At 42.5% G+C, this 72,089-nt stretch overlaps 2 protein-coding genes across 3 annotated transcripts; both read right to left on the bottom strand.

Moving 5' to 3' along the window:
- Positions 1-34,596: 34,596 nt before the first annotated feature.
- Positions 34,597-40,237, bottom strand: sub1b (SUB1 regulator of transcription b). 2 transcript variants are annotated; one of them, XM_085474287.1, is made up of 5 exons: positions 40,122-40,237; positions 38,003-38,072; positions 35,768-35,887; positions 35,438-35,546; positions 34,597-35,290 (listed from the first exon to the last, which is right to left on the bottom strand). In XM_085474287.1, exons 2-5 carry the CDS (start codon positions 38,069-38,071, stop codon positions 35,211-35,213), a joined length of 378 nt encoding a protein of 125 aa, XP_085330413.1. In that variant the 5' UTR covers position 38,072; positions 40,122-40,237; the 3' UTR covers positions 34,597-35,210. The 2 variants fall into 2 exon arrangements, with proteins under 2 accessions (XP_085330413.1, XP_085330412.1); XM_085474286.1 differs by having other exon boundaries at positions 38,003-38,075; positions 40,122-40,236.
- Positions 40,238-40,987: 750 nt separating this feature from the next.
- uqcc3 (ubiquinol-cytochrome c reductase complex assembly factor 3) lies at positions 40,988-42,701 on the bottom strand. Its single transcript, XM_085474288.1, has 2 exons — positions 42,449-42,701; positions 40,988-41,305 (listed from the first exon to the last, which is right to left on the bottom strand). Exons 1-2 carry the CDS (start codon positions 42,563-42,565, stop codon positions 41,177-41,179), a joined length of 246 nt encoding a protein of 81 aa, XP_085330414.1. The 5' UTR covers positions 42,566-42,701; the 3' UTR covers positions 40,988-41,176.
- Between the last annotated feature and the right edge of the window lie 29,388 nt (positions 42,702-72,089).

Here is a 72,089-nt window from a genome sequence, read left to right as displayed (position 1 = left end):
ATATTCACAGCCTTTGCTCAATACTTTGTTGCAATTAGAGCCTCAAGTCTTCTTGAGTATGGTCCTTTAAGCTCAGCACACCTATTTTGGGGGAGTTTGTGCCATTCTTCTTTGCAGGACCTCTCAAGCTCCCATTGCAGATTTGCTGTGTCGGTGCACACCATGTTCAGATCTCTGAGAAATGTTCAGTCGGACTGGGCTTTGGTTCGGCCATTTGACAACATTGTCTTTGTAATGTTGGCTGTGTTCTTCACCTTCACCCCAGTCCCAAGTCCAGAGCACTGAAGCAGGTTGTCATCAAGGATGTCCTTCTAGAAGGTCCTGCTGTCTCTACAGAGCAATGTTGAAGCTCTGTCTGAGTAACCATTGGGTTCTAGGTGACTTTGATGATTACAGTCCTTCCAAAGTGCAGACTGACCAGTCGGCCAGCTCTAGGAAGAGTCCTGGTGGTTCCTAACGTATTCCATTTACAGATGATGGGGGACGCTGTGCTCACTGGGACCTTCAGTGCTGCTGTACAATGTTTCTGTACAATCCTGTCTCAGAGGTCTACAGACTGGGACTGGTTTATGCTCTAACATGCAGTGGCAACTATGGGAACTTATATATATGGAGATGTATGCATTTCACCACATCATTTGGTAGAATTGACCAGAGATGAACTCCAAGTTAAAGAAACATGACTAATGGTCGGTGGAAACAGGATGCACCAATTTTCAGTGTCATGGCAAAAGGGGTGAATTCTTGTGTATACGTTTTTGTGTTTTATTTTTAATGATTGAATGAAACTTAGTTCGGTCTGTAATGATGGAGTGTCGTGTGTAGAATTTAGAGGTGAAAAATGAATTTAATTTATGCTGGAATAAGACAGCAACATGACAGGAGGCAGCAGAAGTGAAGTGCTGTGAATACTTTCCAGATGCACCGAATAGTTCTGATAATATGAAAGCAGCACCGATTATTGCAGAAGTTCCACAAGTTAAATTGTTTTGCATGTATGTTTCCACCAGGATTTGTCTACTTAGACATGTTTCATTAATACATCAAAGTCTGATGTTTGCCATGTTAATCTCTGAGTGCATCAAGGATAAAGTGCTCCCATTTGTTCCCCAAATCTTAGAACATCAAATACAGCTCTGGCTGCTCATTTCCCTGCATTTAGCATCTCAGGGGACGAGCGAGGAAAGGGAAAACAAGCAGTGCTCCACAGTCTTATCAGTGATCACCTACCTAAAGCAGGCAGTAAATAGGGAGGCTGTGACAGTCCTTAGAGCAAAGACCTGGGTTGTATTTATAAGTCATGCAGTAACTTTCTTTTCATTCGTGTATACCTTTTTTGTCATGTTTGCTTTTCTTGTACTTTTGATCATTTAGCTTCTGTTAGGTTGTAGCTCTGTGTTTCATTGTCAGTCACTGTGTCAAACTCACGTTCATTCATCTGTCGTGTCTCTTGTTTCCTGTTTTATTTTGATAGTCCTTGTCCTGCGCTCAGTGTAATCAGTTTTCGTTCCCCTCCGTCTCGTTATGTCAGATTAGTCCCAGCTGTGTTCCCACCTGTTCCCCATCCATCCATCTGTCAGTCAGTCAGGTTTTCCGTCTGAGAGTCCTGAATTTGGGTCCTATACTGGCCTGCCACACAGCTTATAATGACATTTTAAAATTAAGTATAAATAAGTAAAACGTAGGAACCGTACTATTTAACCTTACTGTCAACAAATAAATGCCATGTCGAATGGGCTGCTGGTTGAATGCATACTCTGTGCACACTGATACCTCGTACAAACAGACTCAATCCATTTATGCTGCATTAATTTCTTCACTCCTCTTTCAATTTCCAATTTTACTGTATCACCAGCATCACATTTTTATGGCCTTTAAAATCATGTAGATGCAAATTAAACTTCTGGCACAGATGCATGAGAGCATTAATGCCTTCTTTGTGTATGTGCTGGTATTGGGGACCACAGAGTAAATCAGAGCTGTATTGTTTTGTGCTGTTAGGCCTTAGGCTACTGCCACAGCAGATCTGATAATGTCCATTTATTTTCTTTGGAATTAAGAATCACCAGAATACACACAATCCAAGTGGCAAGTGTAATACGTTTGTTTGGTTTTATGAAAAATACTTGAGGCACATTTGCAGTTGCAGCATCAGATGCAGTCTGAAAGAGATCAAACATGACCCTAACATGATGTGATTTTGTCACAGTCTACTGTATATGTGAACCATTTAAGCATTTAAAATGAAAAGTTGTGGGTCATCAGTTCCTACCTCTGTGTTGTACAGAGATGGGCAGTAACGCGTTACTGTAATCTGATTACTTTTTTCAAGTAACGAGTAAAGTAAGGGATTACTATTGCAAAAACGGTAATTAGATTACCGTTACTTTTCCGTAGGAACGCTGCGTTACTGCGTTACTAAAACAGTGATTTTTTGCGAGAATGTCTCACGACAGTGACGTAAGTGAGTGCGCCGTTAGTGACAACAGCTGTGTGCAGATCAACAGTGGATCACATATCGATTATGGGAGAGAGTATGAGCGTGCAGCGTTTAAAGCGTGGAAGTACTGACCTTACTTTGAGTTTGATCCCATAAAAAGTGACAAAAACATTAGTGTCCGCTGTGCGTGGGAAGAAAACTTCTTTTTACAGCAAAAAAACCCCTAAACTTCCAACAAGCACCGAGTAGCTACGACGTAATGGGAAACTCACAGAGAAACTCGCGGATTCTTCCACTGACCGCGGCACACCTGCACCAGGGTAAACCTCCGCCTGCCCCACTCCTGCTTTACAGGTGAATATAGAGCAACCGGACCGCCGAGTCTTTGACTTTATTTATTTTCTGCTGTGTTTCACTTGCATCTATTTGAAAGACTGAGTGTAAACACAAAAAATATTTTATTTTCTGTGCTGGAATGTGCAGAAAATAAGTTTAAACGTTAAACAAATTTATTTGTGAAGTGGACTGAAACTGACTTTACTCCTACACAGCACCCATGCTATCTTGCATAGATAGAGCGCTTTAGGTTGAAGTTGTAAAATGTTGCTTTTTTGTTGCTGCACAGGGTTCAGTGCTAGGACCAATTCTGTTTACATTATACATGCTTCCCTTAGGCAGCATCATTAGAAGACATAGCATACATTTACACTGCTATGCAGATGACACCCAGCTCTATCTGTCCATGAAGCCAGATAACACACACCAATGAGTTAAACTGCAGGAATGTCTTAAAGACATAAAGACCTGGATGGCCGCTAACTTTCTGCTTCTTAATTCAGATCAAACTGAGGTTATTGTACTCGGCCCTGAAAAGCTTAGAAATATGGTATCTAAGCAGATTCTTACTCTGGATGGCATTACCTTGGCCTCCAGTAACACTGTGAGGAACCTTGGAGTCATTTTTGACCAGGACATGTCCTTCAACGCACATATTAAACAAATATGTAAGACTGCGTTCTTCCATTTGTGCAACATCTCTAAAGTTAGAAATATCCTGTCTCAGAGTGACGCTGAAAAACTAGTTCATGCATTTATTACTTCCAGGCTGGACGACTGTAATTCATTATTATCAGGATGTCCTAAAAACTCCCTGAAAAGCCTTCAGCTAATCCAAAATGCTGCAGCAAGAGTCCTGACAGGGACTAGAAAGAGAGAGCAGATTTCTCCTGTTTTGGCTTCCTGTTAAATCCAGAATTCAAAATCCTGCTCCTCACATACAAGGTGTCATGGTCCTGGGCCATGTTGGCCCAGTATTCTTAGTTTTCTTGTATGTTTGTATTTTGTTCCCTATTTAGGCCATGTTTTCTGAGTTGCCCTGTTGTGTTGTTCCCTAAGTGTTTTCCCTTCGTGGCTTTTACCCCCTGTGTGCCCCTCTGTGTATCTGTGAGCCCTCGTCTCTCCTTATGTTTTATTCCATGTTTCCCCAGCCCGTTATGTCTGTGTTTTCCCCGTGCTCTCTCTCCTCCTGTCTGAACCTCTGTACTTCCTGTTTGACTCTGCCCGTCTCCCGTCAGTGTTATGTTCAACCCGCCCTGTCTCGTTATGGTTATCTGTGTCAGCTGTGTTCCCCGTGTGTTCCCACTTTCCTCGTTAACCCTCTGTGTATTTCTGTCTGCGTCTCCCTCTGTTCGGCGTCGCGTTCTCCCTCATGCTGTGTGTGGTTCTCCCCGTGTCTTCTGGTATATGTTACATTAGCTTTTCCCAGTGTAGTTTAGTTTTGTATTGCTTTGGTATCACTGCTTTCGTTTGTCACCTGTCAGCAATAAAGCTGCATTTTGAGTTTATCCCCTGAGTCCGTGAGTTTGCATTTTGGGTCCTCATCCTGCCTGCCACACAGCGACCATGACACAAGGTCTTAAATAATCAGGCCCCATCTTATCTTAATGACCTTGTAGTACCATATCACCCTATTAGAGCACTTCGCTCTCGCTCTGCAGGCCTACTTGTTGTTCCTAGAGTATTTAAAAGTAGAATGGGAGGCAGAGCCTTCAGTTTTCAGGCCCCTCTTCTGTGGAACCAGCTTCCAGTTTGGATTCGGGAGACAGACACTATCTCTACTTTCAAGATTAGGCTTCAAACTTTCCTTTTTGCTAAAGCATATAGTTAGGGCTGGACCAGGTGACCCTGAATCCTCCCTTAGTTATGCTGCAATAGACGTAGGCTGCCGGGGATTCCCATGATGCACTGAGTTTTTCCTTTCCAGTCACCTTTCTCACTCACTATGTGTTAACAGACCTCTCTGCATTGGATCATATCTGTTATTAACCTCTGTCTCTCTTCTACAGCATGTCTTTTATCCTGTCTTCCTTCTCTCACCCCAACCAATCACAGCAGATGGCCCCACCCCTCCCTGAGCCTGGTTCTGCTGGAGGTTTCTTCCTGTTAAAAGGGAGTTTTTCCTTCCCACTGTTGCCAAAGTGCTTGTTCATAGGGGGTCATATGATTGTTGGGTTTTTCTCTGTATCTATGAAGCGCCTTGAGGCAACTTTTGTTGTGATTTGGCGCTATATAAATAAAATTGAATTGAATTGAATTCAGGTGTACCCTGCCTCTCGCCCCATGATAGCTGGGATAGGCTCCAGCGCCCCCCGCGACCCTGAAAAGGATAAGCGGAAGCGAATGGATGGATGGATGGATGAATTGAATTGAATTCAAGTCAGAGAATGTTGCATATAATTAAATTTTTGCTTGATGCATAAAGTTAAAAGATTAAAACTGATAAAACAAGTTTAAAAAAAGAGACTTTTCCATTTGATTACATTTTGTATGATGGATTATGCAGAAAAAGTAGAATTGGGCTGAAAGATCTATCACTTTATCACCTCTTCAGGTTGTAAATTGTGTTTTTAAAAAGTAACTAAGTAACTAAGGAATTAATTACTTTTGAAAATAAGTAATCAGTAAAGTAACGGGATTCCTTTTTGGGGGGAGTAATTAGTAACTAGTTACTGATTCCTTTTTTCAAGTAACTTGACCAACACTGGTGTTGTAAATATGTACACATTATTGAAAGCAGAGTTTTTGTTCAACCACTGACTCCACCTCCACCAGCCTCCTGTATTGCACATTTTTGCTAACCTGCTCCATACATGATGATTTGAAGCAAACATTTCTAGTTTGGATCACTTCATCAGGTTGCCACTTATTTTTAGTCCAGTTCCTGGATAATTTGGCCAATCTGGTAAGCCTTTTCTCCCACTTTCCCTTCCTTAAATCTGGCTTCTTGACAGTTCCCTGCCACTGACACATGCATCTCTTGGGTTGTGTGTCAGGTCTTTGCTGGATTTCTTCCCTGTTTTGCTAGAAACTGTCCATGTGCTGCAGATATAGTGATGCAGACATGGCTGCCACTACGTTTGTCCTTTGGTGCCTTCAATTATGTATTTGTAAACATATTAAGGGAAAGGTTTCTGGTTTGATTCCAGCCAGAGACCCAAATGCATCTGGTGTGAAACTCTTTCAAATCAAGCATGCAGAGTTACTTGTGCGGGGACTCCTTATAGCAAAGCAGCAGCCGAAAGTAGCTCTCACTTTATTTTCTGTCGTCTGTTTGTTTGTTTTCAAGGACACACTACAGACAGTGCTGAGAGTAACTTTGTTGGTGCAAACAAATTAATAAATAATCAAAATTGTAAGTGTTTTTGCTACAGGCTAGTGGGCTGGGAGTCAGAGTTACCAGCCTGGTTACTGACAGAAAATGGTGAGCCATTCAGGGGATAACCAATCACATGTTAGTCTTAGATCTTCCTACAAAAGCATTTCCACCCTCCTTAATAGACTTGTGTTTGTGGGGAATGAGTTTCCATGCTAGGTCCTGGGAAAGCGACTCTCAGTCTCTCTCTCTCCAGGCTCTAGGTGCATCCATCAGGTGGGCCATCTCCCAGTTTTGAAGTAGGCTTTTCCACCTTAGACTCCCATAGCACACAGCTTCCTACATACCAGTGTGTGAATGTGTGTGTGAATGGATGTGTAAAGCGCTTTGGGGTCCTTAGGGACTAGAAAAGCGCTATACAAATACAGACCATTTACAGGCCATTTACATGCACTTCCCAGTCCAGGTCTTTGATTAATAACACAACATATGCCCTGATTTAAAAATGTATTCTCTTTTCTATAAAACCCTGATTTTATTTTAGTTTTTTTTAATAAACAGACAGGCCAGGCTAAAAATCTTTCCTTTAAAAGTGTCCTTTACTCCATACAACTAAGCTCCAGCTGTGCTATACAGCCCGTTGTTTCCTGTCTCTCTGTACATGTCTTCAACTTTCTTCCCCCTTTGTAGAGAAAATGAAGGGTCCCAAACCCACACCAGTCAACTTCCCACTGTAGTCAAATCCAAATAGTTGGCAGCTGGACTAGAGTAGCACCTCCACTCCCACATGATGTGGCCTGACACATAAATGACCAAACAAAAGCATGCAGTAATTGAAACAGACAACAAAAATCCTAACTGAGGCCATGTCCATAATACGTTTTTGCTTGAAAACGCATCTTTTCTCTCCGTTTTGGCCTTCCGTCCACACGGAGACGGCGTTTTCGGTCAAGGAAAACTGAGCTTTTTGAAAACGCTCTCCAAAGTGGAGACATTTGAAAACGTTGTTTTCGCGTCGCAGTGTGGACAGCGAAGATGGAGGCTTTCGAAAACGATGAATTATTTGTAGTCATATGATGCAGTCATGTGACCAATTCAACTAAGATGGCGTACAGCATTGTACAGAAGTTGCTTTGTTTGCTCTCAATTTTGACAGCCCTATTAAAGATTAATATCAGTTTGTACATGCTGCAGATAGCTCCAGATAAAACTCTGTGCTTTTCCTCAACATTTTGTGCAAATTTTCAAAGAGCTGGAAAGTAAATAAATGCTACATTTTACAAAACCAATCAAAAACAAAAACAGGAGGTTGTGTCAGAGATGCATATAAAAGCTCAAATGAGACCACTCGTTACTGTGTTTCATTAGCTGAGATTAGGAATTAAGGGATGTTAGTTCACCATAGCTAGGGACAAAGTGTCCAGCAAGGCTAAAAAAAGCTCTAACCTGGTGTACTGCAGTAGGAGTGGGCCAGTTTAACCTTTGATTCAGTCACTCTCACCATAACCTCTGGAATATGTCTTCCAAATATGTGAATGCTTATGAACATATTATACATGTACATAAGCATGTACATGTCTTCATAGATAATTGGCAAACCTTCTGGAGGAAACCTGGTCTTGTTAGGAGAGACGGCATCCATCCCACTTTGGATGGAGCAGCTCTCATTTCTAGAAATATGGACAAATTTATTAAACCCCCCAAAATATGACTATCCAGAGTTGGGACCAGGAAGCAGAGTTGCAGTCTTACACGCCTCTCTGCAGCTTCTCTCCTCCTGCTACCCCCCAAAAACCCATCTCCATAGAGACTGTGTCAGCTCCCAAACAGAAAAAAACAAACTAAAAACCAGCAACAAACAACTTAAACATAAACAATTACAAAGAAAGAACAATACAGTATCCACATCTGAACCAAAGAGTAAAACAGTGAAATGTGGATTATTAAATATTAGGTCTCTCTCCTCCAAGTCTCTGTTAGTACATGACTTAATAATTGATCAACAAATTGATTTACTCTGCCTCACAGAAACCTGGTTGCAGCAGGATGATTATGTTAGTTTAAATGAATCAACACCCCCGAGTCATTCTAAATACCGTATTTTCACAACCATAAGACGCACTGTACTAAAAGGCGCAGTCTCAGTTATGTGTGCCATTACTGTATTTAACACACACATAAGGCGCACTGGATCATAGGGCGCATACAAGTACCGTATGCGTATTTAAAAATAAAGCAGGAGCAAAACAAAGTTTGGTACTCACATTTTTATCATCAATCAAACCCATCAAAGTCCTCATCCTCTGTGTCTGAATTGAACAGCTGCGCTAAATCTCCATCAAACATGCCAGGTTCACGTTCTTCACTGTCAGAGTCACTTTCCGTGCTGTGCGGCTCCTCGGAAATGATGCCGGCTTTTGCGAAAGCTCGAACAACAGTGCCAGCAGACATGTTAGCCCAAGCATCTTGTGGTATCGCAAGAAATTAGTAGGTTATATGAATATATGAGTATGCATAATAGTTATTATTCATAGATACCTACATCCTAAGTTCCTGTTATTCTTCTGAAAGAAACAGAATGAGTGTGTCGTACAATGGTAATGCCAGGAGAGGCAGTATTAGTTCTGTGTTACATTAATGTGTAAGGAAGTGGAAGAAGAGTGTGTCCTGTAGGAGGCAGTAGAAAATGGATGCACATGTTCTGTACATGCCCTGAAGGAAAGGTTCAGTAAACCAGTGGCAACGATACTTCATTGTAAGTCTCAGTTATTGTATTTTTATTTTTTGAAGATGCAACACATCTACAATCCATTGGCAAATTGTGGCGTAACTCGCCTGGCGCTGCCTTCCACTCTTGGTGAAACTGGTCTCCATCGGTCATCCATCGCTCCCAGGCCGCTCGCAGCCTTACTTTGAACGGGCGGTTCACACCGATGTCCAGCGGCTGGAGTTCCTTTGTCAGGCCTCCCGGAATGACAGCAAGCTCACAGTTCATTTGTTTCACTAGTTTTTTCACATCGGCTGTGAGATGGGCACGCATAGAGTCACAGATCAACAGCGATGGTGATGCGTGGAAAAAACCACCTGGTCTCCTTACATACACCTCCCTCAGCCACTCTTTCATCATTTCCTCATCCATCCAGCCCTTTTCATTTGCCTTAATGATGATTTCTGCTGGAAACTTCTCTTTAGGCAAAGTCTTTCGCTTAAAAATCACCATAGGCAGCAGTTTCTGTCCATTAGCATGGCAGCCAAGCACAACAGTAAAAGAAGACTTTTCATACCCCGTTGTGCGTATCGCTACCGTGCTGGTCCCCTTCTTCTCCACAGTGTGACTCACCGGGATGTCAAAAGTGAGCGGCACCTCGTCCATGTTAGTGATGTGGCTGGGCTGGATGTTTTTGTCGCCGATGTGTTTGCTGCAGTAGGAGCGGAAGATGGCCAGCTTTTCCTTATAATCCGCTGGAAGTTGCTGCGCTACCGTAGTCCTGGTCCGGATGAAAAAATAGCACCGTTTCATAAAACAAAAGCACCAAGACGGACCTCCTTGGAAATGTTCAATGTTCATCTCTTCAGCTAGTGAAACCGCTTTTAGCCGAATGGTGACCGTCGAAACGCTTCTCCTGCTCGTTCTTTGCTCGAGTCTTTCCTCCAACTCGGGCCACCTCGCCTTATGTCCACAGAAACTCAGCTGCGTTTTCTTGACCTGCCAGAGCTCGTTTTCTAGCTTCCTCCATTTGCGAACCATCGATTCGTTAATCTTAAATTCTCTCGCCGCTGCTCGCTGAAAACCCTCTCCTGTCTGATCATTTCCTGATAACATTTACATTTACAATAATTGATTACACAGCGGTGGAGAGTAGACTTTATCAAAGTAGATGTCTTTCTGAAAGCGCTGTAACTAAGTTTAAGAATATAATCCACCCACTGTTATCATCTCCAATGCCCTGTACCAACATAGAGCAGTTTCAGTCAGGTTTCAGAGCTCAGCACAGCACAGAAACAGCTTTAGTGAAGGTTACAAATGATCTTCTTATGGCCTCTGACAGTGGACTCATCTCTGTGCTTGTCCTGCTAGACCTCAAGTGCAGCGTTCGATACTGTCGACCATAATATCCTATTAGAGCGATTAGAACATGCTGTAGGTATTCTCTTCCACAGCATGTCTTTATCCTGTCTTCCTTCTCTCACCCCAACCAATCACAGCAGATGGCCCCGCCCCTCCCTGAGCCTGGTTCTGCCGGAGGTTTCTTCCTGTTAAAAGGGAGTTTTTCCTTCCCACTGTCGCCAAAGTGCTGCTCATAGGGGGTCATATGATTGTTGGGCTTTTCTCTGTATCTATGAAGCGCCTTGAGGCGACTTCTGTTGTGATTTGGCGCTATATAAATAAAACTGAATTGAATTGAATTGAAATGTATGAGGGAAAGTCAAGTGAGTATATTGTGTCAAATATACTATAAAATAAATATACTAGAAGGGAGTATGCTAACTAGACACTCAAACACTGCTGCATGAACCACTAGAATCTTACAGGGGCATTACATGGGGAAAAGCACAGGTTCAAACTCAAACCCCCAGAAGGGTTGCAATTTCTGCACATCTCTAGAATTCATCTCTACCTACCAGTACCTTCCAGCAAGCACAAGCTTGGAAAACTCTCCTTTAGTCAGGTGGCTCAGAGTTTCCTTTGTCCTAAGGAGAAGGAATGCATTCTTGTGAGTAGCAGCATTCATCTTCCCATAATGAACACAGCCACCAATGACCATCTTTCTTTTGTGCCAGTACGGGCAGTGGCTCTCACCTTTCTCCAATGTTCCCGTCACCAGTGTCTTTATCTCCTTATAGGGTAGTGAACTTAGTGTGGATTTCATGTTGCACTAGCTGTGTCCTGCCAAAAACATCTTCACCACCACCAACTTCACAGTAGGGCTTGAGGTTGGTTAGCTCTACAGATCCAGTGACAAACCAGCGGTGGTAACCAGCCAGCCACAAGAACCGTCTCACCTCCTTTTTGGTCTTGGCACGCGGGCAGGATGCATTGGCTGTTGTTTTCTGACATCTGTCCACATCCTGGTACCCACACCCTGGGTGTGGTTTGTGGCTCAGCTGCAGGTGAGGTTTGGAGCAGAGGTTCAGGGGGCAATGCTGCATCTGCGATGTTGTATCATGTTGTATTGTGACAGTAGCAGAAATAATAAAACCAACAGGCAATAAAGTAGAGCAAATGTCTACAGCAAACCCCAAACAGAAACAATAGTCAGTCACACGCTAAAGCTTTACATATTATAGTGTGTTTTTCATCTTATTTTACAATCATACAGTTTCTTAGAAGCAAGCAGATGCTTTATCACATGCCCATGAACTTATTGAGAGGGTATTTTGGGTTTAGTAGCTCGGTTTTTACACTTTCACATGTGCGCTGATGACTCAAGAATCAAACCTCCAGCCTTCTAATTGGTGTTCAACACACTTGATATCCATCACAGCCACACAACAGAAAACATATCAGCCTAATTTGCAGTGGTATCACATCAGCTACCTGTCCCATTTTAACATGGCTCAAACCCTACCTGTTTTAGTGTTGATAACACGTATACAACTTTATGTACTGATTGACAAGAAGTAGCCCAGAGCCCTCTAATAGTTGGAAAAACACCAATACATGGATACATACTGCTGTATGTTCACTCCAATGGACCAGAAACAGCAGTAGCATCCTGATGTAAGCCAATATAAGGTTAAAATATGCCAATGAGGCAGGAAAGACTTGTTGTTAACACTAGTCCTTGAATATTTGACTAAAATATACAAAACTGTGGTTGTTAAAAGTGTATTTTCATGTTTGCATCCTCCGTTATATTGGAGAGTTTTACAACACATACAAAACTGCAAAATCTAACATCTGTCTGAGTTTATTTTTGACCTTTGAAATCTTATTTGGATATTTCACACATTTGTAGAAGTACTATTACACATATATAAACATTGGGTAAAATTCCAAATATACTTGGAATTTTACCCAATATATACTTACACTCACAAAGCTATTCAGTGTAAGCAAAAATAGCCCACTCATAAGCAGTTCAAACAGAGTTGGTCATTATTGAGAATTGCCTACAGCTGCCTCCACACCAACCGTTACCAGGGGAACAGAGTGTTATGCTTGCTACATGCATCAGTTTCCTCTTGACTTGTTACTTTGACAACAGGAATGTCAATTGGCTGTGCTGACAAAGAAGCATTTTGACCAGCTATTTGCTGTTCACCTCATTTCTTGTAAGGGTAATTGGAGCTGCAGGAACAGTTGCTGTAAATCAACATGGTTTCTCATTAATATGGTTCAACCACCTACTTTACACATGCACTCCACTGCCTAATGCTACAACATGTTAACATGTTGCACATGCATTGTGTTTATCTTGTTATCTGCTATCTGACTTTCAATTGTGTTTACATTTCAAAACAAGTCGTGCTTTCTCTTGATCTTTTGATCCTTAATGAAATCTAAATTTAACAGCTACATAACTTTTGGCGTTTGTTTTTCTTGGTCAAATGTGTCAAACTCCTCTCTGGTGGTAAGGGAAAGAATAAATATGCAAAGACAATTCCGCAGAAACCTCAGTTAGAGCATGCTGCTGAGAAATCTACACACTCATAATCCAAAGCATTCTTTTTTATTTATACCTTTGAAACTACAGGAGGAGAATATTTATGAAACCCAAGGCTTAAAGGCTTTGAACACCTTTAGTGCTTAGTGACCTCCTACTAATAAGATCACATTCCATGGTTTGTCATTCACTTGTGTTGGCTGCTCCACTAAGCCCAGAGAACACTGACACCAGAGGTGGGCGATGGATTCTTCAGTGTTTAGAAAAATCTATTGGATGGCCAGCAGATTTTGAGACTTCTGGTCTGAAACAGACCAGAAGTCTCAAAATCTGATGTAGTCACCTGAAATGGCTTCACCTCACAGGTGTGCTTGTCAGGGCTCATTTATGGAATTTCTTGCCTTCTTAATGACGTTGGGACCATCAGTTGCGTTGTGCAAAAGTCAGCTTGGTACTGAGCTGACAGGCTTATTTGACAACTGTTAGAATTCATATTATGGCAAGAACCAATCAGCTAAGTAAAGAGAAACAACAGTCCATCATTACTTTAAGTAATGACCTTTAACTGAAGGTCAGTCAGTCTGGGAAATTGCTAAAACTTTGAATGTGTCCAGTCGCAAAAACCATCAAGACTACAATGAAACTGGCTCACATGAGGACGCCCCAGGAAAGGAAGAGTCCCTCTGCTGCTGAGGATACATTCATCCGAGTCACCAGCCTCAGAAATCACAAGTTAACAGCAGCTCAGATTAGAGCCCAGATAAATGCCTCACAGAGCTCCAGTCGCAGACACATCTCTGCATGTTCAGAGGAGACTGTGTGAATCAGGCCTTTATGGTGAAACAAGCAGAAGAGATTTGTTTGGGCCAAGAAACACGAGGAATGGACATTAGACCATCTGTGCTTTGGTCTGATGAGTCCAAATCTGAGATCTTTGGTTCCACCTGCCGTGTGCAGAACAGAAAGGGTGAAAGGATGGTCTCTATATGCATGGTTTCCACCATGAAGCAGGAAGGAGGAGGTATAATGGTTTTTTCAACAGCACAATGACCCCAAACACACCTCCAGGCTGTGTCAGGGCTATTTGACCAAGAAGGAGAGTGATGGAGTGCTGCAAAGGGTGGCTATAACAGTCATGAAAAGGTGTATCCAAACTTTTGATTGGTAGTGTACATGTTCACATGCCAACCAGGCCAAGACCCTGCTAGATATGAAGTCCAAGCCTAAGAGGCAGAGAAACTTTCAGTCAGCAATAACAACTAATAGCCTATTAGCCTGCTATTAGCCTGCCATAGGCTAATGGCAGATTTGGACACCTGCAGGAACTGCAGAATTGCCTGTGTGCTGTGGTCATCAACCTGGTCCCAGAGGAGGGATGGAACAGCATCCTGCTTGCCTGAGACAGAAGTCTAAAGCAGAAGCTTCCACAACAAGGGTTCAATACAAGGTTTGTGGGACTGCTGAAAACCACAGCAAGCGCAGCCAAAGAAGTGCTTGTCCAGATTGCAGAGTCTCATCTCTGCACAGGTGGAGAACTGGCTGGATGCAGGGAAACTGTACAGGAGAGTCTGGGGCCATGGGTGCACTATGGCAACCGAACCCAGACATGGACTGTTGTTCTGCAAGGTTGACTCAGCAGGCATTATTGAACTGGTGATACATATAAAGACAGCTAAAGGGACCATGGCTGCCACGAGGTCCATGAGGTGGAGGTCCAGTCCCCAGCTGACCCAAGGCTGTAGCCTGAAGCAGTGGAGGCAACGTTTAAAGGCTGTTGTCACTCTAAGGGAACTAGTGGCCCTGCTGCAGTCCAGAATCATTCCCAGAAACATTTTAACCAAAGAACAAAGAAACAAGGGAAACAACAATCTCAGAGGCTGCCAACAGACAGATGCCCAATCATACAAGGTGAGCAGACTAAATACTGTAGCCCAGGGGTCCCCAGTCCCAGTCCACGAGGGCCGGTGTCCCTGCAGGTTTTAGATGTCTCCTTGATCCATCACAGCTGATTTAAATGGATAAATTACCTTCTCAACATGTCTTGAAGTTCTCCAGAGGCCTGGTAATGAACTAATCATGTGATTCAGGTGTGTTGACCCAGGTTAAGATCTGTAGCCCATACAACACACTTACAATCACAGTTTAAAGTAACGCATGCTACACCTGACTGATGAGGTGCAGATCAAATGTTCAGTGATTTCCCACCAGTATCGGTGCTTTATAGAGAAACTGTGGGGAATGTCTAAAAGAAGTAGTTGAGGCTCGGCTGTGAAATTGATGGTTTTCAGGGTTTTTATCATTAACTCGGTTTCCCTGGGTCTTTCCCGTGTTGTAGTTGTGTGTCTTGTTTTGAAAGAAATATTTACACGTTACCATAGCGAGCAGAGAGCATTAAGCGGCAGAGAGGAGGATGTTACTGTCAATGTTGTTGGTGCATTTCAGGAGGACGCTGCTAATAAAGTTACACAGTTACACAGTGAACTCGCTTTTATGATTATATTTACAAAATACCACCGTTTTTGTCTTGGTCATTTTATTTTGTTGTATTTATCCACCACATCTTAAAGGCTGGTCCATGAAAATATTGTCTGACATTAAACCGGTCTGTGGCACAAAAGAGGTTGGAGACCGCTGTAATAGAGAGTCACCTGATCCAACCCTAGCTGTATGTTTTATCAAAAAGGAAAAAACTTGTTGTTTGAGGATGAATCGAAACTGGGAGCTGGTTCCACAGAGTACCTACTCGGCTCTCACATTGTGGGGTTTTTTCCCATATTTCTAGCATGCCAATTTCTTTTGTTGTGATTTATTGTCAACCAGACCCATATTTGCTTTAAATGACAAATTTATCTAAGACGTGATTTATGTAAGTCTGGGATGGTACATGTTAACAGCCGCTCATAGATCCTACCTGCCGGATCTTCTTTTCATTGATATTGCTGTTATGACTGATGAAGCCGAGCTGGTGAGTTGTTGACTAAATAATGTGTTGAAGCTATAAATATGACTATTACCAAACTGTACTGTCACTAATAGGGTTGCTTTGTAAATATTGTATGGTTGTTTTATTTTGTGTCTTTCAGTTGATTACCTGGCTTCTGTAAAGGCACGGTTACTGTACTGGTGTTAGCTTATGCTTGTGCAATAAAGCTTCTAAAAGGCAGCAATCAGATGTCCGAGCCTGAGTATGACACAGTTTCATCAGTTAAAACACAGTTTACTAAATTAAAGGTAGTTAGCTTAGTAAAAACCGTACACACATCAATCTGATTCTTAGGATTTCAACATAATGTGGTAGTACTGGTACTTAGGGCTGGGTTTTGATTATCGATTAAAATCGATTCTAGCTTGGATAACGTGATATCGATTCACTAAAATCCTGAATTGATTTTTAAATATAAATTTATTTTGCCCGAAACGCCAGAATCTCAGGTTAAACCTCACAAAATTTCTACAACCACCAAACAGCTAAAACAGTAAATGAGAGCAGGACACGGGCACGCCATTGGGGCTGAAACCGACAGCTCACTGATTTTGAAGCGTCGGTGGGCGCTTTGTGTTTATGTCCTTTTTGCGCTGATTCTGAAGCTGCAGGTTTTATCTCTCTCCAGAAAATATTGACTGAACCAGCAGCCAAAGACGATCCAAACTACACTTCACATAAACATTGTTATGAATTCACTCTGACTTTTGCTGTTTTGCTTCCACCACGATAAAATCACACTTTGTGTAGAGCTCTCTCTCTCTCTAAATCGACAATCAATCCCACCCCTACTTATTACCCACCAGTCTACTTCTGACAAGAAAGCCTCATTTGTTTGTCAATACTGAACAAATTTAAACTTTTTAAAATTATGGAAAATTTCAAAATGCTCAGCTGTGTCTCTAATCAAACCTCTGTAACTTTGCTCTGCTTCACTTCGTTTTTGACTGCACAATATTATTAAAGTCATCTGCTATAAAATCCCAGGCCACGAAAGTCGCCTTCATGTTTTTCTGTGTTTTATCCTCAGTTACTTTGACACAAAGGCGTCTGCTGTGACGCTCACACCTTTGATAAAGTCTCACAAGTGTCAGCTTTCTTTTTATAGATATAAAAATATAGATATGTACTGATAAGTGATCAGAATTATAATATTTCTGACTGTCTGAGGCAAAATTTCCCCAATTCAAATCGAATCGAATTGTGGATCAAATCGATTCTAGAAATCAGTGACGATACAGCCCTACTGGTACTAGCTCCTACTCAGCCAGGTTTCAAAGCGAATTGAGTCAAGATGAAAACATCACATCAACAGAGTGTCGCAACAGACTGGTCAGGAAGTGGCAACGCTGAATAAGTCATGGGAGCGATGCCAACCATTTTTTAAAACCTAGCAATAATGGCTATACACGAACCATAACTGTGGTCCGATGACCACATTTTGACATTTACCACTGGTTTAGCAGCAAGAATGTCATTGCCTTGATGTATCTATTGTTTTATTGTTTGTGTCACCTGCAAATGATGTCACAGGACTTTGGGGCCATGTTGCACTGAGGTGGTTACTGAACGACTGAAACTGAGAGAGTTGAGCGGAGTAGCTGCTAGTGGTGCTAATTCTAATTCCTGATGCTGAACACTTCAGTGCAAGCTGGAGGCCTCCACCCGATGAAGGCCACAGAATCACATTATCTGCAAGAAGCAGAGATTCAATTCAATTCAGTTTTATTTATATAGCGCCAAATCACAACAAAAGTCGCCTCAAGGCGCTTCATAGATACAAAGAAAAATCCAACAACCATATGACCCCCTATGAACAAGCACTTTGGCAACAGTGGGAAGGAAAAACTCCCTTTTAACAGGAAGAAACCTCCAGCAGAACCAGGCTCAGGGAGGGGTGGGGCCATCTGCTGTGATTGGTTGGGGAGAGAGAAGGAAGACAGGATAAAGACATGCTGTGGAAGAGAGACAGAGGTTAATAACAGATATGATTCAATGCAGAGAGGTCTGTTAACACATAGTGAGTGAGAAAGGTGACTGGAAAGGAAAAACTCAAAGCATCATGGGAATCCCCCGGCAGCCTACGTCTATTGCAGCATAACTAAGGGAGGATTCAGGGTCACCTGGTCCAGCCCTAACTATATGCTTTAGCAAAAAGGAAAGTTTGAAGCCTAATCTTAAAAGTAGAGATAGTGTCTGTCTCCCGAAACCAAACTGGAACTGGAGATGAGATTGTGAGGCCACCAAATAGCAAAGGATGCAGTCAAATACCTTCTCCAAGTCTACAACACACATGTAGACAGCTCTTCAAACAAAGATTACTAAATACTTTAGTGCTGTCTTTGTTGGGCTCCACAACTGAACATTGAACTGCAATACTGAACTAGACTCACCTGGTAGCACTGACAAAATTCATATTTGTAAAGTCAAAGGAGATGTTAAAGGCATAATTTTAAATGCCACTTTGGGATCTCCCTATTAGTCTAAAGGTAACCTGGGATCCTGTGCAATGCTGTCCCTGCCTTACCTCTGCCTGCCCCTTCACTGCTGTACTAACAGGGGAAAGTCATAAAAAATAAGAATTATTTCTGTAGCCTGATTAAGCTGGAAACCTCAGGGAGTGACCTCAGGGACTTCTAGTAAAACTTGCAGCAAGTGAGTGAATGTTGTTTTTTCCTTCTATCCTTCATGTGTTCCATTAGACTCAGTAGCAATTAGCAAAACCCTAAAGTTTATTTTTTTTCCTTTGTAAATGTTTAGGAATGGGCTTGTTTGTTCAGGAAAAACACAATTTAGAATCTCTTGTGTTTTGTCCACTGTACTTCTGACATATCCACCAGAACTCCATGAACTGCACAGAGTTAATGTCACGGTGTGGCTGGCAGACCGTGGGGGTGTTGGGAAGGAGGACCCAGGCGCGGTGCTCTGTGTGTAAACAGTGCGTTTATTTACAGTGTGTGGAACTAAACAACAATAAATCCCCGTGCTTTCCCCAGACTCCCGTGTCGTGTCTTCTCCCAGTGTTTGTGCTCTCCGCTCCCGTGTCTCAGCACTGGCTGCTGTCTGGCGCTCCACACCTCTCCTGGGGACACAATAGAAGCAGCCGTCAGGACACATACAACCGCATACACACACTAACTAAGCTCAACTGGGTGACTAACGTGGAGTCTCACGCAATGATCCCACGTCGGTGGGAGCTCCAAGACTCTCCTAAGTAGCTCCCCCAACGAGCCCTGATCAGCAGCAGGTGTGTGGCTTCGGGTGTGGCCAGCCCGCCAGCAGGGCCACACCCACCAGGCCTGAAGGCGCCCGCAGAAACACATAGACACACACGCGCAAACAGGGAGAAGGACAGCAACACCAAATATACATACAATAATAATATAATTCATAACTCAGGGATCCTGGGTCACTCTGACCCAGGACCCTGACAGTTAAAGGCTGAAGAGTCCCGTCAAGGCCACACTTTGATGTGTACAAGAAAGAATACACGTTTGCAGTACAGACCTGCATCACTATTAAAGTAAGTGTGGTTAGAATTCACTCTGAACAACCAAAATATCTTATACATAAAAGTAACTGCACTCCCATTTTCAAGATTGCCAAAGTAAAGCATCGTGTTTGGTTTTGAAATATGCATAAAATCATTTAAAAAACAATACTTTTTTTTTATTGATTTAAGAGATTGGAGCCTGGAAATCAACTGTTTTTAACATACACTCCTACACTTCAAATTACCTGTGCAAAGACATGTAATTCTGAAAAATGAGGGTGCTGCAAACTAAAGGACAACTCCAGTTATATATTAATGTCGCTGCAGTGCAGACCTCTACTCTTCATGCAACTGTCAGGAAGCCGACAGAAGAGTATTCTCAGAAATATTGTCAGTTTGTTGTACTGAGAGAGAAACCCAATAGAAGAATGTGTTTGTCCTTTCCATTGATTGTTTTATTGTTATTCTTGCACAGGGCAGCACAAGGTTCTCGTTAAATCATTTCAAATAAATCTGAACATTTCTGTCGCATCTTAACTGCTTTGTTTAAATCCATTGTGTCTGATCAAAACTGTTGTTGTTGTGCAAATAGGTACTGACCTAAATACTGTTCTGCAATTTAACCATACATACAAAACACATCCATCCATTCACTTCCACTTATCCTTTTCAGGGTCGCAGGGGGCGCTGGAGCCTATCCCAGCTGTCATAGGGCGAGAGGTGGGGTACACCCTGGACAGGTCGCCAGTCTGTCGCAGGGCTAACACACAGTGACAGACAACCATTCGCACTCACATTCACTCCTAGTGACAATTTGGATTATCCAATTAACCTATCCCCACAAGCTGCATGTCTTTGGACGGTGGGAGGAAGCCGGAGTACCCGGAGGGAACCCACGCAAACACGGGGAGAACATGCAAACTCCACACAGAAAGACCCCGGCCTGATGGTGGAATTGAACTCAGGAACTTCTGGCTGTGCGGCAACAGTGCTAACCACAGTGCCACCGTGCTGCCATACAAAACACATACATCTATAAAACCCTTCTTGCATACAAGGCCCCATTTGATCTGAAATACCTCATAGAGGCACATCACTCCAATAAAGTACTTTCTCTCAGACTGCTGGTTTACCTGTTGATTCCTGGAGTATTTCAAACTAAAATGGGAAGCCTTCAGCTTTCATGCTCCTCTTCCATGGACCCGTAGGAGAGTTCCCAGTTTGGATTCAGGAGACAGACACTATCTCTACTTTTAAGATTAGTCTTCAAACTTTCCTTTTTGCTAAAGCGTATAGGTAGGGCTGGACCAGGTGACCCTGAATCTTTCTTGCACCGAGTGTTTCTCCTTCACTCATCATGTTTATACACCACTCTGCATTTAATCATTAGTTATTATCACTCTCTGGCTCTCTTCCACACCGTGTCTTTTGTTCTGTCTTCCTCCTCTCACACCCGGCCAGTTGCAGCAGATGAGTCTGCCTGAGGTTTCGTCTTGTTGTCACCAACTGCTTGCTCAAAGAAGGGTTGTTTGATTTTTAGGGTATTATTGTACGGTCTTTACCTTACAATATAAAATGGCTTGAGGCAACTACTGTTGTCATTTAGTGCTATCTAATAAAACTGAACTGAAGTTGCTTTACAATATTGTTGTTTTTACAATATTGTGTTTCCACAGTTCCCAAGGAAAGGACGCCGACACTCAGTGTCTTGGACCCTGTAGACAAGAAGACCTAACATCTGTAGAGTAGGCTTTTCATCCTGGCTTTGTTTGGTGTCATTCCTGTGGAAGAGACGGGTCCACCCAGCAGCAAGTGCCTGGGAAATGTCAACAAATACTCTACACCCCCTCCGTACTAGACAAGTCATTAGTAAACAGTTTGTTCAAATAGTTACCACCATGCTGTCTTCTTAGCACACATAATGATGTGAACTTTACTCAAAGTCGGGATGCAAATATGGTTGAAGAATGTGTTTAAAAAGAACAAAAAGTATGTTAGCAGTCCTGCAATAGTTTCATGTGGAGAAAGGCTGATGTGGACTGTGAAATACTGGCTTGACTTACTGCTGGAAGGTCTCTGTGAACAAGTGGATTTCTAGCTTGAAAAGTTACTTTTCAGAGAAAGTGTGAGAGAAAGCCAGAGCTTACAGAGATGTGAACTGTCATGCTGTAGCACTCTTGGTGTTGCTTCATGACAGAGAGAGGAGCCACAGTTCAGTTCTGCTGGCTAGAGTTGTAGATACGTTCTTCAGTGGAACATAATTAAAGTCAAGGACATGGAAACTGTTGTCCATGTTGAAAGGCCAGTTGTTAGATCCTCTCAGATGTCTTTAGTGATTGTAATACTAAAAGCATTGTGATAGAAACAGTGCTAGATTAAAAGCACTGTGTGGAGGTGTAACTCTCTTTGAGAGGTTCAGAAGACTACAAAAGTCCTACATAAATGTCAGAGCACTTACTTTTTTTTTTGCCAACTCTCATGAAAGGTTTCAAACTGACCACATCACCGGCCACGTTCACTCACACACACTATAGTTCTGACCTCTTTTCTCAATCGTTTTAATATTTTGATTTGATTGTGATTTGATCCCAGATCGCTTGGTTTTTCAAAATGTTTGGAGCATCACACAGCAACATGAAGACAAACCAACTCAGGAGCAAGGGTCAAGGTTCAAGGTTCTTTATTTGTCACATGCATAGTTATACAAATATAACACACAGTGAAATGTAACCTGACACGCTCCTCGACTTGTGCAAAAGGGGGGGAGAGAGGAAGAGCATTATATAAAATATATACATTAGGTGAATGTGCAGTAGTAGCATGTATGCAGCAAGCAGGTGGATTCTGTACATCAAGTGAATTAAATAAGAATAGACAATATGACTGTTTTACAAAATAGACAATATGAACATATTTAAAATTAAAGCAAATGTACATTGTGCCGGTGGGTTTAGAGTGTCTAGAAGAGAGTCCTGTTTCAGTCACTTATGGATGATGTGAGAGGGTGTGTGTGTGTGTGTGTGTGTGTGTGTGTGTGTGTGTGTGTGTGTGTGTGTGTGTGTGTGTGGGTGGGGGGTTGGTTTAGGGCCCGGATGGCTTGGGGATAGAAGCTCCTCTTGAGTCTCTCTGTCCTTGCCCGGATGATGAGGAATCTTCTAGCGGACTGCAGAAGTTGGAACAGTTTGTTGCCAGGATGGGACGGGTCCTTCAGTATCTGCGCTGCTCCAGTCCGGCATCTCCTGGTGTAGGTGTCCTGAAGCGGGGGGAGAGCAGTCCTGCAGCAGCGTTCTGCTGTACGGATCACTCTCTGGAGAGCTTTTTGGTCCTTAACACAGCTGTTCCCAAACCAGGATGTGATGTTCTGTGTGAGGATGCTCTCCACAGCAGGTGTATGATATCGTGATATCGGGACTGCCTGATGTGTTCAGTTGTGTAACATTGTGCTTCAGACTGTCATTTCAGTAGAGCTCATCCAGGGTGCTTTTTAATTGCCACTTGGGACTCGTACTTATGTAACAGCTTTCTACTGAATTTGAGCATTTAAATTCAGATTTATGCACCACTTTGCATTTTATCATGAGTTATTTTTAACATCTGGCTCTCTTCTACAGAGTGTCTGTTGTCCTGTCCTTCTCGCCCGCAGATGGCCCCGCCCCTCCTTGAGCTGGTTCTGCCAGAGGTTTCTTCCTGTTAAAGGGAGTTTTTCTTCCCACTGTCACCAAGTGCCTGCTTGTTATCTGATTGTTTGGGTTTTCTCTGTATTTTTGTAGGGTCTTTACCTTGTAACACAAAGTGCCATGAGGCAACTGTTATACAAATCAATCAAAATTAATTTAAGCACTTTCTACTACAAGTCTCATTCCATCAGTCATGCAGTGCTTTTGTCTATAACCTAAACATTCACAGGCACTCTGCTGGTTGAATCCGGGACAACTTGGGGTACGATGTATTCAATTATGGTCCAAGGATGCTTCAACGCATGGGCAGGAGGAGCCGGGGTTTGAGACACTTGATGACCCACACTACCACCACAGCCACAGCTGCCTCTAAGCTGTTGATGTGGAATTTCATGACATTCCAAACTGGTTTTCCTCCTCACTAAATAAATGCTGCTTTGCATTCCTGCATGTCTACTTTACCGTCTCTCGAGGACTTTGACTTGTCTGTGAAATGTGGCTGACACTGCATTCAAAACCCGTAAATCTGGTGAACACCAAGACTGTCACTACATTAATTTAGCACTGTCTGCAACAAAGTGTAAGTACTTTCACTGAGAGCTGTTACCTCCCACCTCAGGCTAGATGATCACTGAAAGAACAGCAGGTACAGCTGAGGAAGAAATTTGGATTCCAGACAAATCTAATGCTCCCTTCAGAGTTAGTTTGTTGTATTTAACAGTAGTATTAGCACTAAAGTTACAGGTACCTGAAGCAACAACTTATTTAGAAGATTTGCATAATTATTCACTAAACCCCTGTTTGCTGTTTTCTGGACTCTATGTGCTGCTAAGCACACACTTACTGCCTCCATGTCAATCTGTTTGAAATGTTATGGTGGACATTAGGAGAGATCCAACGAAAGGAATGTCCACAAACTGAAGTGAAGCAAAGTTGTGAAGAAGAGTGGGGAAAATTCCTCCTCATCAATGTGAGACGATGATAAAGTCATACACAAAAATAGCTGCAGATCAAGTGTGCAGGTTACTATTAATTAGAAGGTTGGTGGTTTGATGCCTGGCTGCCAAATATCCTTGGGCAAGATACCCCATGTTTCTCTCTGCTGAAGCCACAGGAGTGTAAATGTTAGACACAGCACTTTGAGTGCTCAGGCACAGTAGAAACGCTTCATATAATTTCATTTACATTTGTACTTTTACCATTAGTAGTAGATCACGCAAAGTTAGACAAAAAAATCTCACAGTGGGAAAAGAATAATATGTTTTATATCTAAAATCTATGTTTTAAATACAAAGTCAGAGTCTAGACTTTTTATATTTTAAATCTGGACTCAACCTGTCACTCTGATTACTCAGGCACAGCTTGATCTACATCACCCCAGCATCAATAACGAACCACCACGATGGATCAAACCAGGGCTCAGTTCCAGAAAAGAGGTTTAACAAACTCTGACTCCAAACCTGCAACTCTGCTAATGACCTCCATCAGTCTCTGGTTGCAGCAGATTAGAAACCATAAGTTGACTCTGAGATTTGAGAATGCACCATGGAACTGTTTTAATCCAGAGGAGGATGAAATATGGCTGTGTCAGAGCAGAAATTTACCCTAACTAATGTTAACAAAACAAAATAAAAATAATTTCTTAACAAAAGTTATTTTATTGGCAAAATTGTGTTTGGCTTGTGTTCATTCGATGGTAATGTGTGTCAGCTGCAGGACTGACAGTAGGCTGAGTGATATCATGTGTGTTTGAACATGGCATGTTAATACATGTTCATAGCAATGCATCCATGATCTATGAGGAAAAGCCTTCAGCTGGACGAGAGCTCACTCACATTCTGCAGGCGCCATCTTGTGATACTAGACAGGAAATTCCTAGAAAATGTGACCACTAATGTCTGGAAGTTCAGACAAGGTTTGCTGCGCATAATAAACACAAGATAATTCATTTGTTTTTATAATAATAATGATAATAAAACATTTTATTTATAGCTACCTTTTAAAGACCCTCAAGGTCGCTTTACATTAGTACAAAATAAATAAAAACATAAGGTAAATGAAAAATAAAAAAGTATGAAAGTTTAAATGCTAAACAAGATAAAAACAGACTAAGACAGGATCATTTTTCTGTCCTGTAGACGTCTGTCACACACCCACACATACTTCAGTTAAGCAGGCAAAGGTAAACCTGGGCTAAGCTCCCTGTTGCAGTCTGGTATGCGTACATTGCTTGACTTCAGTACCTTCTGTGTACATTGCTTAACATGCACTACAGCTTAAGCTGGCATAAGTCACGTCACACAATCATCTCATTAAGACAGTGATTAATACTACGTTCTGGGGTATTTATATTGCACTAACACTGTATGCAATTACAAAGTCATTTGGTACCCTGCTGCTAATCTAATAGTTAGTTTCTGCTGCACTTCATGGTTGTCCTGCACTGTCAAATGTTGCACCGTGGCTCTAAGAAAAGCGCTATTTCAAGATCCAACACGTGTAGACGGCTGACAATAAACCCTCAATGCTTGATGGTTTTATGGTATTTATTGTAGTTACTGTGAGCTGAACTTGAGTCTTTCTTGAATTTAGGATAAAAGCTGAATCTCACTCCCATGGAGTTTATACTGACACAATGGTGTGAACGTGATGCTATCTATCTGCAATACAGCCCTTTGCTTCCTCCTTATGTAGCATTAAGTGTGCTGAAATGGTAGAGAACAACAACAGGAAACTTAGATGAGGAATTGATAAGGAGCTGGAGGGGAAGTAGTAGTGGGGCCTGAAAGTGTTTATCAGGATATCATGATAACTCTGGCAGTTTAGGTCCAGGAGAAAAAGAGCACATTTACCAGAAGCCAGATACCCATAGCACACAAAGAAAACAATATATGTACACAGCAACTTGTGTTTTCCTTAACATTGTGCACAGAGACATTATAGCTCTATGTTGTAAAGTGAAACAGTCTGCACCATACAAGAGTCACTGCTGAGGAGATGGCAGAACATACGTATATATATATATATATATATATATATATATATATATATATATATATATATATATATATATATATATATATATATATATATATATACATATTAGGGGTGCAACGATACACAAAATTCACGGTTCGGTTCAGTTCGATACTTTGGTGTCACGGTTCGATATTTTTTCGATACAAAAAAAATGTTCATGCATTTTTAATTTGTCATTTATTAAAATTATAAATATATATTTTAACTCAAAAGTACAGTTTTTAAATTTAACCCTAACCCTTGTGCGCGTTTTTTATTTTGACAGCGAATGCGCACCTGCGGACCACTTATGTGCAGCCCTGGTTATTTAGCTCGTCATATTGCAGCCACAGAAATTCTTTTGTCCATGAAACCATAAAGCTGCACTTTCTTTTTGCCTTATAGTCTGATTTGTCATAACTTCTCCGTTTTGTGGTAAGCTTTTATTTGGCTGTCACTTCTTCACCCTGACCTGTCTTATTTGGCTCAGCAGAACTAAAATATATATCCTGCTGCTTTTACACACGGACTCACATAAGCTCAGCGATTCTCTGCGCGATCAACCTCTCACATGTTTAAGCTGCGGGAGATTTCACTTGTCATGTTTGCATAGTAAGCTAACGATTAATAAGACGATGTCAGAGGAATTGGTGCACAAATTATCATCACTCACAGATCAGTGCTGTCGCTCTCTATACACAGTTCGCACGATTGCAAAGTGAAAGCAAAAAAACAAGCGCAAATTCAAACGCGACTTCAATATGTCACATATTGACAGTGGCTCACCGATGCCAATGACATAATTACCCAGCTACATTTCTGAAAGAATGCAAAAGCATTGACATATATTTTTCCTTCCTACAATAGACCGACGGGCAGGGAAGAGATAGATTTTGGTAGCCCGACTGAAAAAATCGCTAGCTCCAGGACGTCGGGCTAGCGATATTGCAAGCCCTGTATCTGATTGAGGAATCACTCATCTTTGGAAAAGAGAGTTTATTACAGAGAAATGGCTCTTTCCAAAATAAAAGCTATACTATACGCTTCTTCTGGGCTATATTCTCAGCAGCATAAGGAGAACCATGTGCTAACAGCTGTCTAAATGACTCGGCTAAAGTTAGTAGCATGCTTGTTGTTTTTGTCTTTGCACTAGGATGATGTCTGCGTAAATGTGCAGTCATATTCGTTGTGTTCCCACTAGTGCTTTCAGGTTAATCTCGTTGAAATGACCTTAACGCCACAACACGGCGAATCTCTGTTAACGAGCTACCGCCGATCGCTCCGTGCATGGGGCTAGACGGCCAACACGTTAACGAGCTAACTGCGATAACACACTAGTTCCCACCCATGTAATTGAGCATTGCATGGCACATCCAACATACTGTTTTACTTTAGTCCATGACTCGCTTACCTTCAGGGTCATACGTCACATGAAAACCAAAATAATTCTGTGAAGTTTGCAAGTCTACCTCATTTAAATGACAAAAACAGATGTGATCATCTAGACCTGTGAAAACAAATTAATGACAAACCTTCAGTTATGGATGTTATTACAACCACAAGACTTAAACAGTCGGCTCCACTGCTTTTGTTAATGAATCATTCGTTGGTAGCACGTCTGAATATTTAGTTTATGCCACCTGCATGCGATCATCAATAGTGCAATATTACTTCTTAAGAAATACCCTGACACTACAATCTTTATATCATTTCTTCTACAGAACTATTAAGTTAGAATATAATCTGTGGTGTTTCCAGTATGAAAAAATACACAAAAGGTAACTTACCATTTGACTCCACTGACAAAAATTAATGCCCAACATCAAGTTTGGCTTCACAGACCTAAAATAAAATAAAATAGAAATATGTGTTATAATTATATTGTTGTTACCATATACACATATAAACAATGTTATTTTTGTTACAACACAGGGAATGCAGTTAAATTAAAAGCTAAATCATGCAACAAAATAAAAATAAAAATAAATCAGAAACAACCTGTAAAATTATGATATTATTTTATGCCATGTTATACCCCTAATTAAAGATTGTGAATTATTATGTAGTTTTGGTTTGCATTGTTCTCCTGAATTGGAAGAAGCTGATAACTATTGCATTAGTTAAGCTGATTTGCATTACATTGAATTGCTGACTTGTTGTGAATGAATGATATTGTTTTATGATGCATTATATTGCTGAGTTATAAGAAATACTGTTCGCAGAAGGTTATTGTCTAATTTGTCTGAGTAGAAGAGAACAGAGTGTGCTGGAGTTTTCTGCCCCATTTCAGCAGGAGCAGATAAACAGGGAGCCAAGGTCGTAGCTTAGGCGCTGTGTGAGAGAGAGCATGTGAATGTTTAGGCTTTTTATGATAAGGTGGAGGCACCAGAGGTTATAAAAGTTTGAGCAATGCTCCACCATTTTGAGATTTTGAGGCTGTCTGCATCAGTGTCCATCTCCCACGTGTGTGATCATTAAATCATCGTTTGACTCAACCCGGCCGGACCAGTGTTGTTATTGTGGTTTTTTCTCTTGTCTCCATCCCCAATATTTTGAACCTTAACAAACCCAAGGGACTTCTGCAGTATATCATGCCAAAAATCAGTGTCTCTGATGCCAATTATTTTATCACTACAGTGTCCATACTACAGTAGTATGGACACAATCTGGTCATACTGATCACAAGAGTTCAAAAATAAGTCCAAATGGAGCTGTTGTTAAGCATAAAGCATTTCAGGGAAAGAAATAACTGCAAAATATCATTACTGCAAGAAATAAACACACTGGAGGATATCTGACAAAAACTAATATAATGCTGGTTTGTGGACCATATTTTGTCTCAATCCTCAGTGCACTCTCACAGCTTAGTATGCAGCAGTTAATAACAACTTCAGTGATTACATAGGGGTAAACAGATGACAACAAGCATAGGAGTCCTGCCAAAAAGATCTTTTTGAACCCAGTCAGTTATTGGAAATATTGCCAAAATGAACTTCCACCAAAATACAACAGCCTGTGAACTTCAAAGGAATGCTGAGTTAGCTTGCTAATACCGCAACAGTGGTTGAATGTGCAAATTAGAAAATGTCCAACTAAAGCGAGCATGTCGTTAACCGCCAATTCCCCATGATGCACCTCGACAGCAGTCACGTGAATCAGTTTTGAACCCTGCTGAGCTCAACTTCCCCACATTGTCAAGTTGCTGATTTAGCTGGACATGAGTTTGCAAGTTAGCTTTTTTTTGGTGTAATTGGGACGTTTTAAACTTGTATGTGCTATAACAACAACTTCAGTAATCTATTGTCAAACTGATATAAAATAATATGTTACAATAACAAAAATCTAGAATTACATTTTACTAACATGACCTGTTAAGAGGTGTGCCGTGCCATTCCCAAATCATAAGAACTTACCTGTGCTGGATTAATCTTTTAGCTCTTTGCATTTGTATCAGACAGTGTTTGACTGTGACACTTTCTCTGTCAAATAGCATCAATATTATTGAGCCTAATTACTGTGGAGCTGTATTCTTTTCGCTGTGACTGACGGTCCTACGGTCGGTAAATATACGTCCTTGTGTGTCGTAGGTTGCTGATGTGGCAGAGACCAGAGGCAGCGCTGTTGATGAAGCCACCTGAAGAATGATGGCCTTCATGGAGTCAATGGATTGGTCAATGAGCTGTGGTTTGATGCATTACTTTTTCTTTTAAATTGTATCACATTGACTTGTTAATTTTCACTATTTGTTGTGTACTGTGGACATTTTTGTTAACATGGAAACAAAAAAATGTGTCATATTACAAAGAAGCACAGCGTTTCAAAATTGTGTATGAATCAGTCTCAATACAAAGATAAACTGACTTTGTTGTACAGGTGAGTTCAATTCTAGCTTACTTGTATCACTTTAGGCTGTTTTAAATCTTGGAGAATGGGTACCTCTGATAAAACTGAAATGCAAGATTTGGTGTTTGTAGTCTAAACCAAGTTGAACTCATGAGGAAGCTCATGAAATTCTATACTGATGGTGTGAAAAACTTGGGGTTTTTCTTGGGGGGGGGTTCTTTTGGGGTCCTCAGTCTCCATGGGTCCCCATGGAGACTGAGGACAAAAATGGCTGCGTCCCAGGTGGGTAACCCAAGTAGACCATAAATATGAGCTCTGCTACTCCCCATTCGGGCCCCACATGTGCGTGTTGGCTGGGCTAGCTTTGCATGTGACAATGTTATTTATTAAATAAATGTGTGCGCCAGTTTTTAGCAAGCAAGCATTTTATTTATGTAGCACTTTCAGAACAACTCCCAGCTGAACAGAGTGCTGTACACTTGGTATGCCAGAAATGACACATTGAATAAGTTAAAAAATAAAAATAAAATAAAGATAAAAAAGTAAATAAAATAAGATGATAATTAAAATGACATTTAAAATAATCTAATTAGCACAAATAGCAAAAAAATAAAATAGTATAAAATGATAAGTAGAATTACATTTAAAACAATAAATTTTTACCAAAAGAAGGTAAAAACAAGGAAAACTGTGACTCTTATCGCCCAATCTCTATCTTAAATGTGGATTATAAATTATTTACATCCATAATCACAAGACGCTTAGAGCTGTTTCTCCCAGATGGTGGATGAAGACCAGACAGGCTTCATTAAGGGGTGACAGACACAAGATAATATACGACGCACATTGCATATAATTAACGAAGTTAATAAAGAGAAAATCCCAACAGCCTTAGTGAGCTTAGATGCTGAAAAGGCCTTTGATAGAGTCTCTTGGATATTTCTTTTTGCTGTTTTGAAAAGAATGGGCTTTAACAGTATCTTCATCGAGTGTATACAATCCTTGTACCACAGGCCATTGGCTAGAGTGAAAATAAATGGGGACCTGACAGACAGTTTTGAGCTCTTCAGAGGAACCAGGCAGGGTTGCTGCCTGAGTCCAGCCCTTTTTGCTCTGTATATCGAGCCTTTGGCTCAGTATATATGGAAAAGTGCAGACTTAAAAGGGGTTTTAGTTTCTAAAATTGAACAACGAATAGGTCTCTTTGCTGATGGTATAATTATATACCTACAGGATCCTGACATGACCTTTCCTCGGTTGATTAAAGCATTAAAATATTTTGGCAAAAATTCAGGGTATAAACTAAATATCGTAAAGACTCAAGTACTTTGTCTGAATTATTTCCCCAAAGATTCAATTCAAAACGAAAATAAATTAAAATGGGACTCAAATAAGATCAAATATTTAGGTGTCTATCTATCTAACTAGTGAAATAAGTTCACTATACGAGGCAAATTATGTAAAGATTAGTAATACAATCCAAAAAGATTTGATTAAATTGGCTCCACTTGTCATGGACCTCAGCTCAAGAATAGAGGTAATAAAAATGAATGTGCTTCCTCGACTACTGTATCTGTTCACTTCATTGCCAGTCCATATACCAGATGCACAATTTGGTAGATGGTATAAATTAGTTAGTAGATTTATTTGGAAAGGGACAAAGCCAAGAATAAGATTTAAAATACTCCAATTAAGAAAAGAAAAAGGAGGACTTGCCCTCCCGAGTTTCAAGGAATATTTCTATGCAGCCCAGCTGAGATATATTGTTTACTGGTGTTCATCGGATTACACCTCAAAATGGAAGCATATCGAGATAAATTATTGCTCGGAATATATGAACGCAAATCTCATTACTGAATTCACTATTAAACTCTGGTGGATTATAGTGAAGACATATAGAATTATAGAAGACTGTAAATTGCTGATTTGGCCTGCATATTCTCGAAAATTCCAAAGTGGACAATGGGATAGTTCATGTTTAAAATGGGTCAATAAAGGAATTACAGCAATGTAATGAATCTACAGAGACAGTTCAGACTGGATAAATCTGATTTATTTAGGTATTTTCAATTAAGACATTTTTACAATACAGAAATTAGGAAGAAGTTCTTGAGAGAAGGAAGCCATATAATAGAAATAATAACAGGTGCGTATAAAAATCCTCCATCAAGAATTTTATCGAAATTATATAACGGCCTGCAAAATTTGAATAGGAATGAAACATTATATATCAAACAAAAGTGGGAATCGGAATAACATCTTGAGTTGTCAGAGGGTGACTGGCGATGTCTCCCACAGCATAATCCCACCAGCTCTAGACGATGGAGAGAATATGGCTGGAAAAATGTGATTAGGTTCTTTATTACTCCTTATATCAAAAGCAACCAGCTGAAAACACCCCAGCGATGCTGGAGATTATGTGGAGACTGGGACGCCAATCATTCTCGTGCTTTGGAAGTGTAAAAATATCAAACCTTACTGGGAAAGCATTGCAGTAACAATGAAGAAAGTGCTGGGGTATGACGTGCCGTGTGAGGCACAAATAATGTATTTTGGAATATGGGAAAATGTAACAAAGCAGGACCATTACTTGTTTAAAATTATGTTGTTGTCAAGCAAAAAGGTAATAACAAAAAACTGGCTGAAAAGTGACCCCTTAAAATTGGAAGAATGGACTGATGTAATCGAGGACATGTATATAATGGAGAAAATGACCCACACTTTGAGACTGAAATCTGACAAACACCGAAAACAGTGGACAAAATGGATAGCCTGTAAGACTCACCCAGCCCCATAAGGCAGGGACCTCTCCTCGTTGTTGTTTTTCTCTTCCACAGATTAGGTGTCCTTTATTCCTTTTAGTTTGTTTCTTTTGTGTTCCTTTTTCATATTTTTGTTTGCATGTACTATAAAATTGGAAAAAGTACAAAATAAAAAGGAAAAAAAAAAAAACCCCAATAAAATCAGGGTCAGACTGTGTCTTACGCCAAGGAGTAAAAGTGGGTTTTAAGACGCGTTTTAAAAGTGGACAGTGACGGGGCCTCTCTAATGTGCTGAGGCAGGTTGATACATTTACATTTTATTGATAGGCCACTAAAACCAGAGTTATGATGAAAAATATATTCGATGCTTTTTTCTGAATACTATCGTCACGTTTAGTGTGGGAAGACGTAAAATCATCATATTCAAAGGACAGCGCAAAACAGGAAAAAACAAAACAAAAAAACACCATTCTATCCTATTGGTGGAAAAATGTACCACGTCGACCAATCAAAAGATGATATGGCAACATGTGGGGTTGGGTTGTTTAGGTAGAGTGGAAGGTTTTGGGAGTGATGGCAGCGAGCGAGAGAGAGAGCCGACAGTGCATTTTAAGACGTGAGAGATTTGTGACGTTTAGTGTGTTAGTGGGACGTGTTGTGTAGTCTACGTGAACATGTTTGTGATTTTTACAGTAAGAAAATGTCACTTTGTCCTACTCTGAAGCTCCTTAGACTAAGTTGACCTGGATGACTGAGAACCCTCACAGACATATTTGTCCTACTCCGTTTTTTGTGTGATTTCAGATCAATTGTGTTAATGCAGAAAGTCAATGAAAAACATCACTGTAAGGTGAGACATGTGAGATTGTGCTGAAAAGACAAAGAAAAAGGCGAGGCAAATAGTTTTTATAGGTGAAAATCTTACCTGGACCCCACAGGCTCAACCCAATAAATCACGAAAAATGAAGTTTACAATTTTGTGTTCACAGTGCAGCATTCTGGGATTTTGTTTTAATGTAAGCATGTGACACTTTATTATTATATAATTATTGCTTCTTTTTTTTAAAGTGTGAAATATACACTTGTGTTTGTAAGTGAACCATCCTGTGTAGCTTCCTTGAACTTATACTTACTGGGCTACATACTTATTATACCAGCTATACAGAACATAAATCAAAGTTCACATATTTTATGTAACATAAATGTTTAATTATTTGGACTAAAGTAAATAATTAAGTTATAGACTACATTTATATGAAACATGTGCTTACTTATCTCCCTGGTGGGCTGCTCCGTTATGTTCTCTGTCAACATAATCACTGCTTCAGTGATGTGGACATCAGGCTGTGGAGCGGACCAATCAGTGACACTGCTCTTCCTTAGCTTAGTTTCACTGTGTTGGCATGTGTTTGACATCACTGCTGAAAAATGAAGCCGTTGCCAATCAAGCATCATTGCATTGGCAGTTAATCTGATGATACTTCTACATTCATTATTTCATTAATGATCACATCTCCAACAGCAGACTGAAATGCAGCCTGTTTTTGTTTTACAGATGGTTGTAGACAGTTGAACCTCCTTCCTCACCTCTTCTGTACAAACCAACATGTCAAACCTGGATTCATAACTCCAGACAACCCATACCTCACCCTTTCCATCGGTGTCCCTTCCTCAGCAGCCAGCCTTGCACCCTTGATGAGGCTTCAGTTTAATGTCAGGAGCCTTCTGCCTGTGAAGCTTCTCAGTCAACCAGGAGCTTGGAAAGAAAAGCGTCTGGACTTCTTTTGAAGAGTTTCCCCTCTCATCTGAGAAGTTTCTTCAGTTCCCTGCTGGACATCTTTCAGTTTCTTAAAGACGTGACTTTCAAATACTGATTTATCTGCTGACAGTTTTTAAACCTACCACTTCGTCTTTTATAATATGGCAAGTTTTCCGATCATCGCCTTGTTGGTGCAAAAACACTATTTCATACCACTCAAACCAGTATGGCATTTTTTCACTGATTCAGCTAAAGTAATGGTACAGATGTGTTTTTGTGAATGCCTGTTAGTAACCTAAAGATACCATCTCAAACTGGTTCTTTGCTGAATTGTTACGTGTAGACACAACAGTGGTCGATCTCAAGGTTGGTGGTTTTTATAGGTCGGTGTTACGCTGCTTAACATAAACAAGATCTTCTGAAAATGGACAGATACAAGGACTGAAGTGAAAATGCAGTAAGTGTCCAAAGAAAAAAAAGGCACCCTCAGAAAGCCTGCAGAACTCAAGACCAATTTAAACAATTACAACAAAGTGTGAAACAGGACTGAGACTTGGCTCAAGACTTTTGCACAGCACTGTGAAACACAACAAGCCAGGCTGGGTTTCAGAGATGAGACCTACCAGCTGCACATGAAAAAGAAACACATGAAGAGTTCGATCCACGTGATCAGTTCTGAACACGATCTTACACATTGACTGAAACATTAAGCTAGTCTTTGTTTTTATTCTACAATACAAAAACATGACTGTATTGGTGTACCCTACCCATAACCACATACTCTCCGCCCACACCGTTACTACCATAGCTGAAAAACAGGTTTCTCACACACAAACCCAGAATATGCAGACAACTACATATATATAAACTACAAATTAAACAAACCCGTTAGAAAACAATCCCAGGCTTTTTTCTTCTTTTTACAAAAGCCAACATATTCAGTTAGTTCAACAGATTCAACACTGGAAGGAATGCTTATATTCTCTTAATGGCATCATCAATTTCCGAGATTTGGTCCTTCAGTTGGTTCCACTGTTCGGGATTCAAGGAGATACCTAAAGAAAATGAAAACCGCGTTTAAAGCAAAAGACAGTAAAAACATCAATAAGCCAGTCGTAGCGTACTTCTTCAGATAAGCGTGTCCTTCATCTTTACCACTGACCCTAATCATGAAAACACCGCTGCTTCACTCTGGTAACTACCTTTTTTCCCCGGTTTCATCTCTCCATCTTGGTTCATCCAGTACTCTCTGATGTCGATGAGGACTTTACCCTTGAAGTCTCTGACACTGACATACCTCATCTTTCCAATCTGCAAGAAGTAAAGTGACTGTCATGTTTTCATCTTCCTGGGTTTGTTTATCCAAAATATCCGAAAATTATTTTTACTATTCAAAGTTAATTTTCCCAAGGTTTAGAAACATATACATAAGATGCTCATATTTGGGGCTTACATCTAAAAGAAGTCAATAATAAAAATAAAATATATTTTTTCAACCTCAAAAATACAAAGCTAGTACACGTGGCACCCACCTGGAACATGTTGTCATCACCGTTACTGCTGCCCTTGGACGAGCCCCCGGGCTTGGAGCTCTCTCCACTCTTTGCTTTCTTGGCTGGTTTCTCCGGGGCACTTGGCTTCTTTCTCTTTGCCTTCAAAACAAATACTTTGAGCAACTTATCACAACTTAGCAGCTCTATTACTGAAAGGCACATTTGATTTATGGTCCAGAAAAGGACAGGAAAACCAGTCAGCCAATGTGATGATTTCACTGGGAAGGTTTCAAACGAAGTGATGCCAGACTAAAGTGTGAGCACTCATGAACAGGTCCACCCAGGGCTGTGTGTTTGTTAGCTTATAGCACTGATGCTACAAAGGTTGTTAGTTTTATAGCACAGACCAAAACGCTGTAGCACGGGCATGAAATGTGGTGTTTGTTTTTTTTACCTGTTAAACCCTGAGAGTCATTTCTGGGGCTCCTGCTCCAAAATGAATCGAGTGTTTCTGTACAATTACAAACTCTGTGTAAACGATCTTGGTATTAAACATAAAGTAAACAGTTGTGAGAGTTCATCAGACATGAACATTACAGCAGGTGCTGCAGTGTAAAAGTCACTGAGGATGGAACAGAAAGATAAGATTTTTTTATTTGCCTAAAAATGCCTAACAAAGACAATACACTGCAGAAAATCATGAACCAACATATGGACGTTATCTATGCTGCAGAGGTGAAACAGGTCAAAGTTACAGAGGTTTTAGGTTTTTAAGTGATGACCAGACGTTCTACAATTTGGCACATCTTAGACTCTGTGAGAGTTGGAATTTCTTAGGTATTGAACACAGAAATGATTTAACTTTATTTACATGCCTAAAACAGTTTGTGCTTTCATTGTTTTTGAAGAGTTACCTGCACACATACATAATGTTTTTGCACAGTGAAATCAGTCTCTGCCACCTTAAATTCTCTGGAGCAGTAACTTTGCTTCCCATTTGTTTACATGCTCTTTTATTTGTTTGTTTTAGCCGTTTGGTGGTTGCAGAAATGTTTGTATGAGCTTTTAGCAGAGATCCCAGCGTTTCTGTGGAAACCACACGTGCACCTCCAGCTCTGAGGTCCTTACACTGGCTGCCTGTCCGTCAGAGGATAGACTTTAAAGTTCTGATGCTGGCCTATAAAGCTCTGAATGGTTTAGGACCAAAATACATCAATGACCTCCTGACCCAGTATGAAGCTTCCAGATCCCTCAGGTCATCTGGATCCGGTCTTTTATCAGTTCCCAGAGTCAGAACCAGACACGGAGAAGCTGCATTCAGCTTTTATGCTCCTTATATCTGGAACAAACTCCCAGAAAGCCTCAGATCAGCTGAAACACTCAGTTTATTTAAATCCAGGTTGAAGACTCACCTGTTCTCAGCTGCATTTGAATAAAGCACCAAATCCACACTTTAAGCTTAAATTTCAAAACTTACATTTAACTACTGATTTTATCTACTGTGCTGATTTTATCTGTTTTGATTTTATATACTGTTGTTTGTTTGTTTGTTAATTAGTTAGTTAGTTTATTTGCTTGTTTTATTCAATTTTAAATCATGCTTTTTATTTGTTCTTGTTTCTAATGTCTCTGTAAAGCACTTTGAATCACCTTGTTGTTGAATTGTGCTATACAAATAAACTTGCCTTGCCTTACGTAACAGACCTGGCGTTGCGGTCCATGAAACCGCTGGTAACGGGGGCGTTGGAGTTCAAGACGTTTTCATTATCTGTCTTAAATATCTTGCTTCCCATGACATAACGATGGTCTGATTCACTCAGATTTGCTGCTTCTCCGTAGTACTGACTTGCTCCAATCCGCCTGCACATACATGCTGCCAGGGGACTGGCAGCAAACGCAAAGGAACTGCGGGAGTTGCCGTAGAATTGAAGGCTAATTACAAGCTACCATGTCTTAGCAGAAAAACAAAGCGGCTTGCAAAGGTGTTGCATGAGTGCTATGTACGTAAAACACTTTATTGCACAGACAGCTGCTTTTCATCGCAGGTGTGACAGCCCTGGGTTTACCCATTCCTAGCTGAGGTTGTCACTTAAGCATCAAGATTTTTACCTTTTTGTCATAAAGGTCGAGAAGTTTACCAATCTAATCTTTTGTATTCATTTAACCACATGTGCTTTGTGCCTTTGACGACAGTAAAAGTCACATACATTTACTAATGTATGTGACTGCTAATTTCAAGACATAAGACACAACAATCAGAGTTACAGTACAAACCTTTGTCTCCACTTCACTGTCGGAGTCACTTCCAGATGTGGAGGACAGCACTTCCTTTGATTTGGGCATTCTTCTGAAACAGGGATTTAAAATATCCAGTATTAATATTTAACTTAACACCCTGAGGCAACATGGAACGTGTTTTAAAGTGATCTTAAACTATAACAATAACTCACACAGTGAGCACTAGTGCTGTTTGATATAACGATATATATCAGATGACGATATAAAAACATCTATCGTTTCATTTTACGCTATCATTTGTTTCGTGGTGTCGCAAAATAAACTGTTTACAGTAATATTTTTTTCATGGTTCTGATGGTCACTGTAGTTATTATTAATTTCTTAAAGTTCTCTCTTTGTCTTATATTTAATATAACCACACTACGGACGGACAAGCACCTGTTTTTATGCGTTGTCGTTAGCAACAACGACAGTAACACCATGGCCTGTCCGCATGTTTATGTTCCACATAAACCTTTCACAATAAAGCTCGAGATCCTGTTGAGACTTTTCAAAATAAACTGAATCACGTGAAAGAGCAGATTATTTACGGATGAGAAGCAAAAAAAGACGCCAGGTGCTAAAAAATAAACCTTAGACTCAAACGTTAGAACAGGCTTTTCCCCGCAACACGCCGTGTAATAAATACGCACAAAGAAACGGCGCCGTTACAACTTATGTCTAAAAATGTGTAGTTTCATGCATCGGTTAAAACACTCGACTCCAGCTACACGACGCCCAGCTGGAAACACTTCACACAAGTCGAGCTGCCTGAGATTCACAGAATTTACAGAAAATGTTAAATTTTTGTGATTTATATCGTTATCGGGACAATAGATGTCTTGTATCAGGATATGAGATTTTGGTCATATCGCACAGCCCTAGTGAGCACACTGAAAACGTTAAAACAAGCTCTGCCTCGCCTTTACAGCCAGTATGGAAATGAAGGACACATGTGACCCAGAATCAATGAAAACGTGCCAGGCTTCAATATACCTGGGCACGCACCACAGTAGTTTAGCCATAAGAGGAGGCTCTTTAGCACACTACAATGTTCTTTGGAAACAAAGTCTAACATCCTGTGGGAAAGGAAAACCAATCTAAAAATCCAATCTTCAATTTAAATTGTTCTTTGTAAAAAACAAAGAACAGGATCTATGTTTTACATATTTTAAATACGTTTTTTCCCCTGCAGTTGCAATAAGTTGTTGTTTATACTGTGGGTGTGGAAGCTACCACAGATGAACAGTCATTCCTAATATACTTCATGCGTAAAGTGCAGCGTAGCATGTGTGCGGTCACAAAAATACAAATCATGCAGATTTCAGCTGAGAATGTTGTTTTCACCCTTTGATCACAACACAACGTGGAGAGCAGAAGACTTGCACTGCACAACTACATGTGAAACCTTTAAGCTGCCAGTGCCTGCTCCTTACTGTAGGGCTGAAGCTTACAAGGCTAACACAAGGCTGCCATCTCCGAGTCTGAACAAAAGCCTCTGCTGGTGTGTTCTCAAAAAAGCATGAAGCCAAACGCCGATGTGTTACAGGGACACACGCATGTGTACTGCTGTTGTCCAAATTTCAACCCGAGGCTAGTGTAAATGCTTTCTGTGGCCCTTGAATGCAACCGAAGCATGCACTGAAAACAGCAGCCAGGATATATTTTAAAGACCGTAATAAGAACCAGAGGACGGTGCCCTCTCACTGTGACGAATATCTGGGTCCAGTTCTTATACTGCGGCTTCATTTGGCCTTCGCACGTAACCTGCAGAGTAACATGAAAGGTTACAGCGGCGCTTGTAGAGCCACAAACGGCATCGACGCACATTTTTGCGTTTGCCTTCAGACACTCCGGAAAATCTAGATCAGAATCCAGCCTGCTTATGAAACTGGCCTACGGCCGAGCAGCCGTCTGCACCGGACCCGCTAGCTAACAAGCTAAACGTTATCTGAAGCGCGTGGCTGCAGTTAGCCGAGCAGGCTCACGCGCTGTGTCGCATGCTTCAGCTGCGTCGTGCAGCAGTGTCTATATCGCACCAAACGGCTCCTCTGTACAAACAACAGTCGACAAACACGCGTTTTCAACATTTTCTATTCTAACGGCTCATGCTTACATTATCTGACGGAGCGCCTGGATCTCTTGACAGGAAGCGGAAAGCTAACCGATTTTTCCAACGCGAGAATGTTTTCGAGGGCGCGCATCTTCCTCTTCTTCACTCGGGGTCCTCACTGCAAACTCCTGTAGGGTGAGCGCACAGCGCCGCCTGCTGTACAAAAGGCGCCCGTCGTGTATTTTAACCCACGAAAAGCACAAAAGCAGCACCTTCACAGGGACTTCAGTGCACATGCGACCTATTTCCAGTTTCAGCTTCTTGGTTTTGGTAAAGAAACCGGACTTTAAACATGACCTTAAAACAAACTGTTCATCAGGATGTTTGGCTGACACAGATAACAGTTTGTTTTAAGATATATTGCTCCACTGATGATCCATTTCTTTTATTTGGCTGTTAGTTTAAATTGAACAAAGACTGTTTGGACCAGCACCCTTTCTGCCCCCCCTAAAGGTGATCATGAATGGAATTTTTAAAAAGGATACACAAAGTTTCACATTAATCTTGTCATTAAAAAACAAAACAACACAAATTTAATAAATAATCTGGAGAATTTAGGGGCTGAGTCCTGAGGTCACGCTGTCCTGTGTCACCCTCTGCAGTAAGGTTCACTGCTGTCTTTCATTAATGCAGCTCTGTGGCACAGAGGAATCACATACTGCAGGTTTCTTTCTGTGGGTGTGTATCTGAGCTGTCATGGGCAACCATCCACATTCAGCTGACCCGTGGAAGGGAAGACATGCAAACCCCACACAGAAAGGCCCAGGGCTGGACTGATCGCTGTGAGGTGGCAGTGCTAACCACACATGTCAACGTGTACCTGCTTATCACAGCAATCATAAAGCTTGAATAAGACAGATGAGTTGGACGTTGTTTGGAGAGTTTAATAAACAATTTTAACATTTACCTCAATTGTTTTCATGTGCAATGACAACAGAGTATCACACAACGGCTCCTCTGTACCACAAAGGATTGTCTGTCTTTAGCTGCACAGGTTGCAGCCTGCATGTATGCAGGGTAAAGGCTTTGCAAGCAGGTCTCAGAACCACACAGTCCGTCTACTTTGAAGGTCCCAGTCCTCTCGCAAGATTCTCGCTGGTTTCAGCAGCATCCTTTAGAGCTTGCATCACCAGAGCGTTCCTCTGCCTCGTCTCTTCCATTCTCAACGGGTTTGACTCGGGCAGATTCTGATGGGCAGGAGGAAACACCTGTCACAAATTACTCCATTTAAATACATTCATGTCTCAGGTAAATTCGATTTGTATAACAAACCTCACCTTGTAAACAGAGCAGGAGGATTTGATATTCCAAGATTTTTCTCTGAGTCCTTGTATTGATGCTTTGATTATTACTCCTTATATTATCATTTTTCTCTCATAGATACATTTGAAAACTCTGCTGAGAAAGTAGCCAGAAATGCACAGGAGCACAGTTATGCCTGATTCAACATCATAACCAGAAACCCCTTTAAAGCATACAGTGTAACCTGATGTGCACCTCCTGAAATGTAACTGCACCTTGCGAGTACTGGGATTGGCTAGTTCAGTATACTGTCCTGTGCATGTCAGGCTACTTTCTCACTGTTTTTTTGTTGTTGTTGTTGTTTTTGTTGGGGGGGGGGGGGGGGGGGGGGTTGAATTTATCAGTGAGAGACTAACAATCATCACCTCAGTATAAAGAATTATAATTACACTGCAAATCTAAGATCTCACAAATGGATTTAAATTCCTGGCAGGAGAGCACTGAAATAAATGTGAGGGAATCTACACAGGTGAGGAAACAGCAGGGGAAAGGTCCAGCGTTTTTTCCCCAGGCGTATAAAACCGAGGTAAAGTGAGCTGTCAGTATGAGGAAATTCAGATCCTGGACCCTTGACACACAACATTTCCCGTGGATTGCTCTTCTGGGACACCTGCACTACATCTGCACTGAGTACCAATGACTGCAGGTGTGTAATCAGCAGAAGGAGAAGAGGAAATACGACCGTAAAACTCAGTGTAGGAGCGCAAGAACATGTAAGCGGCTGATACGGGGCGGCGGTGGTTCACAGATGACGGCGGTCACATACAGTTCGCTTACCTACTACACAACAAGGAAGTTAAAGATCTGGTCCCGCTACGTCAGTATTACAATCTTCCAGAAATACACGTGACTGCAATCGTTCACTTTAATGATGCTGACGGTAAATAAAATGTTTTTATTTTAACCAGACACATCATTGTTATTTATGACCTACAGTTTCTCTGTCTTTGATAAAGTTTGGAAAGACTACATGTTAACATCGACATGTGTGAAAAAGCGACCTAAGCGCAATGAAACTTGTGAATCACCTTGATCATCTCTCTCCGCCTCTCCTCTCCGGGAGATATCACAGACCACATCCCATAGCCGACCCCCAGCGCCCCGACCATGATCGCAGAGGTCAGCATGGTCCGCATGCCACTCATGCTGAAGGGACCCTGTCACCGTATCTGTCTGATATCGCGATCAGATTGTCCGCTGAAGCTCACCTTCTACATTCGGCTTGGTGTGTTGGATAACGTCGAGGAGCAGCAGTGCAGGATGGGAAAGCTTCTTCTTCTTCTTTCGTTTTAACGGCAGCCTGCATCCAGCAAAGTTGCACTACTGCCATCTCCCGGGCTTTACTGCGACATCGTCTCCTAAATCCTCTTGATGAATCCGGTATTTCTGAAAAACGAAACATCTTTCCCTTCATCATGACTTAACTGATCAGCCACACTTTCAAACATGTACGGCGCATTTCTGCCCTCACCATCTGCTTTGTTTGACATACTTCGTGCAGCTGGTAACACATGTTCAGTCGTTTCCATGGCATTACACCAATTACATAAACCAGTGAGATGTTTCTCCATCCCAAAGGGTCCCATTCAGAAAACAACCACCTGTTCTTGTTCTCTTTATCATCATCGCCTCCCTCCTACTCATTCCTCTGTTTCTGCTTTAACTGTACTTTGTTGTCTCTACCAATGTCTCCCTTTTACTTCATTATCCCACGCCATTTTCTGTAGATTTACACATCTGCATATCAATATCTACTTTTTTAATAGTTTCCTTAGCCAACCTATCTGTTCTTTCATTACTCAAAATAACTACATGAGCAGGAGTCCACATTGTTACTATACTTCTGTTTTGTACACATAATCTATGACAAGCAGAAAGAACTTCATACAGAATCTTCTGGTGATTACTTGTACTTTATTTTCAGTGCGTACCATTGGTGACAATGAATCAATACATATTATTCATTTTGAAATTCTACTATTTTCCACCCATTCTGAAGCCAGTAATATGGCACATAACAGAAAATAACGCTGGGCTTACTACACGTCCTTGAGGAGTTCCATTTTCTATTTTACGTGGCTCTGAAACACGTGATCCTATTTTAACTATTTCTTGACTCTAAATATCTTACTAACCTCTCATTCATCATCCATCAGTTTACACATATTGGAAGTCAAAGCAATGGGTCTATAATTTCCAGGATCACTATGGTCTTTCCAAGGTTTCTTTATTGGGATAATTATTGCTTCTTTTCATCTATGTGGGAGACACCCTACTTTCCATATCATAACATTAACAATTTATTTAACTCTACATCACATAAATGTTTTAACATAACATAACGTCTTTCCCTGGAGCACTATCCCAGAGTGCTTTTCATTTCTCCAGAAGGGACAGTTCATTATATAGTCAGTACTCCCTTTCCTTCTCAAAGCTTCAAGATTTCTTCCTTTAGTTCTCTCTCGTTTATCCTCATCTGATATTTCTCCCACTATCTATTTTAACAAAGGTACTTGCTAATAAAACCAGCTTTTTACTTATCAGTTACAGCTACTTGATTATTTTTATTAAGTATTGGATAACTCCATTCTCTTCTGTCTCCCCCATTTTCCTGATCATCCCCCAAACTTTTGTATTCCAGAAATCTCTCCAATATGTTCTCTCTGTTCTTCTTATTGTACTCAACACTCAAATAGAATAGAATAGAATAGAATTCAACTTTATTGTCATTGCACATGCACAGGTACAGGGCAACGAAATTACAGGTTCAAATGATTTTGAACCTGTAAAAGCTTTGTTTCACACAAACTATTACACTTCCTGTCTTCATGCGTGCTCAATCATCCAGGTAAGTAAATCTCCAAAAGTTGATACTGTTCATTATGCATATTCTCATGACCATTGATCAACAACCACTGATCAATGGTCATGAGAATTTGCATAATTATGATGAAGGAACTGCCCTCCCAGCCCATTGTTCCTTCACTGGCCTGGTTTCAGTCATTATGCAAATGTCCTGTTTATAAGATTGAAACCTGCAGTCAGCTGAGACTGAAGACGTCACCTGATGATGACGAAACGTTTCTCCCACAAAACACTACGTCCAGATGAACAGAATCAACCTTTGGAGTACTACATTTCCCCCAATTCACCTTCCCAAACACCCACTTTCCTTCTAATGTTTCAGGAATTTGACCCATCCTTACTTTACTGACTACAGTACAATGATCTCTATCAAATCACTTATTTCTTACTTGCCACTCACATAATGGAGCCAAAAAGCGAGATACAAATGTTAGATCTAATACCGAGTCCTTACCTGAACTAATATCAATTCTTGTTTTTTTCCCATCATTCAGACATACACGATTTTTATCATCCAGAAATTCCTCTAACACTTAACCATTATAGTCTGTTTGCTCACTCCCTCATAACAAATGTGCAGTCAAATCTCCACACCATATAATATTGCCTTTCATTTCCTCCAGCTCACTTAACTCGAGCTTTTTACAAGGATTGTTAAATTAATAACCATAATTACCATCCCTCCTATCCAAACCTCAGTTCCTACATACTCCAAATCCCCTTCCTTTTCAGTCAGTCTATATGGAATACCTTCCTTAATCAATTCAACCACATTTCCTGTATATAAATTATGTCAGCTTTTTCTGTCTGATCGTATATAAACTGTTTAAAATCCTGACCGTTTGACAAGAGACTCCTTGGTACTGTAGGATTAACATGGTTATAAAAATAAAACCACCCCATTATCCTACACCTGACTGGCTTAGTTCACCTCTTATATCCTCCCACCTAATATTCTTCATATCCAAACTATGACATGTTGCCTTCACAATAATCTAAATCCTCTCTGTCTTGGACTTCACATCTGATGGTGATTTATTACATTTATTACTCCTACAATAAATGTCACCATCTTCTTCTTCTCTTCCTCTATTTTTCTTCCAACCATGTCCATAACCTTTTTGATTACTTGTTTCTCTCCTATCATGGCTTTTCCGATCTGTCTCTGTTGCTCAACCATTTGACACGCCTCTGCACGGGTCACTTTCTGCAGTACCCTCGTTTGCTGCCTCATCATTTCACATCCCCAAAAAGTAACACTTTGTTCTCCTCCACAGCTACGACGTTTTGGTTTTACTCCCACTCCACACTCTCCATACTCATGCTCTCAAGCTCTCTTTGTGATTTATCTTGCTGACCTCACTTTCTTGTCCTAAAGTTCCTGGACTCATCTTGTCTCAGACCTCCGGCCTTACGCTCCTCTCTCAGATTCAGGAAACCAAACCACCATCTCCTGCCACCATACTCCATCAGGAACCTGTGGATTTCAGGCCAGCCTTTCCACACCGCTCAGTTACATAATATACTCACCAACTTCAGAGCTCCACTACTTCCCGTACTCCTGAGTGTGTCTGTTAACCACCCTGTTCAGTCTGCATCTCAGGCCCCATTTCCCCTCTCTAAACCTACACGTTACAAAGGCCACGTCAAGTTCTACATTTCATTGTTTTTTGTTCTTGAAAAGCTTTCAAGTCTAACCAATAAATATATTGTAAAACCACCTGCTGTCTCTGCTCTGGGTTTCTGCAGCTGAGTCCAGTTTTGGTACTGATCTCTCGGTCCCGTGACACGACTAACAAAACCTGAACTGGGAAGGAAACTAAAGAACATGAGCAAACCAGGAAAATGTTACAAAAATGTTACAACCGGGAACGAGGAGCTAGAGTGACGAAACATCCAGGAGCAGACACAGAAGAACACAGAGGTAACTGTCACGGGCCCTGGGTCACCCAGATCCAGTGCTACTGTCTCCTGTTTCTATGTTTGTGTAACTAGGTGGGTGTGTGTGGGTGTGTCTGCCTGGAGCCTGGCCACACCTGCAGAGGAGAATTACACACACCTGCAGCTGATCAGGCTCATCGGGGGAGCTAAATAGGAGTGTAACTGAGAGCTCCTCAATGCTGGAACTGCCTCACAGGCAGGTTGGAGTTGGGAGAAGCGGGTTGGATCAGCTGGGAGAGACGAGTGGGAGAGTTTCGGTTTAAGTCAATTGCTTTTGACTTTGAACTACGAATTTGGATCACGGACTTTGGCGGTTGGCATAAACTGGTATGTGACTGGCTGGAATGGCGTCTCAGGTGGGTGAGGATGATGATATGGACTTTGGTGAATGGACCCCGGTTTCTAGTGGGGGCAGATCAGGAAGAGGGAGAAGCAGGAAAGAGGAAGCTTGGTTGTTGGGGGCACAGTCCAGTAAACGGAGTCCTGAAGAGTGCAGTTCGGATGAAGGGTCTAGGGTGGTGCGAAGAAAGACGGTGACAGAGGAATTTAAAGTAATCTTGAAAGATCGGAAGATGAGGATGTGCGATTGAGCCCACTGGCAGTGTCCAGAGAGTTGAAAAAGAAGTTTGGAGAAGTCCAGATGGCCAAAATTCTCTGGGATGGCAACTTATTGATAGTGGTTAAGACAGAAGAACAGAAAAATAAGGTGTTGGGCGCTGAAAGCATTTGAAAGAAGTCTGTAGCAGAGAGAAGGATATTGGGAGGAAATAAAGTGACACGAGGGGTGATTACAGGTATTCCGGGGGATGAGGACCTGGACAAACTTAAGCAGTGTATTAATGGTGGTGAGGTCAGTAACGTAAAAAGACTGTTGAAAACAATTAATGGGGAGAGGGTTAGTAGCTTGTCAGTTTTATTGGAATTTCAGGAAGCTGTTCTGTCGGATAGGGTTAAAATAGAGTGCATGAGTTTTCCTGTTAGAGCATACGTGCCGTCACCCCTCCGGTGCTATAAATGCCAAAGATACGGTCACATTGCTGCAGTTTGTAAGGGGAGACAGAGGTGCCCCAAGTGTGGGGGTGAGCACAGATTTGAGGAATGTGGGGATAACGTACAGGAGAAATGCAGTAACTGTGGGGGGTAGCACAGTGTAAGTTATGGGGGGTGTGAGGTAAGGAAGAAGGCCATGGAGGTCGAGCAAGTTAAAGTAGCTCATACCATAAGTTATGCAGAGGCTGTCAGAAGAGTTCAGAAAGTGAAGGACGTAACAGGAAGAGTCCAGTCATCGGAACAGGTGCCACCGCATGGAGCTCACCCTGGACTGACAGTTTAGAAGATGATTTTGTTCATTGCCTATGTTATAAATTGCACCGATCAAGTCAAACACAAAACAGAGAAAATTAAGATAATAGTTAAAGGAGCGGAGAGGTTTTTTGGTATTAAAGGTATTTCTTGGGAACATATCAATAAAAGACTTGGAGGGGAGGGGAAAGCGGAAAGTTCAGGGGAAAGGATGACATGATTATTTTGCAGTGGTGCGCCAGAAGTTTGATAGCTAATGGTCAAGAGTTTAAGGGATTCATCAGAAACTGTATAAAGAAACCAGAAATAATCTGTGTACAGGAGTCATGGCTTAAACTGACTTTGGATTTTGTGATTAATGGTTATGATAGTGTCCGGAGGGATAGGAAGGAGGGTAATGGAGGAGGATGTGTAACGTTTGTGAAACAAGGGATCCAATATAGGGTTGTAGCTACAGGAAGGCAGTTGGAATTTGTCATTATTGAAATATGGGGAGGAACTGGCAGCATTAGAGTGGTTAATTTTTATAATCCAGCTAACAAACTATTAGCAATGGAGGAACTTGATGCATATTTAAGGGGGAGAGTAATCTGGTGTGGGGACTTTAATGCACACAGCACATTGTGGGGTAAGAGTAATGATCGGAATGGGGCGGTGATTGAGGAATTGATGGAGGTAAAGAATTATGTATGTTTGAATGATGGAGGTGGGACTAGGGTCAGTCTTAGGACGGGGGTCGAATCAACAATTGATCTTACACTAGTGTCGGACACATTGGCAGGCATTTGTTCATGGGAGATATTAAAAGGGACTACTGTAATGAGTGACCATTATCCTATTATGATTAAGGTAGAGCTGAGTGTTGAGAAACAGGAGATGAGAGGTGTCAAGAAGTGGTGTTTCAGTGGTGCTGATTGGGATACATTTAGATTACTTAGTGATCAGGAAGTGCAAAGGATCGATGTGAATGTAGAGGTGGATGATTTAAATGATTCTATTTGTAAGGCAGTATTGGAGGCGGCAGGTAGGGCAACAAAGAAGAAGGAAGGTATAAGGGAAAAGAGGATTGTACCTTGGTGGACAAAGGAGTGTGAGGACGTGATTAGACGTCGAAATAAGGCTTATAAAATTCACAATCACAATTTTCAGAATCTTGTTGGATACAGAAAGTTACAAGCTAAAGTAAGGCAAACCGTTAAAAAAAGCAAAGAGGGATTTCTGGAGAGGTTTTTGTAACTCAGTTGGGAGGGAGACCAAAATACACAGTGTGTGGTCGATGATTAGAAGGATGAATGGCATAAAAAGAGAGTATGGGTATCCAATTCTGAGGGATGGAGAAGTAACAGCGGTTAAAGATGAGGACAAAGTTAACATGTTGGCAAAGGCGTTTGTCAAAACCCATAGTTCAGGCAAAGTTGGTGAAGAAGGGCGAAGAGGCAGAGAATTGACAGTCACAGAAAATAGAGATTTATTGGGTATGGTAGAAGATACAGATGATCTATTGAATATTCCTTTTATGAAGTCAGAACTGCATCGAGTACTCCAGAAATCAAAATTATCAGGACCAGGAGAGGATCAGGTTATATCATGTTAAACCATCTTAGTGAGTCAGGTAAAGAGCTTTTGTTAGAGTTGTATAGGGTTTGGGAGGGTGGGAAGCTGCCGAAAAGCTGGAAGGAAGCTGTGGTGGTACCCATACGGAAACCAGGAAAGGATGACACCAATCCAGAAAATTTTAGACCCATAGCTTTGACCTCGCATCTTTGTAAAGTAATGGAGCGTATGATAACTGAAAGATTGACATACTCTTTAGAAACTAGAGGCTTTATCTCTAAACATCAAAGTGGGTTTAGGAGAGGGAGGACTACCATGGATCCAGTGTTGTGTTTGGAACATGAAGTTAGAAAAGCCCAAATAAACAAAGAAAGTGTAGTTGCTGTGTTTTTTGATATTGAAAAGGCCTATGATATGATGTGGAGGTATTAGGGGGAGGATGTACAGGTGGATAATGGATTTTTTAAAGGGAAGACATATTCAAGTGAGGATTGGGAAGGTTTATTCTGAAAGGTTTTTGGTAGAAAACGGTACACCTCAAGGGAGCATAGTGAGCCCTTTGTTATTTTCTTTAATGATGAATGATGTGTTTGATGCCATAGATGGTGGAATGGGGTGTTTGCTTTTTGCTGATGATGGGGCAATGTGGAAGAGAGGGAAAAATGTTGACTTTATTGTGAAGAAACTGCAGGGAGCAATTGGGAAAGTTGAAGAGTGGTCGTATAAGTGGGGTTTTAAATTATCAGTGGATAAGACCAAGACAATGTTCTTTACAAGGAAAAGGGTTAGTGAGGAAGTTAAGCTAAAGTTGTATGGTTTACAGTTAGAAAGAGTTAGGCAATTTAAGTTTCTGGGAATGTGGTTGGATGAAAGGCTGACATGGGGGGTTCATATTCAGAAAATGGTGGATAAATGCAAAAAAGTATTGAATGTATTGAGGTGTTTGGTTGTGAGGGAGTGGGGAGCAGACAGGAAGTCCTTGAGAGCCATATATGTGGGGTTGGTCAGATCTGTGTTAGACTATGGGTGTGTAGCATACTGTTCAGCTGCAGACACGACTCTGGTTAAGTTAGACATTATTCAACATCAGGCGCTAAGACTCTGTACTGGTGCTTTTAAAACAACTCCTACTGCAGCTTTGCAGATAGGGGAGATGCCTCTAGGACTGAGAAGAACACAACTTGTACTTAATTATTGGCCAAATCTTCAAGACCATGGACAGGATCACCCAACACAAGCAGTTCTCAACCCTTGCTGGGAGAAAGAAAGGCGGAAATCAAAGAGCTTTGGGTGGATTGTGGGTGGAAGAGCAAGTGAATTTAAACTGGATCAGTTGGACGTTTGTCAAAGAGTATCGTTGCCAACAATATCTCCCTGGATACTTCCTGAAGCCATAGTTGATTTCACTCTACTGGATAAGAAGACTAAGGATGGGGCATTTATTTTAAACTCCTATACTGTGCAGGCTTACATTGACCAGTTTTATGGTTATGTTCAATTATATCTAAGGATTCAGCCAGTCAAATTGGTGTAGCAGTTGTGGTCCCAGAGTTCATGGTTAAAATAGCAAAAAGGATCACTGATAGATTCAAGGTTCAAGGTTCTTTATTATTTGTCACATGCATAGTTATACAAGTATAACACACAGTGAAATGTAGCCTGACACGCTCCTCGACATGTGCAAAAATTGGGGGGGGGGGGGGGTGTAGAGGAAGAACATTATATATATATATATATATATATATATATATATATAGTATATACACATATAGTATATACACATATAGTATATACACTGGGTGAATGTGCAGTAGTAGCAGCAAGCAGGTGAATTCTGTACATTAATATGAATAGATATCTGACTATTTTACAGGATAGACAATATAAACATATTTAAAATTAAAGGAATTGAAATGTACATTGTGCCTTGGTTTAGTGTCTGGAAGAGTCCTGTCTCAGTCAATTATAGATGATGTGAGAGGGCGGGTGTGTGTGTTTAGGGCACGGATGGCTTGGGGATAGAAGCTCCTCTTGAGTCTCTCTGTCCTTGCCCGGAAGATGCGGAACCTTCAACCAGATTGCAGAAGTTGGATAAGTTTGTTGCCAGGATGGGACGGGTCCTTCAGTATCTGCGCTGCTCTAGTCCGGCATCTCCTGGTGTAGGTGTCCTGAAGCGGGGGGAGAGCAATCCTGCAGCAGCGTTCTGCTGTACGGATCACTCTCTGGAGAGCTTTTTGGTCCTTCACACAGCTGTTCCCGAACCACGATGTCATGTTCTGTGTGAGGATACTCTCCACAGCGCCTGTATAGAAAATCCTGAGGATCTTTGGAGAGACCCTGAACTTCTTCAGTTGTCGTAGGTGATACAGGCGCTGCCTAGCCTTTTTGGTCTGGACCTGAATGTGGGCAGCCCATGTCAGGTCTGAGGAGATGTGGACACCAAGATACTTGAAGGACTGCACCCTCTCCACTGGAGCTCCATTGATGATAATGGGCTTGTAGTCTCTGTGCTGACCCCTTCTGAAGTCCACCACCAGCTCCTTGGTCTTGCTGACGTTCAGCTGGAGGTGGTTGTCCTGGCACCACGATGCCAGATTCTTCACTTCATCCATGTAGGCCGCCTCATCGTTGTTGGAGATGGCACCCAACACCACTGTGTCGTCAGCAAACTTCACAATCGTCTGGTCCCGCCGCTTTCCTTGTGTTCACTCTCCTCAGTGCCGCTCGGACGTCATGCTCCGCGATGCTGGTCACCGGTCTCTCGCTGATGACGTCACTGTCCTTGGTAGTCAGGCGGTAGATAGCATTAGCCGCCTGGCTAACCTCGAAACGGGCGTAGAACCGATTCAGCTCGTTGGTGAATGCAGAGTCGGCGTTGATCGGCGCAGTGTCCCTGGCTTTGTAGTCTGTAATGGTGCGTAGTCCGTGCCACATACTTCGTGTGTCGCCCTGGTGGAAGCGGGACTCCACACGTTCCCGGTACCTGCGTTTGGCATCTCTCACCGCGGAGCCGCACGCCGTATGAGGCCGCTTTGTAGGCGCTCATATCGCCAGTGGCGAGACCCGCGTTGTAGGAGGCGGTCCTGGCGTTTACTGCAGTGCGGATCGATCTGTCCATCCACGGTTTCTGGTTTGGGAATGTGGTGACTCTCGCAGTGGGGATAATCTCCTCCGCTAGCATATTGACGAAGCATACTGCTACTTCCGTAAACTCATTGATGTCGACTGCGCATGCTCTGAACATGTCCCAGTCTATGTCGTTGAGTGCGTCCTGTAGCGTAGCTTCTGATTGGGCAGTCCACCATTTTACTTCCTTCGTGGTCACGTCTTCCCTCCGTATGCTTTGTTTATACTGGGGAATGAGGAAGATGGCGTTGTGGTCAGACTTCCCAAAAGCCGGGTGTGAGACCGCTTTGTAGCCCTGCTTGTATGGCGTGTAGCAGTGATCCAAAATCCGATCCCCTCTCGTTGGACACGAGACATGCTGGTAAAAGTTTGGCATGACTTGTCTGAGGTTCGCTTTGTTAAAGTCTCCTGCTACAATGAGGGCTGCGCCCGGGTCCTTGTTTTGAAGCGAGCTCAGCACATCATGTAATTCGAACAAAGCCATACCTGTGTCCGCTTGGGGTGGGATGTAGACCGCCGTGGCGATGACTGAGGTGAACTCACGGGGCAGATAGAAAGGGCGGCACTTAATGCTCAGGAACTCCAGATGTGGCGAGCAGCCGCTGGAGAGAGTAGAAATGCTCCTGGCATCACACCACTTTCTGTTTACCATGAAACACACTCCTCCACCTTTGGTTTTGTTCGACTCTGCCGTTCTGTCCGCGCGGAGCACAAAGAATGAATCCGACGGAGTTACGGCCTGGTCCGGCACGGTGGGGGACAGCCATGTCTCCGTGAAGCACAGAATGTTGCAGTCCCTCATGTCACGTTGGAAGGTGACCCTTGCTCTTAGGTCATCGAGCTTGTTCTCCATGGATTGTACATTGGCCAGTAGGATACTGGGCAGTGGTGCGCGATGCGCCTGCTGTCTCAGTCTGTTCCTAATACCAGCGCGTTTTCCCCGGCGCTTCTTTGTTCTGCACCTCGGATGAGCGGCCCGTCCTTTGTTGTTCTCCGCGCCGCGTAGAATCTCTGGCGGCCAGGAAGGGTCAGGTTTAAAAGTGTCCAAGATTAGATGTGCAACCTTGGCACCGATGTTTACAAGTGATCCGCTGTCGTATACTATAAGACTAGAGGATTTTGGGATGTAAACCAGAGCAAAAAATAAGTAAAAAACAAGAAAAGTGGATAGTCGGAGCGGAGCGGTCAGGAAGGCGTCTGGACGTGGCCGCGCCATCATTTTCAGGTTTAGACTGTCAGTATTCACTGGAGAACTGCTTGCAATTCTGTTGGCGGTTCAGTGGATCGAAGATATGAGGCCATTAAAAGCTATTGTTTGTTCAGACTCAAGAGCATCATTGCTTAGTTTACAGGGTAGTCACTCAGATGCGAGAGCAGATATTCTAGCAGAAATTCAGCAAACACTGTTCAGGATAAACATGATGGGTCTTACAGTTGTGTTTCTATGGATTCCAGCCCATTATGGAATAATGGGGAATGAAATGGCAGAGCGGCGAAGCAAGCCACAACACATGGGACAGTTGACCTGGCTGTTAATTTTGGTCAAGCTGAAGTGAAGAGTATCATATGGCAAGAAATGAGGGGTAGATGGCAAAAACAGTGGGAGGAGGAAAGGAGAGGACGGTGGTTGTATACAATACAAAGGGGGGTAGGAGAAATGAGGACCACTGGAAGGAGCAGGAGAGAGGAGATGGTCATATCGAGATTGAGATTTGGACATACTGGGTTAAATGCTTCATTATTCTTGATTGGGAAACATAATACGGGGAAATGTGCCTTCTGTGGAGACACAGAAACTATAGAGCATGTGATATTGCACTGTCCGAAATATCAGGTGGAGAGGAGACAATTATCCCAAAATCTTATTAATATGAAAATGAAATTGGATCTGGTTGACCTATTGCAAACGGATTCTGGAAGTAAGAGTTACCAGGCTTTATTTCAGTTTTTTAAAGCGGGAAGAGTGTTTGAAAGGCTTTGAGGGTTTTTTGTTGTTGTTGTTATTGTTGTTGTTGTTGTTGTTTTTCTTTTTTCTTTTGGGGGGGGCGTCATTCCAGTCCACACTCCATACTAGTGGTGGCGGTAATGCACCAATCAGTTGTTTGCCAACCGCCAATAACATTTAAGAAGAAAAAGAAGAAGAAGAAGAAGCTCCTCAATGCTGGATCGTATGCGTGACTATCCATCTGTTTCCCAGCTATAGCTCCTCACCCTATCGAGGAGGGTGAGCGGGCTCATGTCTGCCACTTGTATTCATGATCTAATTTTTTTGCTTTTAAAAGAACTATCAATAATAGTATTAAGAAAAAGAGCAGGTCGAGATTACCGGATTTATGGCGTTTCTCCCCAACGACGTGCCATCTGTTGGCAGATGGCTCCATAACATTAGGATGCAACAATTTTGTCAGCATTGGGTTTCAATTAAAATGTTAAAAAAAATTAGTTTAAATGACGAGTAGGTCTGGTACTAAGTAGTGACAACAGCAGTCATTAGTTGAGTAGTCGACTAGTCACACACATCCCCAGTTTGGAGGAAGGGATGACTGAAGGTAACCCAGAAGGATCAACTGGAGGGAAAGACTCTAAATAAATAAGTACTTGTACACATGACAGATCTGTGAGATGGTTAGGACTTTCTTCTAACTGTTAACATTTTCTTTGGGAAGAAATTCATGAAGTCATTAAAGGGATACTCGGTTCAGCAGAGCCCCGAGTCTCTGTCAGCCTAGCTACAATGCTAAAGACAAACCAGTATTGTAAAATTAAATGTTAGTAAGAAACGATCAGACAAAAGTTTTCAGGAACAATATTAAAGTTTCTATCAAAGAGTTCCTGTGCCATAACAAGATCCAGTCTGATTAAAGTGTTGAGTGGACTCTTGACATTTTGAGAGAAACTAGCTTAGTCTAATAATAAAATAGGTACAATGTTGAGGCTGTCATTTTCAGCATCTATTCTGATGTTACCCACAATAGTTACTTTACTTGGACTGAGTAGCAAATCAGATAGAGGTAGGAGACATGAGAGAGAAATGGCCAAGTGGACAATAGAGCAAAAAAACCCAGAATATTTGTTTCAATTTTCCACTTAGTTTGGACAAAGCTAAGAGTTTATTACAGTTTAACATTTGATAGATTTTCTTTGAGATTGGGTTGGCTCAGAATTATTCCAGCCTGCTTGCCAAATATCACTGGGCAGGAGACTAATCCCATGGTGCATATTGCTCCTTTTCACACATATGTGCACCGACTGAGCGCTGTGTCTTTTGCGCCATGTTTTCTATGCCACATTCACCTTTCTTTGAGGCCTCAGGCAGCACTGCATTAAAAGCAGAATATAACATAGGATGTAGACGAGGTAGAGAGGCAGAGTTTCACCACTCTACAAAATACTGCAACTACAAATTGTGGACTACTTGAATGGACTGATAACATCCGAAGTGGGTGGCAGAATAACGGTTGTCAAAATGGTACATCTTATCATCAGAAGATTCAGCAGAGAGGTCTGTGAGAAGCCATATGTAAACATGATCCTGAAACACTGCTGTCTATGTTAAAGCTTGTTTAAAAAGAACTGAGGCAGCATGGAAAAATTTGAAATTATTTTAGGAAAATATGGACGTCCCATCCTCCAAACTAAAGAGAAGTGGGAATATGCCTGTAAAATGTAGTTCTAGATGTTTGTTATTTTCACCCGTTATTCCATGTCAGTATGACAGTAGATTACTGAAGTTGTTGTTATAGCATGAAATGATATTTGTTTAAAATGTCTCAACTACAGAAAAGATGCTAACTTGAAAGTTAATTTCCAGCTAAATCAGCAACTTAAATCAACTTGACAATAAAGGTTGTTTGCACACAGCAGTGCTCTAAACTACCTGCATCATCATGTTCCCATGACTGATTTCGAGGTGCATCATAGAGAACTGCGGTAAAGACATGCTTGAGTTTCACAAACATTTTACAATTGTCTTCATTCGAGTTTGCTCAAGGTAAGTAAAATCAGTTATAAGTGTAAGGACAGAGAGCTACGAGAGCTGGAATTGTGACTGATGGCCAGTGTTGGGAAGGTACTTTGAAAAAGTAATTAATTATAGTTACTAGTTACTTCTTCAAAAAAGTAATTGAGTTAGTAACTGAGTTACAAGATTCTAAAAGTAATTAATTACTTGAAAAGTAACTATTGTGTTACTTTAAAAAAATGTTTAACCCTCTGGGGTCCAGGGTATAATTGGCCATTTTTAACCACTTTTGATTTTTCCTCCATATTTCACCCTTAAAAAATATTTACTTTGCCTTGTTTGGTATCATTCTTTTCAGCACAGCCTCACGTGTCTGAATTTACAGTTATGTTTTCATTTTGACATACTGTATTAACACAATTGATCTAAAATCAGACAAAAAACATAAAATCTGAGTAGAAAGTTTTATTTTTTTACTGTAACAACCACAAACATGATGATGAGATGATGAGATGAGATAGCCTTTATTTGTCAGTTGCAGGTCTTTTGCCCACAACCGAGATGACAGACCTTGCCGACCGTACATACAATACACAAACATCACATTGGGGAGACAGGTCAGGCTAGGTAGCGAGGAAAAAAGCATCGAAATGTGTAACACAGAAGGATAATACAGGAATGCACAGATATCAACACATCACAGCACAATAAACACAGACAGCAACATGGGAAAGAGTTCCAGTGTGTACATCTGATCTGGGACCGCTGCAATCTTCGACTGCGCCTCCAGCTGACCCGATGTCCACATCATGGGGGAGGTAAGCGTTGGAGGTGGCGTTGGATCCGGGGTAGGGAGGGTGATGTGTCAGTGAGTGCTTATCAGTATCAGTATATGTATGTGTGTGCGTGTCCATAGTTCAGCTGAGACAGTGTCCTTCGCCCTGCCAGGCTAAGTAAACAGTCTTCCAGCCAACCCAGGTGGCCTTGTAGGGAATGGGAAGAACAGACTAAACACAGTCGTTATCAGGGTGTTGTTGTTCAGCTCCGGCCTTGCAGCTGGCGCCAAAGGGGTAGCCGCATAAGTGATGGTGATTTTTCTTTTGCGACAACTCATGAGAATTTCAAAGCTGTTCTTTAACACTCCGACACTGGTCTCTCAATCTCCCGTTGGAGAACCGCAAGCTTCCCGATGATGGTATCAAACTTGCTGGTGTTTTCATTCTTTTGCCCAAACAGCCGATTCTGAGAACTCACAACTGCAGTGAGCTGTTCTGCGCTGCAATCCAACTTTCGCTCAAGGGTGTTATTTTGAGGAGGCCTCTTCTTGATGTATCCCAATATATGTTCAGAGGTGTTATTCTGAGTATTTACGGCAGCCGTATGCGTCTCCAAGGTCTTAACCATGCTGCACTCAGTGAGCCCGTTCTGGGAAGTAGCGCTTCGTCCCATCGTTCCAATCCCAGCGGGCAGCCTTGGGGGGGGGGGGGGGGGTTTGAACAGCCGGTTCCGCTGTCTTAATTCTCCGATAAGCCAGGGCCAAGCCAGCTCCGATCAGCAAGAACCCTGTTATCATGGTTCCGAATAGGTCCTCGATTGACAGTCCCGCCAGGCACACGATCCTCCATTTCTGCCACCCGTCCATCGTGTATCTGGCAGGGAAAGTCCTTCCAGGGCACCCGGTAGGATTTGTAAAGAATTTATCCGTAAATTAGGGTGGAAAATAAGTATTTGGTCACCTCAAACAAGGAAAATCTCTGGCTCTCACAGACCTGTAACGTCTTCTGTAAGAAGCTTTTCTGTCCCCCACTCGTTACCTGTATGAATGGCACCTGTTTGAACTCATCATCTGTATAAAAGACACCTGTCCACAGCCTCAAACAGTCAGACTCCAAACTCCGCCATGGCCAAGACCAAAGAGCTTTCGAAGGACACCAGGAAAAGTATTGTAGACCTGCACCAGACTGGGAAGAGTGAATCTACAATAGGCAAGCAGCTTGGTGTGAAAAAATCAACTGTGGGAGCAATCATCAGAAAATGGAAGACATACAAGACCACTGATAATCTCCCTCGATCTGGGGCTCCACGCAAGATCTCATCCCGTGGGGTCAAAATGATCATGAGAACGGTGAGCAAAGATCCCAGAACCACACGGGGGGACCTGGTGAATGACCTGCAGAGAGCTGGGACCAAAGTAACAAAGGTCACCATCAGTAACACACTACAACGGCAGGGAATCAAATCCCGCAGTGCCAGACGTGTTCCGCTGCTGAAGCCAGTGCATGTCCAGGCCCGTCTGAAGTTTGCCAGAGAGCACATGGATGATACAGCAGAGGATTGGGAGAATGTCATGTGGTCAGATGAAACCAAAGTAGAACTTTTTGGCATAAACTCAACTCGTCGTGTTTGGAGGAAGACGAATACTGAGTTGCATCCCAAGAACACCATACCTACTGTAAAGCATGGGGGTGGAAACATCATGCTATGGGGCTGTTTTTCTGCCAAGGGGACAGGACGACTGATCCGTGTTAAGGACAGAATGAATGGGGCCATGTATCGTGAGATTTTGAGCCAAAACCTCCTTCCATCAGTGAGAACTTTGAAGATGAAACGAGGCTGGGTCTTCCAACATGACAATGATCCAAAACACACCGCCCGGGCAACAAAGGAGTGGCTCCGTAAGAAGCATTTGAAAGTCCTGGAGTGGCCTAGCCAGTCTCCAGACCTCAACCCCATAGAAAATCTGTGGCGGGAGTTGAAAGTCCGTGTTGACAGCCCCAAAACATCACTGCTCTCGAGAAGATCTGCATGGAGGAATGGGCCAAAATACCAGCTACTGTGTGTGCAAACCTGGTAAAGACCTATAGTAAACGTTTGACCTCTGTTATTGCCAACAAAGGTTATGTTACAAAGTATTGAGTTGTATTTTTGTTATTGACCAAATACTTATTTTCCACCCTGATTTACGAATAAATTCTTTACAAATCCTACCATGTGGATTCATGGATTTTTTTTCACATTCTGTCTCTCACAGTTGAAGTGTACCTCTGGTGCAAATTACTGACCTCTGTCATCATTTTAAGTGGGGGAACTTGCACAATCGGTGGCTGACTAAATACTTTTTTGCCCCACTGTATAGTCTGAGCTGTGGCCATACCATGCCAGTAAAGCGGGCTGTTATGAAGAAGGAGGTGGAATACTTGCTAAAGAATGGTTTTGCGGTCCCTAGCTTCAGCCCCTGGAGTTCACCTACGCGTGACAGAGCTGGGCTGCAGTAAAAAGTTTAGAGAGTCGTAGGGGTGGGAAGCCGTTTCTTGTACAACCTTTTTCTCCTGTTTCGGGTAGGGAGACAGGTTAGAGGTTTGTATTTTCTTTTGGGGTTGATTCACTATAGGTAAGTTAGTTCTGACTCATAAAACGACTAGTCATTGTAAAGCTGTGATTTACTTCTTTTTATTATTTTTCTTGTGCCTGGGGGGGTCTCTCTCTCTCTCTCTCTCAGCTGCTTAAAACTGTAGCTTCCGTACTTCCGTGCAACTGATATAAGATGCGGTAAGATGAAGACAGCTTCAACCATCTGTTTGTTGAAAAATAGTAACACGACCGCACCACATTTTCTTGTTACTAACGGTAACGGCGTTGTAACGATAGTAAGTAAGTAAAACTTTATTTATATAGCACCTTTCAAGATAAAAATCACAAAGTGCTTCACAGAAGCTAAAACCTAAAAATAAAAATCAACCAAAAGCAAGTTTAAAAAGATGAGTTTTTAGCTGTTTTTTTAAAAGCGACCACTGAGTCCACAGATCTCAGGCTCAAAGGGAAAGAGTTCCACAATCTGGGGGCCACAGTTACAAAAGCTTTGTCGCCTTTTGTTTTCAGCCTCGTGTTTTGGATAACCAGCAAGCCCTGGTCACATGACCTGCTGGGAATGTATGGATGTAAAAGTTCACTTATATATGTTGGTGCTTGTCTATGCAGAGCCCTGAAAGTCAAGGTCAAAACCTTAAACTGGATTCTGAATTTAACGGGGAGCCAGTGCAGCTGAATCAGCAGGGGGTGTGACATGGGAGGACTTGGAGGACTTTGTCAGAAGCTTTGACGCAGCGTTCTGAACAACTTGCAGATGCTCCAAAGAGGCTTTACATAAACAAGTAAACAAAGAATTACAATAGTCCAGACGAGATGAAACAAATGCATGAATGACAATTTCTAATTCAGAGCACGATACAATGGGACTCAGCTTAGCAATGTTTCTCAAGTGATAAAAAAAGGAGCGGACCAAAGATTTTACATGGGCATCCAAAGTCAGAGCTGAGTCAATAGTAACACCAAGGCTCCTGATAGACGGTTTTGCAAATGTAGCAAGTGGACCCAAGTTTTCCATAACACTAGGTACAAAATTTTTAGGAGCACAAACAAGAACTTCAGTCTTCTCCTCATTTAGTTGAAGAAAGTTTCCAGCCATCCAACCTCTAATGGAGTCTATGCACTTATGCAAAATCTGTAGCTTGGAAACATCATGGGGCTTAAAGGAGATATATAACTGAATATCATCTGCATAGCAGTGATACAAAATGTCCTTAAAAGTGCTCAATAAGTGTTGAAGAGGAAGTAAATACAGTAAGAACAATAAAGGCCCCAAAACTGAACCTTGTGGCACACCATAGGCAAGAAAAGTAGAAGAGGAACTGTACTTAGAGGTAGCCACAGAAAAGGATCGTTCATGCAAATAGGATTCAAACCAGTCCAAAGCAGCCCCTGATATACCCACCCAGTGTCTCAGCCTATCTAGCAGAATATGATGGTCCACAGTATCAAAGGCGGAGGTCAGGTCCAACATCAACAGAACGGAGCATTCTCCTGCATCACATCTCATCAAAATGTCGTTGGAGACTCTAAGAAGTGTAGTTTCAGTAGAGTGAGCTCTACGAAAGCCAGATTGGAATTTATCCAGAATGCTGTATTCATCTAGAACAGCTATAAGCTGCTTAGCCACAACCTTTTCTAAAATCTTAGCAATGAACGGTAATTTTGAAATCGGTCTGTAGCTACTGAGAAGAGAAGCATCAAGCTTAGGTTTTTTTAACAGTGGGTGAATAGCAGCATTCTTACAATAAACAGGGACCTGACCAGAAACCAGTGAGGTATTGATAATTGTGAGCACACAGGGACCAATAGACTGAAAGACATTTTAAACAAAGATCCAGGTAAAATTGATGAGGTCCACCCCAAGTTCCTGAAGGCTCTGGACGTTGTAGGGCTGTCCTGGTTGACACGCCTCTGCAATGTTGCGTGGAGATCAGGGGCAGTACCTGTGGACTGACAGACCGGGGTGGTGGTCCCCATCTTTAAGAAGGGGGACCGGAGGGTGTGTTCCAACTACAGGGGGATCACACTCCTCAGCCTCCCTGGGAAAGTCTATGCCAGGGTGCTGGAAAGGAGAGTTCGCCCGTTAGTCGAACCTCGGATACAGGAGGAATAATGCGGTTTTCGTCCTGGTCGCGGAACACTGGACCAGCTCTTTATCCTCTCGAGGATACTTGAGGGTGCATGGGAGTTTGCCCAACCAGTCTACATGTGTTTTGTGGACTTGGAGAAGGCATTCGACCGTGTCCCTCGGGGTGTCCTGTGGGAGGTGTTGCGGGAATATGGGGTGTCTGGCCCATTACTACGGGCCATTCGATCCCTATACAACCGTTGCAAGAGCTTGGTTCGCATTGCCGGCATTAAGTCGGACTCGTTCCCGGTGGGTGATGGGCTCTGCCAGGGCTGCCCTTTGTCTCCGGTTCTGTTCATAATTTTTATGGACAGGATTTCTAGGCGCAGCCAAGTGGCGGAGGGCTTTCGCTTTGGTGGCCTCAGAATCTCATCTCTGATTTTTGCAGATGATGTGGTTCTGTTGGCTTCATCGGGTGAGGGCCTCCAGCTCGCACTGGAACGGTTCGCAGCCGAGTGTGAAGCAGCGGGAAGGAGGATCAGCACCTCCAAATCTGAGGCCATAGTTCTCAGCCGGAAAAGGGTGGAGTGCCCACTCCGGGTCGGGGATGAGTTCCTGCCCCAAGTGGAGGAGTTCAAGTATCTCGGGGTCTTGTTCACGAGTGATGGGAGAAGGGAGCCGGAGATCGACAGACGGATTGGGGCTGCAGCTGCAGTAATGCGGACGCTGCACCGGTCCGTCGTGGTGAAGAGGGAGCTGAGTGTAAAAGCGAAGCCCGGATAAGCTGGAGGAGGTGGCTGGGGAGAGGGAGGTCTGGGCCTCTTTGCTTAGGCTGCTGCCCCCGCGACCCGGCCCCGGATAAAGCGGATGAAAATGGATGGATGGATGGATCCAGGTAAAATATCAAGAGAGCAGGAGGATGCTTTCATTGAATTAACTAACTTGACCAGCTCAGGTAAGGACGCAGGTAAAAATCTTTCTAAAATTACAGGCCTAGCTTGACTTGGAGCAGACAGGAGAGACACAGAAGGAGAGATATTGTTCCTCACGTTACTGACTTTTTCAACGAAGAAGGAAAGAAATTTTTCACAATCTTCATTTGATGAAATTGGGACAGCATGTGGAGCAGGAGCAACAATATCACTAATGGTGTCGAATAGTACCTTAGGGTTACCTCTGCTCTTAGACACTAAATCTGAGAAATAGGCCGCCCTCGCATCTCAAACTGAAGTGTTAAAAGAGACTAAAAGGTCCTTTAAATGAAGGAGATGGACATGCAAACGCGTTTTCCTCCATAAACGCTCAACCTTACGGCAGCAACGCTTTAAGAAGAGAATGCTGCTGGGAGACGACTTTGAAACCGGAGCTAGTCTAGTTTTGACAGGACAAACATTGTCTAAAATAGAAAGACAATGATTATTAAAAAGATTTGTTAAAAAATGAACATCTTTATAAGGAAATAAAACTAAATTAAAGGCATCGGAAAATTTAACAGCAGTAGAGAAATTTAAGATGCGAGAGCTAACCACATGTCGAATAGGAGAGAGGGACAGATGAAAAGACAGATTAAAAAGAATACAACGATGGTCCAAAATAAAAATGTCCTCAGTACAAATAAAATCAATGTTTAAACCTAAAGTAAAAACAAGGTCCAGTGTGTGTCCTTTGGTGTGAGTGGGACCAGACACATGCTGAGTAAAATGAAAAGAATCCATGACGCTAAGGAAACCTCTGCCAAAGAGGTCAGAGTCATCATCAACGTGTATATTAAAATCCCCGACTATAACCAGTCTGGACAGCTTCAAAGTCGAGGATAAAAAGTCACTGAACTCCTTTAAGAAAAGTAAATGCGGACATAATCTTTTTGCAAGAAACGCATCTAAAAGTTCAAGACCACAACAGATTACGATGCAAATGGATAGAACAAATATTTTACTCTACGTTTAATGCTGGAAGCAGAGGCACAGCCATACTGATCAAAAAATCAGTACCATTTACAGCAGCAAAAATACTACCAGACACTCAGGGTAGATATGTTATCGTAACTGGCAAACTTTATGGTCATTTAGTTATGTTAGTAAATATTTACGCTCCAAATGTGGATGATGAGCAATTTATACGGTCGATAATATCAAAGCTTCCGGATATCGACACTCACCAATTAATCATAGGAGGTGATTTTAACTTGGTGTTAAATACTAACCTTGATAGATCATCAAGTAGACCAACCAAAATATCTAAATCGGCAAAGGCCATCCAGGAATTTATGGGAAATTATGGAATAATTGACCCGTGGAGAGTTCAGAATCCTAATGTGCGACAATATTCATTCTATTCTCCGATCCACCAGACATATACCAGGATAGACTTATTTTAAAATCGACTCTAAATTTCTACCGTCAGTAAAGCACTGTAAATATGGCACAATAATGTTGTCGGATCACAGCCCCCTCCTTTTGCAACTAGCCCTCAGGTTCAATCACACAAAGATATGGAGATTTGATAATAGTTTATTATCAAATAAACAGGGGATAGAAGACATTAAGAACCAAATTGATTTCTACCTGTCAATTAACAACACTCCGGATATTACCAAGTCTACCTTGTGGGAAGTGCTAAAAGCGTACATTCGGGGGCAGTTAATTTCACGGAAGTGGCAAACCTGAACATGAAGGGAGAACAGCAGGGAGAACACGCAGAGGATTACACCAGGTAGGAACACAGACGACGCGACGAGGAGCAGAGGAAATCACACACTATAAGTACACGAAGAGACACTGGGAAATCACACACAGGTGGGGGAAACAGCTGGACCTGATTAACCTGACGAGACAGGGGAACACTAACACCAGGGACCAACAGAGGGAGCACAAACCCAGAACCCAGTGTCTAAAATCCCAAACACAAACCATCCCAAAACAGCCATGAATAATAATGAAAGTAATAACAATAAAGAACATAAACATAAAGTCACTGAGTCATGGTCGCAGGACCATGACAGGCAGTGACAAAAACAGGCAAAGAAGGGTGGGGAGCAAACCGAGACCTAAACCGGAGGAAACTAAAGAACAGACCTGAACATGGACGGAGAACAGAGGATGCAGAGAGACGTAGAACACACTGACTGACGCGGAGTTACACAGAGAAACGCAGACGAGGAACAGGACACCGTGGAACACAGAGTCCAAAAACAAACCAAAAACCCAGATAGTCAAGTTCAGGGGGACGACTAGGAGCCCGACAGCGCAGGAGGCCAAAACAGTTCAGTTCCAGGGGCCGACCGTGCGCACGGCAACGGCGGCGGCAATGCAAATCCGGAGGCTGGCCACGCGGAAGGCAGTGGCGGCGTTCAGGAGTGATCCATAGCAGCGATGATGCCCAACAAGGGGCCTGGCAGACGACCGATGATGTCGAGGTGGCGGTTAGAAACCTAAAGGCTGTGTGGCCTCCGCAGCACCAGGCGAGGCGGAGGCTGGACCCGGCGAAGCGGAAGCTGAAGCAGAGGCTGCTGCAGGCGACCTTGAAGCTGATGAGGAGGCTGCTGCAGGCAACCTTGAAGCTGATGAGGAGGCTGATGAAGAGGCTGATGAAGAGGCTGCTGCAGGCGACGCTGATGATGCTGAAGCTGGACCAGACGACACTGATGATGCTGAAGCTGGACCAGGCGACGCCGTGGGTGAAGCTGGACCAGGCGACGCCGTGGGTGAAGCTGAAGCTGGACCAGGCGAAGCGGATGAAGCTGAAGCTGGACCAGGTGAAGCGGATGAAGCTGACGCTGCTGCAGGCGGCGTGGATGAAGCTGCTGCAGGGGGCAGTGTGGAGGTTGCAGGTGGTGGAGCCGGTGGTGGTTGAACGGTCTTGCCAGAACCGTCAGCAGACATGAGGACGTGCTGGCTGGGTCCTCCTGGACCCCCAGCTGACGAGGCAAGAGGCTGGACGGGCTCCTCGGACCCTCACGGGCTCTCCAGAACCCCCAGCGGATGAGGCAGGTGGTGGCGTGGGAGCCGCGGAGTCCTGGATGGACTCATCCAAGCTTCCAGCAGGAGCTGATGTAGAGCCAGAGGGAATTGGGACCCCTGGCTCAATGTTAGGCTGACCAGAAGACTGAACTGCTACAGGGGACTGAAATAATGGTTGGGATGACGACGGTGGTGGAATTGGAGACTGAGCTTGAGGCTGGGCGGCTAACTGAGCTTGAGGCCGGGCGGCTAACTGAGCTTGAGGCCGGGCGGCTAACTGAGCTTGAGGCCGGGCGGCTAACTAAGCTTGAGGCCGGGCGGCTAACTGAGCTTCAGGTTGCAGCTTGAAAGAATAAACAGTCTTGGTATTATCAGAGCTGGTGTTAATTGTCCCTGGGGTGTATGCCACAGTTTTAGTAGACTCTGGGTTACTTGATATGGGTTTAACAGGCTCAGAATGTCATGAAACGCTGTGTGGCAGGCAGGAGATATGGACCCAAAAATGCAGGCGCTCAGACTCAAGGTGTCAACTCAAAGTCACAGCTTTATTGGCTGGCAGGAAAAAAACATACAAACTAAACTAAACTGGGAAACAACAAACTAAAACTCACAGTGAGACACAGGGAGATCCACACAGCATGAGGGACAACGCGACACTGACTCAGAGAAACACAGGGTTTAAATATAATGGGAAGTAACGAGGGGAATGAGACACAGAAGGAGAGCACAGCTGGGAGAAATCAGAACTGACGAGACAAGGTAGTAGTAAACTGAGCACACTCACATAAGACACAGACCTTCACAATAAAACAGGAAACTCAGACACAGGGAACCAGACAAGACGCTGAACTGAACAGACAGATTCACAAACAGACGGGGTGACACCATAGACAGACAGAGATACAGACGCAGACTCAGAGGCAGACCGAAGAGAACGAACTCAAACAATAATAATCATCATAATAATAAACTAGAAAATGATAATAATAAACTTAAAGCGCTGGGTCACCGACCCAGGACCATGACACAGAAGAAACAGAAGAACAACAGCCCTTTGCTTTCACTGAAGTCTTAAAAATGCCAACCTGGGAGAGATCAGTTACCACGAAGGTAGGTAAGCTTTGCGAATTAGCTCCCACCGACACACCCCGAACAACCCCAGAAGAAACAGTCTCAAAGTTCAAATCGGAGCAGTCATCCTTTTTACTCACCACAGTCGGCCGCTCTGACATCCCGGGGTCCGACTGTGGCGAGGGGCCTCGACGGCGTGAGCGCCGTTTCCCATTTGAAGGCTGGACCGACGTGCCGGGAAGAACACTCTCTGTCGGGCCAGGCAGTGAAGCATGAGTTGCAGGGTGGGTTGTAGCAACCGGGGGGAGAAGACGAAGCTTGTTCAGAACGAAATTCTGTGTGAGCGGGTGAAGTGAGCTGAGCAACCAGGGGAGATCTGAAACTGTGCTGTAGCCAAACAGCTCTGGCTTGGCGAAATTCTCTCCCCTCATGCTCCAGCCATAAGTTAATTAATTTGTCTACCGAGTGAATAATGTCCTCCCGGAGCTCCTCGGGCGGGTTGACTGCTGCTGGGTCCATTGTGCCGGTTCGTACTGTCACGGCTGCCGAGTCGAGCCGTGTGGCGTAGGAGGAAAAGGACCCAAAATGCAGGCAGTTGACTGGTGATGAAAGTCAAAGAAAGGTGGGGAGCTAACCGAGACCTAAACCGGAGGAAACTAAAGAACAGACCTGAACAGAGGATGCAGAGAGACGTAGAACACACTGACTTACGCGGAGTTACACAGAGAAACAGGACACCATGGAACACAGACGAACTGGCAACAGGCAGGAGAACACACAGGGCTTAAATACAAACACCAGTAATCAGGGGATGAGGGACAGGAGGGCAACACACCTGGGAGAAATCAGAGGTGACGGGACAGGGGACGTTAACTCAACACACTCACACGAGACAGGGACTTTCAAAATAAAACAGGAAACTCAGACACAGAGAACCAGACAAGACACTGAACTAACTAAACAGATTCACAAACAGACAGTGTGACACCATAGACAGACAGAACACAGAAGTGGGACCAGGGTAAGCACAGAACAGAAACCTAACAACTGGCAAATCATAACAGAATACATACTCAGGGTAAACAAAAACATAAGGAAACACAAAACACTGAGTCGGCAGACTCAGGACCATGACAGTTATACCTCGGAATTTTACAAGGCCTTTAAAGATCATATCTCGCCCCTGTTACTGGAAGTATATAATGAAGCACTGGACAAAAAAGCCCTACCGCCAACTCTATATCAGGCTAACATTTCTTTGATCTATAAAAAAGAAAAAGATCCTTTAGACCCGGCTTCATATAGACTGATCAGTTTAATTAATGTAGACAATAAGATACTTGCAAAGATTTTGGCAACATGCCTGGAAACAGTTCTGCCAACGATTATATCCAAACAGGATTTATTAAAGACAGGCAGCTGTTTTTTAATATTAGAAGACTTTTAAACATTATCTATACGCAAGACAAGCATAATCCTGATCCTGAAATGTTGCTTTCTTTAGACGCGGAGAAGGCCTTCGACAGGGTGGAGTGGGATTATCTCTTCTCGACCCTGTTGAGGTTCGGATTTGGCCCGACATTTATTTCTCTGGTTAAACTACTATACACCTAACCAAAAGTGTCGGTACAAACAAACAATGTCCACTCCGACTACTTTGATCTGAATCGCTCAACAAGACAAGGCTGTCCTCTTTCACCTCTGCTTTTTGCATTAGCTATTGAGCCTTTAGCTCTTCTACTGCACTCAACAGACAAATATACAGGAATCAGAAGGGGAAAAGTAGAACATAAAGTCTCGCTTTATGCAGATGATTTACTACTGTATATCTCTAACCCTGCAAAATCAGTCCCAGTCATCATGGAAATTTTGCAGAATTTTGGAGAAGTGTCAGGATACAAATTGAATTTATCTAAAAGTGTGCTATTCCCAGTCAACTCTAAAGCAATAGGTAACCCAAGTTGTTTCAATACCTTACCATTTCGGGTTTCTAATCAGTTCCAATATCTTGGAATAAATATCACTCAGGATTATTATGGTTTATTCAAACATAATCTCTCTAAATTATATGATGAAACCAAAAATAACATAGACAAATGGATTAATCTACCAATTTCACTAGCAGGGAGGATAAAGATTGTTAGAATGAATATTCTCCCCAAATTCTTATTTTTATTTCAGTGTATCCCTATTGTGATTAATAAAGCCTTTTTTAATAAATTAGACTCCTTAATATCCTATTTCATATAGAACAGAAAGAATCCAAGAATCAAGAAAGGCTACCTGCAGAGACTGACATGTCAGGGAGGGATGGGGTTACCATGCTTCCGTCTGTATTGTTGGTCATGTAATGTTCGTTCCATGTCGTTTTGGTTGCGCACTAAGGGGGCCGACTGGACAACGATGGAGAATGAAAGCTGTTACCCCTCCTCATTAGAGGCTATGATCTATTCAGCTCTCCCTATCCCCAAACATGACTTTAAAAATCCTGTAGTCTCTCACACAATTAAAATCTGGACACAGATAAGGAAACATTTCGGGTTGAAGGAAGCCTCCATACTAACTCCACTCATGAATAACCCAACGTTCACACCATCACTTTCAAATATTTCATTTCTTCAATGGAACCACAAGGGGCTGCACTCAATAAAGGATTTATTCATCAACAAGGGTTTTCCCACATTCCGGCAACTGCAAGAAAAATTGGACTTTTTCAAATACTTACAGATCAGAAGCTTTGTAAGGAGGCTTTTTCCATCTTTTCCGGATCGGCCCCCAGACTCTGCCTTAGATAACTTATTTCAGTTTGATCCACTCAAGAAAGGACTAATAACAAAAATTCACATGTTTTACGGCCTCCTTTGCAACTCTATCTGCCTTTTCATTCGCCCATATTCCATAGTGCACTGGAACCCATAAAAACACCACTGCAAGTCCCATCATGCGTATCCGGAAAAGTGACTGCTGAATTTCCGCCAAAACATCTGCGCTACTGTCTGAGTGACTATGCTGTAGACTGACCAATGATGAACTTGAATCTGAACAAATGACAGCATGTAATGGTCTCAAGTCTTCCATCCACTGAACAGCTAATAATATTGCGATCACTTCCCCAGTGTATACAGAAAGCCCATCACTAATCCTTCTACCCATTTCCACCGAAAACTCTGGGACCACAACTGCAACACCGGTTTGACCGGTTGTGTTCTTTGAGGCGTCTGTATATACAGTGGGGCAAAAAAGTATTTAGTCAGCCACCGATTGTGCAAGTTCCCCCACTTAAAATGATGACAGAGGTCAGTAATTTGCACCAGAGGTACACTTCAACTGTGAGAGACAGAATGTGAAAAAAAAATCCATGAATTCACATGGTAGGATTTGTAAAGAATTTATTCGTAAATCAGGGTGGAAAATAAGTATTTAGTCAATAACAAAAATATAACTCAATACTTTGTAACATAACCTTTGTTGGCAATAACAGAGGTCAAATGTTTACTATAGGTCTTTACCAGGTTTGCACACACAGTAGCTGATATTTTGGCCCATTCCTCCATGCAGATCTTCTCGAGAGCAGTGATGTTTTGGGGCTGTCGCCGAGCAACACGGACTTTCAACTCCCGCCACAGATTTTCTATGGGGTTGAGGTCTGGAGACTGGCTAGGCCACTCCAGGACTTTCAAATGCTTCTTACGGAGCCGCTCCTTTGTTGCCCGGGCGGTGTGTTTTGGATCATTGTCATGTTGGAAGACCCAGCCTCGTTTCATCTTCAAAGTTCTCACTGATGGAAGGAGGTTTTGGCTCAAAATCTCACGATACATGGCCCCATTCATTCTGTCCTTAACACGGATCAGTCGTCCTGTCCCCTTGGCAGAAAAACAGCCCCATAGCATGATGTTCCCACCCCCATGCTTCACAGTAGGTATGGTGTTCTTGGGATGCAACTCGGTATTCTTCTTCCTCCAAACACGACGAGTTGAGTTTATACCAAAAAGTTCTACTTTGGTTTCATCTGACCACATGACATTCTCCCAATCCTCTGCTGTATCATCCATGTGCTCTCTGGCAAACTTCAGACGGGCCTGGACATGCACTGGCTTCAGCAGCGGAACACGTCTGGCACCGCGGGATGTGATTCCCTGCCGTTGTAGTGTGTTACTGATGGTGACCTTTGTTACTTTGGTCCCAGCTCTCTGCAGGTCATTCACCAGGTCCCCCCGTGTGGTTCTGGGATCTTTGCTCACCGTTCTCATGATCATTTTGACCCCACGGGATGAGATCTTGCGTGGAGCCCCAGATCGAGGGAGATTATCAGTGGTCTTGTATGTCTTCCATTTTCTGATGATTGCTCCCACAGTTGATTTTTTCACACCAAGCTGCTTGCCTATTGTAGATTCACTCTTCCCAGTCTGGTGCAGGTCTACAATACTTTTCCTGGTGTCCTTCGAAAGCTCTTTGGTCTTGGCGGCGTTTGGAGTCTGACTGTTTGAGGCTGTGGACAGGTGTCTTTTATACAGATGATGAGTTCAAACAGGTGCCATTCATACAGGTAACGAGTGGGGGACAGAAAAGCTTCTTACAGAAGACGTTACAGGTCTGTGAGAGCCAGAGATTTTCCTTGTTTGAGGTGACCAAATACTTATTTTCCACCCTGATTTACGAATAAATTCTTTACAAATCCTACCATGTGGATTCATGGATTTTTTTTTCACATTCTGTCTCTCACAGTTGAAGTGTACCTCTGGTGCAAATTACTGACCTCTGTCATCATTTTAAGTGGGGGAACTTGCACAATCGGTGGCTGACTAAATACTTTTTTGCCCCACTGTATAATATTGGTCAATGTAAGCCTGTACCGCATGAGAGTTCAAAGTAAATGCCTTATCCTCATTCTTCTTGTTCAACAATGTTAAGTCTACTGTAGCATCAGGAAGTAGCCATGGAGGTACTGCCGGTAACGGCACTCTGTGACTAATGTTTAACTGATCCAGATTAAATTCTGTAGGTTGTCTCCCCACAATCCATCCAAAGCTCTTCATTTCCCTCCTTTCTTTCTCCCAGCAAGGTTTAAGTACTTCATGCGTTGGGTGATCCTGCCCGTGGCCCTGTAAATTAGCCCAATAATTAAGTATGAGCTGCTTCCTTCTCAGTCCTAATGGCATCTCTCCCATCTCCACCTATAAAGCTGCTGTTGGAGTTGTTTTAAATGCACCTGTGCAAATTCATAGTGCCTGATACTGAATATGGTCTAACTTTACCAGAGTTGTGTCTGCTGCTGAGTTAAATGCTACACACCCATAATCCAACAGTGATCTGACCAACCCAGTGTATATGGCCCTCAAAGACTTCCTATCCGCTCCCCAGTCCCTCCCAACTAAACACCTCATTATATTCAACACTTTTTTACACTTGTCCACCACCTTCTGAATATGCGCAGCCCATGTTAACCTTTCATC

This window comes from Copadichromis virginalis, linkage group LG12 (genome assembly GCF_057382275.1).
Source record: "Copadichromis virginalis isolate Kocher_CV1m ecotype Utaka linkage group LG12, C_Virginalis_male_GT1.1, whole genome shotgun sequence".
Taxonomy (NCBI): domain Eukaryota; kingdom Metazoa; phylum Chordata; class Actinopteri; order Cichliformes; family Cichlidae; genus Copadichromis; species Copadichromis virginalis.
Note: the sequence above shows the minus strand (reverse complement) of the source record. Positions and strands in the feature narration are given on the sequence as shown.

Coding starts and splice junctions, on each gene's coding strand:
- sub1b (XM_085474287.1), bottom strand. CDS start 38,071: ATGCCCAAATCAAAGGAAGTGCTGTCCTCCACATCTGGAAGTGACTCC. Junction 35,547..35,767: donor GTGATGACAACATGTTCCAG/GTGGGTGCCACG, acceptor TACTTCTTGCAG/ATTGGAAAGATGAGGTATGT. Junction 35,291..35,437: donor GATGAAACCGGGGAAAAAAG/GTAGTTACCAGA, acceptor CATTTTCTTTAG/GTATCTCCTTGAATCCCGAA.
- uqcc3 (XM_085474288.1), bottom strand. CDS start 42,565: ATGAGTGGCATGCGGACCATGCTGACCTCTGCGATCATGGTCGGGGCG. Junction 41,306..42,448: donor GGCGGAGAGAGATGATCAAG/GTGATTCACAAG, acceptor CCTGCCCATCAG/AATCTGCCCGAGTCAAACCC.